The 58,807-nt window shown below is 43.5% G+C and overlaps 1 protein-coding gene across 1 annotated transcript; it reads left to right on the top strand.

The window, feature by feature from the left end:
* Positions 1-21,899: 21,899 nt before the first annotated feature.
* EEF1A2 (eukaryotic translation elongation factor 1 alpha 2) lies at positions 21,900-45,456 on the top strand. Its single transcript, XM_063459554.1, has 8 exons — positions 21,900-22,033; positions 30,638-30,805; positions 36,547-36,726; positions 37,950-38,246; positions 40,919-41,069; positions 43,420-43,676; positions 44,003-44,237; positions 45,100-45,456. The coding sequence occupies exons 2-8, from the start codon at positions 30,662-30,664 to the stop codon at positions 45,225-45,227; spliced, it is 1,392 nt and encodes a 463-aa protein (XP_063315624.1). The 5' UTR covers positions 21,900-22,033; positions 30,638-30,661; the 3' UTR covers positions 45,228-45,456.
* The last annotated feature ends 13,351 nt before the right edge of the window (positions 45,457-58,807 follow it).

A 58,807-nucleotide genomic window follows, 5' to 3' on the forward strand; every position in this document is an offset into this window, starting at 1 on the left:
GCTGTGTGTGTCTGGGAGTGCTGTGTGTGTCTGGGAGTGCTGTGTGTGTGTCTAGGAGTGCTGTGTGTGTGTCTAGGAGTGCTGTGTGTGTCTGGGGGTGCGGTGTGTGTGTGTCTGGGAGTGCTGTGTGTATCTGGGGGTGCTGTGTGTGTGTCTGGGAGTGCTGTGTGTGTCTGGGGGTGCTGTGTGTGTATGGGGGGGGGGGGCTGTGTGTGTCTGGGGGGGCTGTGTGTGTGCCTGGGGGGGGGCTGTTAGTGTGAGTGTATTTTGTATTTAAATTTAAATATATATTTTTTATTAATAATAAAAAAATAAAAAGTTATATCCCCCCCTTCTTACCTTTAGGGGGTGGGAAGCCGGGTTTCCATGGGGGGGTGCCTGATCCCTGGTGGTCCTAGTGGAGGTGGGGCAGATTGCTAAATATCCCCCCTCCCTTCTTACATCATGCCTGGGAGGGGGGATCTTTTCTGCAGCTTCCTTCCCTGGTGGTCCTAGTGGTGAGAGTGAACTCTAGCTGGCTAGAGCTCCGCCGGTGTTCTCTCCTGCCTCCCTCCCTCCCTCTCCTGCCGGCAGCCGCATCTCAGTGTCTCTGGGCCGGTAGGGAGATCATGGAGACACACAGCAGGGCTGGCGCTCGGGTAGCGCTGGCCCTGCAGGGGCAGGTGTTCTCCCACGGCCATCGCGGCCCACCGGGCATTTGCCCGGTATGCCCAATGGCCAGTCCGGGCCTGATCCGGGGACATTGTCAATATACATAAAAGGATATGACTGCCGCCACATGGATAGGAACTCGTATTTCCCGTATTTGGACAGATTCTCTGATTTTTCAAGGTGTCAGTGGGCCAAGCTCGGTGAATTCTCTGTAAATGGTTTATGCCTAAAGGATCAATAGCCTGCAGGGGAGAAGCCACTTGATTACATCATGTTTTTGCTGTCTAGTTTGGCAGAAAATCTCAGAGGATTCCAGGCAGATCTGGTGAATCCACAAACTGCTTTAGTTAAGTTTCTCTATGGGGTTGGATCTGGGATTCTGCTACAAGAATTTTGTAGTTTGGATTGGTTTGGTAAGAGACAAATTCACACCGCCACATGATAAAACGCCAATCAGTTTCATAGAAAACTACAGCGCCTATCAACTCACAGCACCATAACCACTGCAATAGCTCATATAAACTCACAGCACCATAACCACTGCAATAGCTCCTATAAACTCACAGCACCATAACCACTGCAATAGCTCCTATAAACTCACAGCACCATAACCACTGCAATAGCTCCTATAAACTCACAGCACCATAACCACTGCAATACCTCCTATAAACTCACAGCACCATAACCACTGCAATAGCTCCTATAAACTCACAACACCATAACCACTGCAATAGCTAATACAAACTCACAGCACCATAACCACTGCAATAGCTCCTATAAACTCACAGCACCATAACCACTGCAATAGCTCCTATAAACTCACAGCGCCATAGCCACTGCAATAGCTCCTATAGACTCACAGCACCATAACCACTGCAATAGCTCCTATAAACTCACAGCACCATAACCACTGCAATAGCTCCTATAAACTCACAGCACCATAACCCCTGCAATAGCTCCTAAAAACTCACAGCACCATAACCACTGCAATAGCTCCTAAAAACTCACAGCACCATAACCACTGCAATAGCTCCTATAAACTCACAGCACCATAACCACTGCAATAGCTCCTATAAACTCACAGCACCATAACCACTGCAATAGCTCATATAAACTCACAGCACCATAAACACTGCAATAGCTCCTATAAACTCACAGCGCCATAACCACTGCAATAGCTCATATAAACTCACAGCACCATAACCACTGCAATAGCTCCTATAAACTCACAGCGCCATAACCACTGCAATAGCTCATATAAACTCACAGCACCATTACCACTGCAATAGCTCCTATAAACTCACAGCGCCATAACCACTGCAATAGCTCCTATAAACTCACAGCACCATAACCACTGCAATAGCTCATATAAACTCACAGCACCATAACCACTGCAATAGCTCCTATAAACTCACAGCGCCATAACCACTGCAATAGCTCCTATAAACTCACAACACCATAACCACTGCAATAGCTCCTACAAACTCACAGCGCCATAACCACTGCAATAGCTCCTATAAACTCACAGCACCATAACCACTGCAATAGCTCCTATAAACTCACAACACCATAACCACTGCAATAGCTCCTATAAACTCACAGCGCCATAACCACTGCAATAGCTCCTATAAACTCACAGCGCCATAACCACTGCAATAGCTCCTATAAACTCACAGCACCATAACCACTGCAATAGCTCCTATAAACTCACAGCACCATAACCACTGCAATAGCTCCTACAAACTCACAGCACCATAACCACTGCAATAGCTCCTATAAACTCACAGCACCATGACCACTGCAATAGCTCCTACAAACTCACAGCACCATAACCACTGCAATAGCTCCTATAAACTCACAGCACCATAACCACTGCAATAGCTCCTATAAACTCACAGCGCCATAGCCACTGCAATAGCTCCTATAGACTCACAGCACCATAACCACTGCAATAGATCCTACAAACTCACAGCACCATAACCACTGCAATAGCTCCTATAAACTCACAGCACCATAACCACTGCAATAGCTCCTATAAACTCACAGCACCATAACCACTGCAATAGATCCTACAAACTCACAGCACCATAACCACTGCAATAGCTCCTATAAACTCAGCACCATAACCACTGCAATAGCTCCTATAAACTCACAGCACCATAACCACTGCAATAGCTCATATAAACTCACAGCACCATAACCACTGCAATAGCTCCTACAAACTCACAGCACCATAACCACTGCAATAGCTCCTATAAACTCACAACACCATAACCACTGCAATAGCTCATATAAACTCACAGCACCATAACCACTGCAATAGCTCCTACAAACTCACAGCACCATAACCACTGCAATAGCTCCTATAAACTCACAGCACCATAACCACTGCAATAGCTCCTATAAACTCACAACACCATAACCACTGCAATAGCTCCTATAAACTCACAGCACCATAACCACTGCAATAGCTCCTATAAACTCACAGCACCATAACCACTGCAATAGCTCATATAAACTCACAGCGCCATAACCACTGCAATAGCTCCTATAAACTCACAGCGCCATAACCACTGCAATAGCTCCTATAAACTCACAGCACCATAACCACTACAATAGCTCCTACAAACTCACAGCACCATAACCACTGCAATAGCTCCTATAAACTCACAACACCATAACCACTGCAATAGCTCCTATAAACTCACAGCACCATAACCACTGCAATAGCTCCTATAAACTCACAGCACCATAACCACTGCAATAGCTCCTATAAACTCACAGCACCATAACCACTACAATAGCTCCTACAAACTCACAGCACCATAACCACTGCAATAGCTCCTATAAACTCACAGCACCATAACCACTACAATAGCTCCTACAAACTCACAGCACCATAACCACTGCAATAGCTCCTATAAACTCACAGCGCCATAACCACTGCAATAGCTCATATAAACTCACAGCACCATAACCACTGCAATAGCTCCTATAAACTCACAGCACCATAACCACTGCAATACCTCCTATAAACTCACAGCACCATAACCACTGCAATAGCTCCTATACACTCACAGCACCATAACCACTACAATAGCTCCTACAAACTCACAGCACCATAACCACTGCAATAGCTCCTATAAACTCACAGCGCCATAACCACTGCAATAGCTCCTATAAACTCACAGCGCCATAACCACTGCAATAGCTCCTATAAACTCACAGCACCATAACCACTGCAATAGGTCCGATAAACTCACAGCACCATAACCACTGCAATAGCTCCTATAAACTCACAGCACCATAACCACTACAATAGCTCCTACAAACTCACAGCACCATAACCACTGCAATAGCTCCTATAAACTCACAACACCATAACCACTGCAATAGCTCCTATAAACTCACAGCACCATAACCACTACAATAGCTCCTACAAACTCACAGCACCATAACCACTGCAATAGCTCCTATAAACTCACAGCGCCATAACCACTGCAATAGCTCCTATAAACTCACATCTATAGGGGATCCAGAATCCATAGCAGTGCGGTTTGCAAGCTATAAATCTATAGGGGATCCAGAATCGCTAACAGTGAGGTTTGCCATCTATAAATCTATAGGGGATCCAGAATCCATAGCAGTGCGGTTTGCAATCTATAAATCTATAGAGGATCCAGAATCCATAGCAATAAGCTGTAATGATACAATAAGCTGTAATAATACAATAAACTGTAATAATACAATATGCTGTAATATTACAATAAGCTGCAATGATACAATAAGCTGTAATGATAATAATACAATAAGCTGTAATGATACAATAACATGTAATAATACAATATGCTGTAATATTACAATAAACTGCAATGATACAATAAGCTGTAATGATAATATTACAATAAGCTGTAATGATCCAATAAGCTGTAATGATAATAATACAATAAGCTGTAATAATACAATATGCTGTAATATTACAATAAGCTGCAATGATACAATAAGCTGTAATGATAATATTACAATAAGCTGTAATGATACAATAAGCTGTAATGATAATAATAAAATAAGCTGTAATAATACAATACGCTGTAATATTACAATAAGCTGCAATGATAAAATAAGCTGTAATAATACAATAAGCTGTAATAATACTATAAGCTGTAATGATACAATAACCTGTAATAATACAATATGCTGTAATATTACAATAAACTGCAATGATACAATAAGCTGTAATGATAATATTACAATAAGCTGTAATGATACAATAAGCTGTAATGATAATAATAAAATAAGCTGTAATAATACAATACGCTGTAATATTACAATAAGCTGCAATGATAAAATAAGCTGTAATAATACAATAAGCTGTAATAATACTATAAGCTGTAATTATAATAATACAATAAGCTGTAATGATACAATAAACTGTAATGATACTATATACTGTAATGATAATACAATAAGCTGTAATACTATAATATGCTGTAATGATTTAATAAGCTGTAATAATACAAAAAGCTGTAATAAATGATAAAATAAGCTGTAATCATGCAATGCAGTGGTTGTGGTGTTTTGATTGCTGCTCTAATACTTTGTATTCCCGTGTGCGCTACAGTAATTAGCAGTAAACACCCCAGGCCATAAATACATTGTTTACTCGAAGAATGATAATTCTCACCTGGAGGCTTCTGGATCTACTGTGATATTAGTTTCAGGAGTTACTTGGTTTAAGTAAGCACTGTTTTTGGTCAGACTATACTGAAAGGACACAAACATTGGAATTAATTCCCGGAGGTCTATACAGCACCCCATTTTAGTAAATACTTATCTATCCTTTTATTGGCAAAATCTAGGCCAAACTAGCTGATCTGAAGAAATTCTCCAACTCAGCCTTTCTCCCAGTATGGGTTTCAATTCTCTAAAGCTCAGTGTTTATTGTATAAGCTATAGTCATCAAGTGGTGTCATTGTAATTACCATAAAGTAAAGAAAGTTACAAATAAATCCCATTATCAGCCGTTAATTAGGTGACTATGACGATACGGGGTCCATATGATCCCACACTATAAGGGGCAGAGGGTTAGGGTGTGTTTAGGCTCAGGGGGACTTGGCATCTTTTCCTTGATGATAATTGTGGGAATCAAATCTCCCCCTAGTTTATCAGAATAATTTTAAAAGCAGGGGTGATTTGCAGTGTTTGGATGTGAGAGGTTTACAATAACAATCTATAGGTGACCTATACATTAGATATGTGTGGGGTGTTTACTTAATATCTATAGGAGATCTATACATAATTGATGTGTGGGTTATAGCCTATAATCTATAGGGGATCCAGAATCCATAGCAGTGAGGTTTGCAATCTATAAATCTATAGGGGATCCAGAATCCATAGCAGTGAGGTTTGCAATCTATTAATCTATAGGGGATCCAGAATCCATAGCAGTGCGGTTTGCAATCTATAAATCTATAGGGGATTCAGAATCCATAGCAGTGCGGTTTGCAATCTATAAATCTATAGGGGATTCAGAATCCATAGCAGTGCGGTTTGCAATCTATAAATCTATAGGGGATCCAGAATCCATAGCAGTGCGGTTTGCCATCTATAAATCTATAGGGGATCCAGAATCCATAGCAGTGCGGTTTGCAATCTATAAATCTGTAGGGGATCCAGCATCCATAGCAGTGAGGTTTGCAATCTATAAATCTATAGGGGATCCAGAATCCATAGCAGTGAGGTTTGCAATCTATAAATCTATAGAAGATCCAGAATCCATAGCAGTGCGGTTTGCCATCTATAAATCCATAGGGGATCCAGAATCCACAGCAGTGCGGTTTGCAATCTATAAATCTATAGGGAATCCAGAATCCATAGCAGTGCTGTTTGCAATCTATAAATCTATAGGGGATCCAGAATCCATAGCAGTGTGGTTTGCAATCTATAAATCTATAGGGGATCCAGAATCCATAGCAGTGCGGTTTGCAATCTATAGGGGATCCAGAATCCATAGCAGTGCGGCTTGCAATCTATAAATCTATAGGGGAACCAGAATCCATAGCAGTGCGGTTTGCCATCTATAAATCTATAGGGGATCCAGAATCCATAGCAGTGAGGTTTGCAATCTATACATCTATAGGGGATCCAGAATCGATAGTAGTGAGGTTTGCAATCTATAAATCTATAGGGGATCCAGAATCTATAGCAGTGCGGTTTGCCATCTATAAATCTATAGGGGATCCAGAATCCATAGCAGTGAGGTTTGCAATCTATAAATCTATAGGGGAGCCAGAATCCATAGCAGTGAGGTTTGCAATATATAAATCTATATGGGATCCAGAATCCATAGCAGTGAGGTTTGCAATCTATAAATCTAGAGGGGATCCAGAATCCATAGCAGTGAGGTTTGCAATCTATAAATCTATAGGGGATCCAGAATCCATAGCAGTGCAGTTTGCAATCTATAAATCTATAGGGGATCCAGAATCCATAGCAGTGCAGTTTGCAATCTATAAATCTATAGGGGGTCCAGAATCCATAGCAGTGCAGTTTGCAATCTATAAATCTATAGGGGATCCAGAATCCATAGCAGTGCGGTTTGCAATCTATAAATCTATAGGGGATCCAGAATCCATAGCAGTGCGGTTTGCAATCTATAAATCTATAGGGGATCCAGAATCCATAGTAGTGAGGTTTGCAATCTATAAATCTATAGGGGATCCAGAATCGATAGCAGTGAGGTTTGCAATCTGTCAATATATAGGGGATCCAGAATCCATAGCAGTGAGGTTTGCAATCTATAAATCTATAGGGGATCCAGAATCCATAACAGTGAGGTTTGCAATCTATAAATCTATATGGGATCCAGAATCCATAGCAGTGAGGTTTGCAATCTATAAATCTATAGGGGATCCAGAATCCATAGCAGTGAGGTTTGCAATCTATAAATCTATAGGGGATCCAGAATCCATAGCAGTGAGGTTTGCAATCTATAAATCTATAGGGGATCCAGAATCCATAGCATTGAGGCTTGCAATATATAAATCTATAGGGGATCCAGAATCCATAGCAGTGCGGTTTGCAATCTATAAGTCTATAGGGGATCCAGAATCCATAGCAGTGCGGTTTGCAATCTATAAATCTATAGGGGATCCAGAATTCATAGCAGTGCGGTGGGCCATCTATAAATCTATAGGGGATCCAGAATCCATAGCAGTGAGGTTTGCAATCTATAAATCTATAGAGGATCCAGAATCCATAGCAGTGAGGTTTGCAATCTATAAATCTATAGGGGATACAGAATCCATAGCAGTGCGGTTTGCCATCTATAAATCCACAGGGGATCCAGAATCCATAGCAGTGAGGTTTGGAATCTATAAATCTATAGGGGATCCAGAATCCATAGCAGTGCGGTTTGCAATCTATAAATCTATAGGGGATCCAGAATCCATAGCAGTGGGGTTTGCAATCTATAAATCTATAGGGGATCCAGAAACCATAGCAGTGCAGTTTGCAATCTATACATCTATAGGGGATCCAAAATCCATAGCAGTGTGGTTTGCCATCTATAAATCCATAGGGGATCCAGAATCCATAGCAGTGAGGTTTGCAATCTATAAATCTATAGGGGATCCAGAATCGCTAACAGTGAGGTTTGCCATCTATAAATCTATAGAGGATCCAGAATCCATAGCAGTGAAGTTTGCCATCTATAAATCCATAGGGGATCCAGAATCCATAGCAGTGCGGTTTGCAATCTATAAATCTATAGAGGATCCAGCATCCATAGCAGTGAGGTTTGCAATCTATACATCTATAGGGGATCTAGAATCCATAGCAGTGAGGTTTGCCTTCTATAAATCTATAGGGGATCTAGAATCCATAGCAGTGAGGTTTGCAATCTATAAATCTATAGAGGATCCAGCATCCATAGCAGCGAGGTTTGCTATCTATAAATCTATAGGGGATCTAGAATCCATAGCAGTGAGGTTTGCAATCTATAAATCTATAGGGGATCCAGAATCCATAGCAGTGAGGTTTGCAATCTATAAATCTATAGGGGATCCAGAATCCATAGCAGTGAGGTTTGCAATCTATAAATCTGTAGGGGATCCTACACTGTATCTTTAGGAGACCCAACGAGTTGAGCTGTGATGATTACTCACTGTATCGATAGGGGCCTCATATTGTATAGTGGATCCATAATGCTTTTGAGGTTTACACACAGTCTATAGGGGACCGCACCATATACCTCATAATGGTATATCTCTTGTTGTAAAGATTGTTTATATATGATTTATACTTTACTTTGTTAACCCATGTTTGACCAGAATCATATTGCAGACTGAGCAACACACACAAAGCTGGCTAAGAGAGAGCAAGTCATTCTCTCCCTCTGGGCTTCATGTTACCCCTGGGGAGCTGTATGAGGACACAGATGTATATTGAATTCTTGGCAGGAGATATAGGAGATTACATGATAAGGCCATATCGGTTCCAGCTCCTCTCCCAGTGCTGGGAGCCTGACACATGGTTTATATATCTATCTATATATCTCATTAAACACCCACCCACACAGGTGTCATTTCACCATATGGGACAAGGTGACCCCCCTATAAGTAAGGAAAGGTGTTAGAATACATCTGATACTTTGTAACAGCTGCTCTTGTCCCTCTTTGGACACCTATCACCCCCCTAAACTAATCCCCCCACCCCCCACCCCCCACACACAGACTTATACCTCACCCCTGCTCCTTTCCCACAACAGACAGTAAAATATGTATTGCCAAAGTAATACATTGGGGTGTAAGCACTAAAGTGGGTTTTGGGATAATTTACATATTAGGCCTAAATGTCAGTTTGGAGAATAATCTGAGCTGGAATGTTTGTATTAAGGACCAAAATTCACAAGTATCGGGTCAATATTCCACAATTCGGAGTTTAGAGAATAAGCCCCTTTATTAAATATAATTAAATGAGGTTTTCTATCCTCTATACTGCATGTAAGATTACATTTGGTATATTTGGCTCTTTAGTCTATCTCTCTTCTCCTCCTTACAACTTTTGACCAAATAATTTTCATTTACTTGTGTTTTCAACCATTCACTTCTTTCCCTCCATTTATCACTTTATTGGTAACTCTTTCCCTCCCCCCACTTTTAATAGAGGGGGCTCTTTTATCCTCATCCTTTTAACCTCTCTACTTTCACTTTTCCCCCTCTCCCCAGTGTAACCTCTCTACTTCCACTTCTCCCCCTCTCCCCAGTGTAACCTCTCTACTTCCACTTTTCCCCCTCTCCCCAGTGTAACTCCTCTACTTTCACTTCCCCCCTCTCCCCACTCTAACCCCTCTACTTCCACTTCTCCCCCTCTCCCCAGTGTAACCTCTCTACTTCCACTTCTCCCCCTCTCCCCAGTGTAACCCCTCTACTTCCACTTTTCCCCCTCTCCCCAGTGTAACCCCTCTACTTTCACTTCTCCCCCTCTCCCCAGTGTAACCCTTCTACTTCCACTTCTCCCCCTCTCCCCAGTGTAACCCTTCTACTTCCACTTCTCCCCCTCTCCCCAGTGTAACCTCTCTACTTCCACTTCTCCCCCTCTCCCCAGTGTAACCTCTCTACTTCCACTTCTCCCCCTCTCCCCAGTGTAACCCCTCTACTTCCACTTTTCCCCCTCTCCCCAGTGTAACCCCTCTACTTTCACTTCTCCCCCTCTCCCCAGTGTAACCCTTCTACTTTCACTTCTCCCCCTCTCCCCAGTGTAACCCTTCTACTTCCACTTCTCCCCCTCTCCCCAGTGTAACCTCTCTACTTCCATTTTCCCCCTCTCCCCAGTGTAACTCCTCTACTTTCACTTCTCCCCCTCTCCCCACTCTAACCCCTCTACTTCCACTTCTCCCCCTCTCCCCAGTGTAACCTCTCTACTTCCACTTCTCCCCCTCTCCCCAGTGTAACCCCTCTACTTCTGATACCGGAGAAACTGACGGAAGCCAAGCACAGAGAGATGGACACAGGTTTCTTCAGGAAGGAAGAGATTCTTTATTGGATCACCGATCGGGACTCAGAGGGACTAGCGTCACCAAAATACAGCAAAGTCTGAGTACTGAATACATAGAGTACATTCCTTATATAGCACTGTAGCTCCTCCCACAATTAACTACACCCACACATACCCTTAACCTATTTAATAAATAGAGTCTAAACTCATCCATCCGGTCTAACCACGTGGCTCATCTGATACAAAGGAGAGGGACGCGTAATTCCAGTTCTTACATTCCTGCACCTGGTCAGTACAGTGATAACAGTATCTTAGCTACGTGTAATTAACTAACTGATACTACAAACACATATACATACATATGCCTTGTGGCAATCTTAGCCTGCTAAACTTGTATTTTACTGGAATTACATCACATTCCCCCCTTTGATGCCTCTGATATTTCACAATTACTTGAGGCATCACTTAACCTTGGTTTGCATATACCTCAGGTTACCATGAACCAGACCAGACTTATCTTATGATGTGAATCTTTTAACACTCATCTTCCTGCATTGGTTCTCCTTGATCTAGAGCCTTATACTTATATATCGCCATTATCTGTGCAGCAGCCTTCCTCTCTGCTATACTTCCTATCAGGCTTTGCACAGACCTAACTACTAAGGGTATAAGACACGGTAGGAGTAGACACAACAGTAAAATCAGTAGGACTCCACCTACCACTGCCTTAAGCCCTCCAAACCACTCATACCAGCTACCAAACCAACTACTTGGATTGTACCCTTTCCATACCTGAGTAGGCACATGCACTAGTTTAACCATATGGCTAGTAAGCTCAGCTATTGCTTGCCCTTCGTCATCTATTTGAAGACAGCAATTGCTCAGGTTAAACTTCCCACATACACCTCCCTCTACTGCCAAAAGGTAATCCAAGGCTAATCTATTTTGGTACACTGCTGTCCTCATCCTGGTATTATGCTTCGCTAGAAGATTGAGTGCTTGTGAGGTCTCATTAGTAATAATCTCAACCACCGCCTGTAATCTTATAATACGGTTGAGCATATAAATTGGGGTTCTATAACCAAAGGTACCATCTTCTGCCCACGTGGCTGGCCCATAATAATCTATGATACGCTGGGGAGGCCATTCATTATCTTCCCAGGTGCCTATCTCTAAGGGTCCCCTTTTCTTCCTATGATTCACATCATACACTTTAACACCTAAAGTCTCACCTGTTTCAATCGGTAACAAGAAGAAGGATGGTTTGAGCATACCCAACACACATGCCCCTTCCCAGTCCTGTGGCAACTCCGAATAGGCTTTCTTACCACAGATCCAGTACAAATTTGCTGGGGCTCTCCAGGTAGATGTGATGGATAAATCAAACCACACATCCTTTAAACTGGCATATCTAGCAAACGGGTTAGATGGTTCTGAGACATTTGAAGCCGACCACCAAGTTGTATTTTTAGTATCATCATCATAAGCTTTTTGCCCTAGACAAGTTAATTCTCCTACAGAAGTATTATACATTATTCCTTTCCTTGCTATGCAAACATAACCTATGATGGAGGTCTTTAATCTCCACTCAGATTTACCTCTAACACTCAAATGATAATCGGCTTGTGTAGATATTAGTTGGTCAACTGCCTCAGAACCGGACATTACCTCCTTTGCTTCCCAAGGCCATTGGTCTCCCATGTTAGTACCTCCACACACATAGCAGTTGGTAACATTAAGACTACCGGCAATACTTTCAGCTAGGTCAATGAACAGGTTTTTAGCGTTATGGGGGATCTTATTATCTATACTCATCTCTTCATAAAAGGAATGGTATACTTGATGAGTCTGGGAGGATACCGTATCAGTCTCTATTCCTATAAACAATAATGTCCCAGGATCTAAACCCGTCCCGTATATCTGAAACCCAAATAAATTTCCATACTTATCTAGGAACTTGTCGGGGTTATTAATAAGTATATGGACTGGGTTGCATTCCATAGACTTACAATAAGGGCTAGTCGGCAACTTAGTCACTATCATGTCTTTATCTACTGTCTGTCCCCAAGTCGCCCACCCCACACAAGACCAATATGGACAAAAGTTATAGTCTTTATTTGGGCATCTAGGACTCACATATTTATTTTTACTACTGGGACAAATATATTTATCATTAGACCCATACGTCCTCTCCCATCTAAGATCCCCACATACATTCCACGGTTTTCTACCACTTGATATCGCCTTACATGCATCAAATAGCAGAACACCCGAAGAATGTACGGATTCTAACACCGTCTTATTAATTAGGGTCCCCTGAGGATCTCCATTCCTGAGAGTCAACCAAATTGTACGAGGTTGATACTCTGGACTGAAGCACTTAGGTTCTCCTACTCCTAAATGGCACACACTATAGTCTATATTTAGGTATCTACATCTTGATACCTCTCCTTTACATTCGTATTGTGAATGCCAAATTAGGGTTTGGGAAATATGGTTACCTGTTCTCGTAGTCTTAATGCATACCTCACAGCTAGGAGTGTCGGTACCTCTACCTTCCTGAATATAAAAACACATATAAATAAACACAATCAAAAGCACATCTTTCGCCGTCATCCTCAGTCTTCGTCCGTGCGATGGAACCTCAGCTTCCAGGATGTGAGGGCTGCAGGGAATGGAGTTCTGCTCGTCTTCACAGGTGTCCCTTCGAGACTTTCCTGGCTTATACACTATGTGTTGGTAAGCGGACAGGCTTTATTATGGCCTTCTCACTCACACCTGTAACAATAAAATTTGTAATCCACAATAATTCCTCGTTACTCCGACTGAGTAGTGCGTTTCAACCGGATCTTGCAGGGATTCTCTGGATCTGCTGTAATTTGCCAAGAATCGACTGCTGCTGGTTTAACCCTGGAGTGATGTATCCACGGAGTTACTTCGGCTACTTTTATCGCTGTAGGGGTAGACAAAAGAACAACATAAGGACCTCTCCACCTGGGCCCTAACGGTACATTATTCCACTCTTTAATCCACACTTGGTCTCCTGGATGATAACTATGAACAGGGGGATAAATATTCACAGGTAATCTATCTTGTACCCATTTCTGTACCTCCTCCATAGTCTTACCCAACTCTACAACCTGCTGCCGGGTAATTCCTTCTCCCAACTGACTCAAGTCCCCCCTTAAGTTACCAAGTACGGGAGGTGGTCGCCCATACATGATTTCAAAAGGAGAGAGGCCCATCCTTCTGGTAGGGGTACTGCGGATTCGCAATAAAGCTATGGGTAAGAGAACAGGTGTCAGGAAACCCACTTAAGTTGGGTTTCCTGACACATTTTAGCCAACTGGTTCTTTATAGTTCTATTCATTCTCTCTACCTTACCAGAACTCTGGGGTCTATATGCAGTATGAAGCCTCCACTTTATACCAAGCATATGAGTCAGTTGTTGTAGGCACTGATGAACAAAAGCTGGACCATTGTCCGATCCTATAGAACAGGGTAGTCCATATCGGGGTATTATTTCTCGTAGCAGGAATCTTACAACTTCTCCTGCTTTCTCTGTACGAGTAGGACATGCTTCTACCCAGCCTGAATAGGTGCACACAATTACCAACAGGTAACGATGTCCACCCGATTTAGGCATTACTGTAAAGTCTATTTGTAGATCGGACATGGGGAGTCCCCCCATAAACTGGACTCCTGGTGGCTTTACTGGTCCTTGTCTTGCATTATTCTTAGCACACGTTACACATCTGCGTACAATGGCCTGAGTCAAGTTGGACAATCTTGGTATGTAGAAATGTTTCCTGAGAGATTCTTCAGTACTGTCTCTCCCAGAATGTGTCCCGTTGTGATAATTTTGGACAATTTCTACCGCTAGTGATGCTGGTATGACTATTCTTCCATCTTCTAGCTGATACCACTTGTTCTCCAAATACTTTCCCGGTTCAGTCTTTAACCACTCCTCTTCTTGAGCTGTATAAACTGGAGTCCATTGGGACAGTGGAGTTGGTATAAGAGCAGCTATATGCCCCACATACTCCTGTCTTCCTGATTCAGCAGCACGCTTAGCTGCACTATCTGCCATCCGATTTCCCTTGGTTACATCACCATCTCCTCTCAGATGCGCTCGACAATGTATGATACCGACTTCTTTCGGCTCCCACACTGCTTCCAATAGTTGTAGGATTTCAGCTGCGTACTTGATTTCTTTGCCTTCTGAATTCAGTAGTCCTCTTTCTTTATACAAAGCTCCGTGGGCATGAGTGGTTAAAAACGCATACTTAGAGTCCGTATAGATATTTACTCTTAAACCTTCAGCCAATTGTAACGCTCGTGTTAGTGCTATTAATTCTGCCTTTTGTGCTGATGTTCCTTTCGCCAGTGGCCGAGCTTCTATCACCTTGTCTATTGTTGTCACTGCATATCCTGCATAGCGGATCCCTTCTTTCACATAACTACTGCCGTCGGTGTAATATTGAACATCGGGGTTCTGGATGGGAAAATCACGAAGATCTGGTCTACTTGAAAATACTTCATCCATTACTTCCAAACAATCATGTTGACTTTCAGTAGGTTGCGGCAAAAGGGTAGCTGGATTTAAGGTGTTTACAGTCTCTAAATGCACTCTTGGGTTTTCACACAACATTGCTTGATACTTGGTCATGCGGCTGTTACTAAACCAATGATTTCCTTTGTAATCCAACAACGTCTGTACTGCATGTGGGACTCGTACATAAAGTTCTTGACCCAGAGTGAGTTTATCGGCTTCAGCTACTAGCAGGGCGGCTGCAGCTACGGCTCTTAGACAAGGTGGAAGTCCGCTGGCCACTGCATCCAGTTGCTTAGACATGTAGGCAACAGGTCTTTGCCATGATCCCAAGTACTGTGTCAATACTCCCACAGCCATTCTTCTTTGCTCGTGTACATATAAGTAGAATGGTCGTGTGTGATCAGGTAGACCTAATGCTGGGGCACTCATCAAAGCCTTCTTCACATCTTCAAATGCCGTTTGCTGTTCTTGGGTCCATAAGAAGGGGTCGTGCTCTGTACCTTTGATGGCTGCGTACAGAGGTTTTGCCAGTATCGCATAGCTGGGAATCCATATCCTACAGAAGCCTGCTGCCCCCAAGAATTCTCGCACTTGTCTTCTATTCTTGGGTATTGGTATTTGGCAGACAGCTTCTTTTCTCTCTGGCCCCATAATCCTTTGACCTTCAGAGATATGGAATCCCAGATACTTGACAGTTGGCAAACACAACTGAGCCTTCTTCCTGGACACCTTGTATCCTGCCTTCCAGAGAATATGTAGTAGATCGTGCGTTGCTTGCTGACATTTTTCTTTTGTAACTGCTGCTATCAACAAGTCATCTACATATTGTAACAATACACATTCTCCTGGGATAGACTCGAAATCCAGTAGATCTTGACTTAGAGCTGAACCAAATAGGGTAGGTGAATTTTTAAACCCTTGGGGCAGTCTTGTCCAAGTCATTTGGCGTTTTGAGCCCGTTACAGCGTTCTCCCATTGGAAAGCGAAAATACATTGGCTTTCTGCGGCAATTCGGAGGCAAAAGAAGGCATCTTTGAGATCTAAGACTGAAGTAAGTAGCCCCGCCCGGAATTAAAGCAAGCAGGTTATATGGATTGGGTACAACTGGATGTATGCTAACAACCGCATCATTGACTGCTCTTAAGTCCTGTACAGGTCGATACTCATCTGTACCGGGCTTTTGAACAGGCAGCAATGGGGTGTTCCAGGGGGAAGTACAGAATTTTAGGATACCATACCGTATGAACTTATCCAGATAGGATTGGATGTTCTTCTTAGCCTTCTGCGGAATGTGATATTGTCTTAGGCTCACTGGATAAACCCCATGTTTCAGTTCAATTTTTATTGGTGGAATATTGCGGGCCAGTCCTGGTGGGTTGTTCTCTGCCCAAACTCCTGGTATGTTAAATAATGTCTCATCACTCCTAGGGTTTTGGCTAGTCAACACTGTATAAAGTCGCCACTCTTCTTCCTTTGGTACGGATAAAGTCATAATACCTGAAGGTCCATTAAACTTTAAGGATGTTGTTCCATTTGGTAGGAACGTAATCTGCGCTTGTAATTTTGATAGCATATCACGTCCCAGCAATTGGACTGGACATTCAGGCATATAAAGGAATTGGTGTTTTACTACGTGGCCTCCCAATGTACAGAGTCGACTTTTAAGAACCGGTTTTTCAGCACTTCTTCCAGTTGCTCCTATCACAGTAATAGTCCTTCCAGATGGAGGAGCAACTAGATTAGTCACCACTGAATGTTCAGCACCAGTGTCGATCATGAACGCACTCCTTTTCCCCCCTATTGATACATCGACCATAGGCTCCGCTCGACCAAGGGGGAAGGAGCCCGGTCGGTATCAATAGTCCTCCATGACAGTGTCAGCCAATCCTACAAAGTCCCTACCTTCTCTATCGCGGGACCTTTGCGCTGCTGGAATATACCTGTCTTCCCTAACACTTCCTCTGTTCCCATTACTCCCTCTATAACCATTACTCCCTCCGGGGCCTCCTCTACCTCTCGCTCTACCTCTAAAGTTTCCGTAGCCTGCCCTGGGTTGGTCTCTCTCGTACTGCTCTCTTTGCGGACATTCGTTCCTCCAATGCCCTTCTTCCTTGCAATACGCGCATTGATCCCTACTCAAAGGCTCCCTACTCCATCTATTATTGCCTCTATCTGGGCCCCGTTTATCTACGCCTGCGATCGCTACCGCTAGCATATCAGCCTTTTTACGCATCTTGCGCTCTTCCTCTTTCTTACTTTCTGTATCCCTGTTCATATAGACCTTATTTGCTACCTCCATTAGTTGGGTGATGGACATACCTGCAAACCCTTCTAACTTTTGTAGCTTGCGCTTAATATCTCCGTATGCTTGGCTGACAAAGGCGGAGTTAACCATTCGGGAATTGTCTGCGTCTTCCGGATTAAAGGGGGTATACAAGCGGTATGCCTCCAATAATCGGTCATAAAAGACACTGGGCGCTTCATCGCTTTTCTGGATCACCTCAACTGTCTTCGACATGTTAATGGCTTTCTTTCCTCCGGCTTTCATGCCAGCAATTATAGCGTCTCTATAGGCTCTGAGTTGAACCATATCAGCACCATTTACGTTCCAATCGGGATCGGTGTTGGGATAGTGTGTCGCGGCCCATGCTGCTGGATTGGCTTGGTTCAAAGCACGGGCTCTATCCTCTAATGCTTTAATGGCTGCTTGATTTATTCTTGTCCTTTCCTCATTGTTAAATAAAGTCATTAGTAACTGCTGGCAATCAGCCCATGTCGGATTATGCGTCTGTACTATTGAGGTGAACAGATCAGTCATAGCTTGTGGTTTCTCAGTATACGAGGAATTATGGGTCTTCCAGTTTAAAAGATCGGTTGTGGTAAATGGGACATATACGAAGACTGGGTCAGCGTGTGCCATTTGACCTGCGGCATCGATATAAGCTGACCCGGGATTCAGACGAAGAGGCATCTGATAGTGCTTTAATTGTTGGGCACCAGTCAACTGTCGGGTTTGGATGGGGCTACGTAGAGAGGCGTCAGTCATGGGTTCCGGTCGGGGAGAGATAGGGTATGGGGATGTGGGAGGTCGGTTTTGGGAAAAGGTCGTAAATAAAACACTTCGAGCCGAGCTAGATGAAGCTTGACCGGAAGTCTGAAGTGGCGCCAAATCAGGATATTCGTTTCTAATGGGGGTGGATTCTGGTTCCGGAAGGGGAGATTTAGTACGAGGGGGGGTGGATCCTGTACTGGAGGAGGAAGCGGAAGTGGATGAGGGTAATGAGGGGAGGGGTGCAGGACTTCCTGCGTTTGCGTCACTTCTTCTTAACGGAAAGTAAGGGGGCGGCAAAGGGATCTCGGACTCAGGGGGCGTGTCCAAAATGGGCCTAACACCAGTCCTAGTGGACGAGCAAGTCCTAGCTACCATGAGGCGACACTGCTCCTCGTGGCATGTCTGGAGCCATTTTGGCGAGTCATTTACGGCCTGTCTCCAACAGTCAATATAAGGAAAGTGGCCGTAAAGTTCAGGCCTACCCGATACAGCCACGTGTAAGCGCTGTACCAGAGTTGGATCCAAACTGCCACGTGGCGGCCATGCCGCAACCAAAGTAGGCCACTCCCTAGTACACAAAGTGACCAAACGTACAGGAGACATCTTTACCCCAAAATCACAAACTTTGAATCCCTTTTTAAAATTCTTAACCATACATCCTAAGGGATCCGGAATCGTTGACTGCGACGCACCCATACTTAACAATGGAACGTCGTCGACAACGAATACTATACACGCGTACTATTCAACAGTCACACCCGTTTCCTCTGGCAACAGCACCACGTGGTACGGTTACCAAGTGAAACGTACACAATAACAATAAACACTCAGGGAATTCCCGTACACACACAGCTGTTACACCAGTCACTATATAATCAATATTATGCCCTTTGGCGTAACTATACAGTCACCCACGCTATAATTCTCTATATACGAATTACCCGTCTATAACACACCCCAGTAACATCGTCTTTTACAAATAGCGGTTACAGTACGGTTAGCATAGGTCAAAGCACAAGTTAAGGTCACAATACAATTATTAGTGGTTATGGTGTTAAACATGCAATGGACGACAATGATTAGTACTTATTATATAATGTCAGTAAATATACAGGGTTATGGTACCGTGCACTATAATACAGCAACACACTATTAACACTCTCGCTAGACGGCTGAGCTCGCGCTATCTAACAAGATATACACTTTACTAAAACAATCGTTAACACATTTACAATTCCCAACTAAACTATTGGCCAGTACCTTGAATGGACTACCTAAAACTATATACACCCGTTTTGGTTAGCCACACTGCCCAATCACCACATATATAGCGAGCTAGAGAACCGAATTTACACAGGCGCCTCTTAGTCGCACTATCAAAAGTCTAGTGGGTTCCAAATTTACACGCCTTCCCACTTAGCCCAGATAGGATGAGAACTAGCGAACCGAATTTACACAGGCGCCGCTTAGTCTCCCGGTCCCTCCGACCTAGCGAACGTAATATACACCCTAGAACGCTAGTCTAGACAAGACACCGGTGTCCGGCTAGGGCTATTTACACCAGGACCCCGCCTGACTAACCAAATCAAACGGTCTGACTAAAGAGCGTTCGATCGAGCGGTGCGCCTTCGCTCCTTCCCTCCGACAGAGGGGGCAGATACACAGATTCAAAACCCCTTTGGGCCTACCGCACAATCGGTATACCCCTAGTGGGTCCTGCCGTCTAAAACAGCAGTTGTCTTACCTCCTCGTTCCTGAACCTGAGTTCACACTCATCGACGGGGACACCCCAGCACTTCTCACGTAGAGGCCGATGATCTCCTGGACAACAGACCAGTGGCGCCGAGACGAAGGGAGGTCCACGCAGAAGTTCAGGGGTGCAGCCGTAGAGAACGTGGGCAAAGATAGACCGTCTCACGCCTCTGCCTCTCAGCTACCGTTGAACGATGAGCTTCCCGGCCAATGCACCAAATGATACCGGAGAAACTGACGGAAGCCAAGCACAGAGAGATGGACACAGGTTTCTTCAGGAAGGAAGAGATTCTTTATTGGATCACCGATCGGGACTCAGAGGGACTAGCGTCACCAAAATACAGCAAAGTCTGAGTACTGAATACATAGAGTACATTCCTTATATAGCACTGTAGCTCCTCCCACAATTAACTACACCCACACATACCCTTAACCTATTTAATAAATAGAGTCTAAACTCATCCATCCGGTCTAACCACGTGGCTCATCTGATACAAAGGAGAGGGACGCGTAATTCCAGTTCTTACATTCCTGCACCTGGTCAGTACAGTGATAACAGTATCTTAGCTACGTGTAATTAACTAACTGATACTACAAACACATATACATACATATGCCTTGTGGCAATCTTAGCCTGCTAAACTTGTATTTTACTGGAATTACATCACACTTCCACTTCTCCCCCTCTCCCCAGTGTAACCCCTCTACTTCCACTTCCCCCTCTCCCCAGTGTAACCTCTCTACTTCCACTTTTCCCCCTCTCCCCAGTGTAACCCCTCTACTTCCACTTCTCCCCTCTCCCCAGTGTAACCTCTCTACTTCCACTTCTCCCCCTCTCCCCAGTGTAACCTCTCTACTTCCACTTCTCCCCCTCTCCCCAGTGTAACGTCTCTACTTCCACTTCTCCCCCTCTCCCCAGTGTAACCCCTCTACTTCCACTTCTCCCCCTCTCCCCAGTGTAACCCCTCTACTTCCACTTCTCCCCCTCTCCCCAGTGTAACCCCTCTACTTCCACTTCCCCCCTCTCCCCAGTGTAACCCCTCTACTTCCACTTCCCCCCTCTCCCCAGTGTAACCTCTCTACTTCCACTTTTCCCTCTCCCCAGTGTAACCCCTCTACTTCCACTTCTCCCCCTTTCCCCAGTGTAACCTCTCTACTTCCATTTCTCCCCCTCTCCCCAGTGTAACCTCTCTACTTCCACTTCTCCCCCTCTCCCCATTGTAACCTCTCTACTTCCACTTCTCCCCCTCTCCCCAGTGTAACCTCTCTACTTTCACTTCTCCCCCCTTCTCCCCAGTGTAACCCCTCTACTTCCACTTCTCCCCCTCTCCCCAGTGTAACCCCTCTATTTCCACTTCTCCCCCTCTCCCCAGTGTAACCCTTCTACTTCCACTTCTCACCCTCTCCCCAGTGTAACCCCTTTACTTTCACGTCTTCCCCCTCTCCTCTTTATACCCTCTATTTCCGCCTCTTCTCCCCCTCTCCCCAGTGTAATTCCTTCACTTCCATGTCTTCCCCCCTCTCTCCAGTGTAACCCCTCTACTTCCACTTCTCCCCCTCTCCCCATTGTACCCCTCTACTTCCATCTCTCCCCATTGTACCCTCTCCTCCTTCACTTCTCCCCCTCCCCTTCTATTCTCTCCCCTAGTGTCTTCCCTCCTTCTCTCTCTTCTTCAGGTTTACCCTCTGTGTCAATCACAATCTCCCCTCTTCCCCCCCCCCTTTTTCCTGAACCCCCTCAATTCGTGCCCTCTCCTCCCTCTGTATTCCTCTCATTCTGAGTATTAGTCTCTCAACCGTTTAATGTTCATCCTCCCCTCCTCCCTCTGGTTTTCTCATTCTGTCCATCCCTCCCTCTGCCTCCTCCCCGCCCCCCCCCCCCCCCCCCCCGATCCCGGTACCGCATTGCTGTGTTGCAGGGGTGACTGCATTGCGCTGGGGCCGTCAATAGGTGGACCCCTCCCGGAGAAATAAAACAGCCTGTGTGGGTACCGGCAGCCCCTGCTGTCTGAGAACCCAGCTACCAGGTAAGAGCTCCCTGCCTTCTCCCCCATGCCCACACCGCCCTAATGGGGGCAATTCACCTGGTGCCCCTGTCCTTCCCATATACCCTCTGCTGTTACCATGTACCCCCTGTCCTTCCCACGTACCCCCTGCTGTCACCATGTACCCCTGCTGTCACCATGTACCCCCGAACCTTCCCATGTACCCCCTGCTGTAACCATGTACCCCTGCCCTTCCCCTGCTGTTAACATGTACCCCCTGCTGTTAGCATGTACCCCCTTGCTGTCACCATGTACCCCCTGCCCTTCCCATGTACCCCCTGCTGTAACCATGTACCCCTGCCCTTCCCCTGCTGTTAACATGTACCCCCTGCTTTTAGCATGTACCCCCTGCTGTAACCATGTACCCCTGCCCTTCCCATGTACACCCTGCTGTTAACATGTACCCCCTGCTGTTACCATGTACTCCCTGATGTAACCATGTCCACCCTGCTGTAACCATGTAACCCCTGCCCTTACATGTACCCCTGCTGTCACCATGTACCCCCTATCTTACTATGTACCCCCTAATGTTACCATATAATACACCCAGCCCTTACATATACCCCCTGCTGTTACCGTATACCACCTGCCCTTCTTATGTACCCCATGCCCTAATCATGTATGCCCTGCCAAGCCTGTATCACCCTTAGCTAACTCAGCTCCCTCCTGCCAAGCCTGCAGCTATCACCCCCAGTCGGCCCTGCAGCTACTCCCCCCAGTCAGCCCTGCTCCCTGCAGCTATCACCTTCAGCCCTATTCCACCTGTAGCTATCCCCCCCAGTCAGCCCTGCTCCCTCTGCAGCTACCCCCCCCCCAGTCAGCCTTGCTCCACCTGTAGCTATCCCCCCAGTCAGCCCTGCTCCCTCTGCAGCTATCCCCCCCCCCAGTCAGCCTTGCTCCACCTGCAGCTATCCCCCTAGTCAGCCACGCTCCCCCCTGCAGCTATCACCCTCAGCCATGCTCCCCCCTGCACCTATCACCCTCAGCCCTGCTCCCTCTGCAGCTATCACCCTCAGCCATGCTCCCCCCTGCAGCTATCACCCTCAGCCCTGCTCCCTCTGCAGCTATCACCCTCAGCCATGCTCCCCCCTGCAGCTATCACCCTCAGCCCTGCTCCCTCAGCAGCTATCACCCTCAGCCCTGCAGCTATCACCCCCAGTCAGTCCTGCAGCATCACTTAGTGACAGCAATAGTTTCCTGCGCAACAGCTACACAGTGATGTTTATACAATGCATTTGCAACAACACCCCCCTCCCACCCAAAAAATTGAGCAGGGAGATTTAAGCTGGAGGGGCGAGTGGTTGTGGGGCGAGGGGTAGAGGATTGTTTTTACCTGCAGTGTGAATTTTAGTCTTTGCTCTCTCTGTTTGTATGTGATTATCTGTTGTGTTATCTCAGCTTCAAGGCTGGAAGGAAGGGGGTGGGGGGGTAAGGGGGGGCGAAGGGATTGTATCCCCAAAAATACTTCACAAAGCCACAGAAAGACAGGCAACAAACAGACAGACAGACAAATACAGCACAAGCACAGACAGACAGGCAGGCAGACATATACGACAATAAGCAAAACACAGACAAGCGGACCGACGGATAAACAGAACACCAGCAGACAAACAGATAAATATAGAATCAGGGAATGAAGAGAGAGGAGATACTGAGACAGATAGCTACAGGATAAGACGACAGACAAACAGCTCTGTATACAGCACAAGGGACACACAAACAGACTGGTAAAGACAGCTAAACGTAGGAGGGAATGGACAGACAGACAAAGACAGAACCAGGGGACAGACAGACATTACGACGTGAAGATAGCTGGGTATACATTTAAATACATACGATATAGATAGACATACAAAGGTAGGCTATATACAGGACCGGGGTATATAGAGACACACAGCTATATACAGGAACTGGGTATATAGAGACACACAGCTATATACAGGACCAGGGTATACAGAGACACACAGCTATATACAGGACCAGGGTAAATAGAGACACAAAGCTATATACAGGACCAGGGTATATAGAGACACAGCTATATACAGGACCGGGGTATATAGAGACACACAGCTATATACAGGACCAGGGTATATAGAGACACACAGCTATATACAGGACCAGGGTATATAGAGACACAGCTATATACAGGACCAGGCTATATAGAGACACACAGCTATATACAGGAACAGGGTATATAGAGACACAGCTATATACAGGACCGGGGTATATAGAGAAACACAGCTATATACAGGACCGAGGTATATAGAGACACACAGCTATATACAGGACCGGGGTATATAGAGACACAGCTATATACAGGACCGGGGTATATAGGGACATACAGCTATATACAGGGCCAGGGTATATAGAGGCACACAGCTATATACAGGACCAGGGTATATTGAGACACACAGCTATATACATGACCAGGGTATATAAAGACACAAAGCTATATACAGGACCAGGGTATATAGAGACACAGCTATATACAGGACCGGGGTATATAGAGAAACACAGCTATATACAGAACCCAGGTATATAGAGACACACAGCTATATACAGGACCAGGGTATATAGAGACACACAGCTATATACAGGACCGGGGTATATAGAGACACACAGCTATATACAGGACCAGGGTATATAGAGACACACAGCTATATACAGGACCAGGGTACATAGAGACACACAGCTATATACAGGACCGGGGTATATCGAGACACACAGCTATATACAGGACCGGGGTATATCGAGACACACAGCTATATACAGGACCAGGGTATATAGAGACACACAGCTATATACAGGACCAGGGTACATAGAGACACACAGCTATATACAGGACCTGGGTATATACAGACATACAGCTATATACAGGACCTGGTTATATGGAGACACACAGCTATATACAGGAACGGGGTATATAGAGACACACATCTATATACAGGACCAGGATATACACACAGCTATATACAGGACCAGGGTATATAGAGACACAGCTATATACAGGACCGGGGTATATAGAGAAACACAGCTATATACAGGACCGGGGCATATTGAGACACAGCTATATACAGGACCGAGGTATATAGAGACACACAGCTATATACAGGACCGGGGCATATAGAGACACAGCTATATACAGGACCGGGCTATATAGAGACACACAGCTATATACAGGACCGGGGTATATAGAGACACAGCTATATACAGGACCGGGGTATATAGAGAAACACAGCTACATACAGAACCAGGGTATATAGAGACACACAGCTATATACAGGAGCAGTGTATATAGAGACACACCGCTATATACAGGACCAGGATATATAGAGACACACAGCTATATACAGGACCAGGCTAGATAGAGACACAGCTATATACAGGACCGGGGTATATAGAGAAACGCAGCTATATACAGGACCGAGGTATATAGAGACACACAGCTATATACAGGACCAGGGTATATAGAGAAACACAGCTATATACAGGACCAAGGTATATAGAGACACACAGCTATATACAGGACCAGGATATATAGAGACACACAGCTATATACAGGACCAGGATATATAGAGACACACAGCTATATACAGGACCAGGGTATATAGAGACACAGCTATATACAGGACTGGGGTATATAGAGACACACAGCTATATACAGGACCGAGATATATAGAGACACAGCTATATACGGGACCAGGGTATATAGAGACACACAGCTATACACAGGACCAGGGTATATAGAGACACACAGCTATATACAGGACCAGGGTATATAGAGACACAGCTATATACAGGACCAGGGTATATAGAGACACACAGCTATATACAGGACCAGGGTATATAGAGACACACAGCTATATACAGGACCAGGGTATATAGAGGCTCACAGCTATATACAGGACCAGGGTATATCGAGACACACAGCTATATACAGGACCAGGGTATACCGAGACACACAGCTAAATACAGGACCGGGGTATATAGAGACACACAGCTATATACAGGACCAGGGTATATAGAGACACACAGCTATATACAGGACCAGGGTATATAGAGACACACAGCTATATACAGGACCAGGGTAAATGGAGACACACAGCTATATACAGGACCAGGCTATATAGATACACACAGCTATATACAGGACCAGGGTATATAGTGACACACAGCTATATACAGGACCGGGGTATATAGAGACACACAGCTATATACAGGACCGGGGTATATAGAGACACACAGCTATATACAGGACCAGGGTATATAGAGACACACAGCTATATACAGGACCAGGGTACATAGAGACACAGCTATATACAGGACCGGGGTATATAGAGAAACACAGCTACATACAGAACCAGGGTATATAGAGACACACAGCTATATACAGGAGCAGTGTATATAGAGACACACCGCTATATACAGGACCAGGATATATAGAGACACACAGCTATATACAGGACCAGGCTAGATAGAGACACAGCTATATACAGGTCCGGGGTATATAGAGAAACGCAGCTATATACAGGACCGAGGTATATAGAGACACACAGCTATATACAGGACCAGGGTATATAGAGAAACACAGCTATATACAGGACCAAGGTATATAGAGACACACAGCTATATACAGGACCAGGATATATAGAGACACACAGCTATATACAGGACCGGGGCATATTGAGACACAGCTATATACAGGACCGAGGTATATAGAGACACACAGCTATATACAGGACCGGGGCATATAGAGACACAGCTATATACAGGACCGGGCTATATAGAGACACACAGCTATATACAGGACCGGGGTATATAGAGACACACAGCTATATACAGGACCAGGGTATATAGAGACACAGCTATATACAGGACCGGGGTATATAGAGAAACACAGCTATATACAGGACTGAGGTATATAGTGACACACAGCTATATACAGGACCGGGGTATATAGAGAAACACCGCTTTATACTGGACCAGGATATATAGAGATATACAGGACCAGGGTATATAGAGACACAGCTATATACAGGACCGGGGTATATAGAGAAACACAGCTATATACAGGACCGGGGTATATAGAGACACACAGCTATATACTGTCAGACTCAGTCAGAGTGAGACCAAGGTTTAAACTAAGAGCTGCACCAACGTAGCGATATAAATGGGCATGGTCTACTTATTGCCACATGGAGGACAGACTGACTCGTATAGAGAGGCTGGCACAGACAGACAGATTGGCACAGACAGACAGATTGGCACAGACCGGCTGGCACTGTCCGCTAATAGCAGACAGAGCAAGTAACAGTGGAATCTGTCAGTTTCTGACCTACAGATGGGTTAAAGTGGATATTAAATGACCCAGGGCATATCATATCCCCCTGGATTAGACAGACAGACAGACAGATATGTACTATTTGGGTTTGTGTCCAGGAGACACTTGTTTATACAATGTGCCCCTGATGTGCCATTCGCTTTTCCTCCCATGTACGTTCTCTTCTCTTCGACCATCTGCTGCCATCCTGCCTTTTATAGATGGCATTAGATGTGAACAAGGGCAATAAACACGTATCGAGGCCAGCGGAGCTCGCCATATGGGCTGCACCCATCGCGTATTCACCTGAGCTCAGGGCAGCCCTGGGATTTGAGAACAGTTATTCTTTGACAGTGAAAAAGACTTAACACAGAGTAACGCAGCGTTCGACCACACTGGCAATGATATGGTTAAACATAATAAATTAACCCTACATATGAGGGCCTCCATTTAATATTTTTTTTTAATAAGCTCGCCTAATGAGTTCACATTTTTTGCTAAACTTCTTAAATGATATAGTATTTAGCAAAATATTTGACAGTTTGAATTTTTTGTTGTATTGATTTTATTTATATATGATTTTTTTTTTATATTTTAATATTTTGAAAAATGAAAAGAAATCATAAAAAAAGAATAATAATCCAGAAACAGTCAAGCGGAGGCCCCTGCGTCCCCAAAATATCTGTGTAACTACAGAATAGCACAGTTATTAACTAAAGTGAGAATTTAAAACTTAAGGACCGAGTAGTCGAACTGGAAGCAGTTCTTTTCCAATTTTGGCTATTTTGACCTTAAATTAAAAAAAATTTGCTTTGAATTCACATTCAGTTCTAACTTTAGGGAATACATCCTTAAGTGAAATTGGGGTGTGCAGATTCTTTGAGACCCACAGAGTTCTTCTGATCGTTAGATCAGAACCGACGATTCCCTCCCTGCAGACAAGCGCCGTTTCATTGGTATCAGATTATCTGAAAGAAAGAAGTGATGTCATTTCTAAATATAACGCAGCACAGCTCTGACAGGAGAGCAGTGGCACTATACCAGGCATAGGCAACCTTCGGCTCTGCAGATGTTTTGGACTACACCTCCCATGATGCTTTGCCAGCATTATGTGTGTAAGAGCATTATGGGGGATGTAGTCCACAACATCTGGAGAAGTGAAGGCTGCCTATCCCTGCACTATACCAACATGGATATTGATCATGAGAACGCTCCTAACATGTTCCTATCTGCTCAGCCCCTGGTAAAATCATTTTCAAAAGCTTGGTTTTCTACTGTTTTCACTCCATAGACCTTCCAGCAGTACAAGGATGAACGCAGTCACATGACTTGCGTTATCACGCCATAAATTAGTAATTTTTCCCGGGGAGGATTTTGACAGATTACACTCCCCACGATGCCTCGTCTTGCCAACATAGAAGTAACCTGCGCACTACCCCAAACCAGCATGCAGGTTGAATTAACAGGAGGTTATAAGTATAACTCCAGTTCAGAGGGGGAACTAATGTGGGCCCTGGTGCGAGAAATTATTTTGGGCCCCCTCTAGCGCAAGAGTGGCCAAAAGATAGATTCCCATCGTCGTACAACTCCGACAATGCTTTGCCGCCAGAGGTCTACCATTCTCCCATCCTTGCAGGGTTGTATTTATGAGCAGTGTTTGTGCGTTTGAATGTAGGCATGTTTTTGTATAGAGTATGTGTGTGCGCATGTGGGAGTGTATTTGTATGTGGTAAGGTATACTTGTGTGTTGTGTTTATGTTTGTATGCAGGGGTGTGCTTGTATGTAGTGTTGGTTTCTTAAATACATGTTAGCTTTTGTGTGTAGAATTGGTGTTTTAATGAACAGGTGTTTGTATCTAATTTTAGCATTTTAACACAGGAATGTGTTTATATGTAAGGTTTGTGTTTGATAGCAGAGGTGTGTTTGTATGTAAGGTTTGTGTTTGATAGCAGAGGTGTGTTTGTATGTAGTGTTGGCTTTTAAATGTGGGTGTACAATTGTGTGTAGTATTGGTGTTTGAATGAAGGGGTTTGTTTGTATATAATTTTAGCGTTTGAATGCAGGGTGTGTTTGTATGTAATATTTGTGTTTGACTGCAGGGGTGTGTGTGCATGCTATGTTGGTGTTTGATTGCTGGGATGTATGCACATACACACATACACTGCCACATACATACTTACATAGATTGACATACATATTAACACACTGACACACACACACACATTTAGATTCACACTGACACTTACACACACACACACACACACTGACACACAGATTGACACATAAAATCAAACTCAGATAATAAGACTGACACTTTCACACTAAAACACACATACACACACTGACACACAGATACACAAATACTGACACATAGATACACACAGACTGCCATATACACACACACACACACACACACACAATGACACACAGATACACACATTGACACATACAATCTAACTCAGATAATAAGACTGACACTGACACACTGACACACAGATACACACACTGACACACAGATACACACAGACTGCCAATACACACACACAGACACTGACACACATACAAGTGGAAAGTTGTATATTTGCAGTCACGCGATGGGCCCGCCTGCACTGTTGGTAGTTCCACCCCTGCTCCAAAGGCCATTAAAGTGTTAGCTCAGATGCCATGTTAAAACAAAACCTCTTAGCTGAGCCCTACACTAACAATTCACATTACATCTTTGATCTAGGTGAGACAGAGAGGGGTATTTTTGTTTGGGAGGTGGGGGGGGGGGAGTGGGGTCTATGTATTTGGCAGAACTGTGTCTATTCATTGGGCATGCAATTCATCCCTATTCTGCAGGCTTATTATAATACATGGTGGGAGCTCTCCTGAATACGGAGGTTTTAGGGTTCATTCATTGCAAAGTGTGAAATGATTCATTACAAATTCTAAGCTAGAACAGCCTCATTGTAAAAATCCTCCAAAACGCTCATTTTACTCTACAATTCCTTATTGAGTAATAATAAAACCCTTAATTATATGGCACATATTGATTAATGCTTTTTATGTGGGTGGTATGGCGATATTTCCCACGCCTTCTTGAAATAAATGAATATTATATATTGCCTGTTCAGCATGATTGGGTAACCCAGGGTTCTACCACTCTGTTAGAGCAGAGTCAGAGATGAGTTGGATCTTGGCTGCCCTGTCTCATGTTACAGCCCCGGTATGTTGGGCAGTTGGTTGAGAAGTTGAAAGTGACTTTTTTTTGCCTTTCCCACAGATCTCTACCCCCAAAGACTGCAGAATGGGGAAGGAGAAGATACACATCAATATTGTCGTCATCGGACATGTCGACTCTGGAAAGTCCACCACCACCGGGCACCTCATCTACAAATGTGGTGGTATCGACAAGAGGACAATAGAGAAATTTGAGAAGGAGGCAGCCGAGGTAAAATTGCGTGAAACGTGTAATTACTCGGAAATGAATAATCGCTGGGAATTCCATATCAAATGGACTGTAACGGGTTCTGTCTTGCCACATCTCCCCATGTAGACTGTTCTCTGGCCAATCCATTCTAAGACTTCTAAAATAGTCCATTTCAGTAGATAAAAAGAACATGGTTATTGTTTATCAGACTTATGGAGAAATTCAGACCCCACACCAGTATACTATAACCACTACAAACCTTCTATCCAGTATACTATAACCACTACAGACCCCATGTCAGTATACTATAACCACTACAAACCTTCTATCAGTATACTATAACCACTACAGACCCCATGTCAGTATACTATAACCACTACAAACCTTCTATCCAGTATACTATAACCACTACAGACCCCATGTCAGTATACTATAACCACTACAAACCTTCTATCAGTATACTATAACCACTACAGACCCCATGTCAGTATACTATAACCACTACAAACCTTCTATCAGTATACTATAACCACTACAGACCCCATGTCAGTATATTATAACCACTACAAACCTTCTGTCAGTATACTATAACTACTACAGACCCCATGTCAGTATACTATAACCACTACAAACCTTCTACCAGTATACTATAACCACTACAAACCCTCTATCAGTATACTATAACCACTACAAACCTTCTATCCAGTATACTATAACCACTACAGACCCCATGTCAGTATACTATAACCACTACAAACCTTCTATCCAGTATACTATAACCACTACAGACCCCATGTCAGTATACTATAACCACTACAAACCTTCTATCAGTATACTATAACCACTACAGACCCCATGTCAGTATATTATAACCACTACAAACCTTCTGTCAGTATACTATAACTACTACAGACCCCATGTCAGTATACTATAACCACTACAAACCTTCTACCAGTATACTATAACCACTACAAACCCTCTATCAGTATACTATAACCACCACAGACCCTATACCTGTATACTATAACCACTACAAACCTTCTATCAGTATACTATAACCACAATAGACCTTTTAGCAGTATAGTATAACCACTAGAGACCCCATACCAGCATACTGTAACCACTACAGACCCTGTACCTGTATACTATAACCACTACAGACCCCATATCAGTATACTATAACCACTACAGACCCCATACCAGCATACTATAACCACTACAAACCCTGTACCTGTATACTATAACCACTACAGACCTCATACCAGTATACTATAACCACTACACACCCTGTACCTGTATACTATAACCACTACAGACCCTGTACCTGTATACTATAACTTCTACAAACCTTCTACCAGTATACTATAACCACTACAAACCCTCTATCAGTATACTATAACCACCACAGACCCTATACCTGTATACTATAACCACTACAAACCTTCTATCAGTATACTATAACCACAATAGACCTTTTAGCAGTATAGTATAACCACTAGAGACCCCATACCAGCATACTGTAACCACTACAGACCCTGTACCTGTATACTATAACCACTACAGACCCCATATCAGTATACTATAACCACTACAGACCCCATACCAGCATACTATAACCACTACACACCCTGTACCTGAATACTATAACCACTACAGACCCTGTACCTGTATACTATAACTTCTACAAACCTTCTATCAGTATACTATAACCACAATAGACCTTTTATCAGTATAGTATAATCACTACTAACCCCATACCAGTATACTATAACCACTACAGACCCCATACCAGAATACTGTAACCACTACAGACCCTGTACCTGTATACTATAACCACTACAGACCCCATACCAGTATACTATAACCACTACAGACCCCATACCAGCATACTATAACCACTACAAACCCTGTACCTGTATACTATAACCACTACAGACCTCATACCAGTATACTATAACCACTACACACCCTATACCAGCATACTATAACCACTACACACCCTATTCCTGTATACTATAACCACTACAAACCTTCTACCAGTATACTATAACCACTACAAACCCTCTATCAGTATACTATAACCACTACAGACCCTATACCTGTATACTATAACCACTACAAACCTTCTATCAGTATACTATAACCACTACAGACCCCATACCAGCATACTATAACCACTACAAACCCTGTACCTGTATACTATAACCACTACAGACCCCATACCATACCTGTATACTATAACCACTACAGACCCCATACCAGTATACTATAACCACTACAGACCCCATACCAGCATACTATAACCACTACAAAGCCTGTACCTGTATACTATAACCACTACAGACCTCATACCAGTATACTATAACCACTACACACCCTATACCAGCATACTATAACCACTACAGACCCTGTACCTGTATACTATAACTACTACAAACCTTCTACCAGTATACTATAACCACTACAAACCCTCTATCAGTATACTATAACCACTACAGACCCTATACCTGTATACTATAACGACTACAAACCTTCTATCAGTATACTATAACCACAAAAGACCTTTTATCAGTATAGTATAACCACTACAGACCCCATACCAGCATACTGTAACCACTAGAGACCCCATACCAGTATACTATAACCACTACAGACCCCATACCAGAATACTGTAACCACTACAGACCCTGTACCTGTATACTATAACCACTACAGACCCCATACCAGTATACTATAACCACTACAGCATACCAGCATACTATAATCACTACAAACCTTCTACCAGTATACTATAACCACTACAAACCCTCTATCAGTATACTATAACCACTACAGACCCTATACCTGTATACTATAACCACTACAAACCTTCTATCAGTATACTATAACCACTACAGACCCCATACCAGCATACTGTAACTACTAGAGACCCCATACCAGTATACTATAACCACTGCAGACCCCATACCAGCATACTGTAACCACTACAGACCCTGTACCTGTATACTATAACCACTAGAGACCCCATACCAGTATACTATAACCACTACAGACCCCATACCAGCATACTATAACCACTACAGACCCTGTACCTGTATACTATAACCACTACAGACCCCATACCAGCATAATGTAACCACTACAGACCCTGTACCTGTATACTATAACCACTACAGACCCCATACCAGCATACTATAACCACTACAGACCCTATACCAGCATACTATAACCACTACAGACCCCATACTTGCATACTATAACCACTACAGACCCTGTACCTGTATACTGTAACCACTACAGACCCCATACTTGCATGCTATAACCACTACAGACCCTGTACCTGCATGCTATAACCACTACAGACCCTGTACCTGTATACTATAACCACTACAGACCCCATACCGGTATACTATAACCACTACAGACCCCATACCAGTATACTATAACCACTACAGACCCCATACTTGCATACTATAACCACTACAAACCCTGTACCTGTATGCTGTAACCACTACAGACCCCATACCAGTATACTATAACTACTACAGACCCCATACTTGCATACTATAACCACTACAGACCCTGTACCTGTATACTGTAACCACTACAGACCCCATACTTGCATGCTATAACCACTACAGACCCCATACTTGCATGCTATAACCACTACAGACCCTGTACCTGTATAATGTAACCACTACAGACCCTGTACCTGTATACTATAACCACTACAGACCCTGTACCTGTATACTATAACCACTACAGACCCCATACCAGTATACTATAACCACTACAGATCCCATACTTGCATGCTATAACCACTACAGACCCCATACCAGCATACTATAACCACTACAGACCCTGTACCTGTATACTGTAACCACTACAGACCCCATACTTGCATGCTATAACCACTACAGACCCCATACTTGCATGCTATAACCACTACAGACCCCATACTTGCATGCTATAACCACTACAGACCCTGTACCTGTATAATGTAACCACTACAGACCCTGTACCTGTATACTATAACCACTACAGACCCTGTACCTGTATACTATAACCACTACAGACCCCATACCAGTATACTATAACCACTACAGATCCCATACTTGCATGCTATAACCACTACAGACCCCATACCAGTATACTATAACCACTACAGACCCTGTACCTGTATACTATAACCACTACAGACCCTGTACCTGTATACTATAACCACTACAGACCCCATACCAGTATACTATAACCACTACAGATCCCATACTTGCATGCTATAACCACTACAGACCCCATACCAGCATACTATAACCACTACAGACCCTGTACCTGTATACTGTAACCACTACAGACCCCATACTTGCATGCTATAACCACTACAGACCCCATACTTGCATGCTATAACCACTACAGACCCCATACTTGCATGCTATAACCAATACAGACCCCATACTAATATATTAACACCAATATGTGCCTCATACCACTATCACCATTTGTTGTCTTGTTTATGTCCATCATATAGATGCGTTAAAAAATGTTCAAGAAAACACGGTACCCGTAGGGGGGCGATATAGTGTGTGGAGCCAGAGATTGCAAGGTCATTATTTCACCATGTTTTTCACACACACTCTCTCTTCCTCGTATTGTTGGACGGTGTATGAAAAGGTCTGCCTTTGAATATGTAGAATTATCAGTGAAGGTTCTACTTAATGAATAAAAGGATTTGAGTCCTTGAGAACATGCGTGCTACACGTGTGGTCAGTGCTTTTCATGCACAACCCTTCAGCAAAATGTGGTGGGTCTGGCTACCCAAGCGGTGAGGCGGGGGTGTGGGGTGATAGTGCCAGATGTACTGAACTGGTACCTGGGACACCATCAGAATTTTTTCACCCTAAAGTGTGACCCAGGCCAAACTAGCTGAGATGGAAACACGTGACCTGGAGAATTTTTCTGAATTGACCATTTTGGACTAAAACATAAAATTGACTTTGAATCCTTGGCAGTGCACAGTTTACTGGGTAACCCTGTCAGTGTGTGATAATCCTACAGGACAGACTTGCAGTGATGGTGTCTAGCAGCTGAGAGCCGAGGCCTCAAAGACTGCTCCCTCTGCCAGGATGTAATGAGAGCCTCCATTTTCTTTGAGCACTCAGAGGGCACGCTGTCCGCTCGGCACCACAAGACTTCGAAATGGAGCTCGGCACGAGGGCGGGGGGAGCCCAGCACAGGGCATTATTTAACCCATTGTTGATCACACTGATGGGAAAACATGTCCTATAATTAACAGCAAAACGAATGTGAAATTCAAGGGAACTGGTTTAACTGATTTCACTGCCGGATTAGTCCCAAAATGATTTATTTAAAAAATCAGATTTAATTATGCAGTAAATATTCTCATTAAACCACTTGGTTGCTGGCATAAAATAAATATAAACTAGATGCTGTCCTGCTTTGGCACCCAAACTGTTAAATAGCTGTATTTAGCTTACAATGCCTTGTACAAAATTTAATAATTTGTTGTGATTAAATATGAACCAATAGGGATTATTCACTAAATCATGAATTATGAAGACTTTATGAGTGAATTGCCAATTGTAGACCGAAATAGTTTAATTTGAAAAACTCTCCAATTTGACGTCATTTTCCAGCCTGGGTTTATTGTGTTTAAATTTGAAATCGAAATTCCCTCAGTGTTTATTGCAGAGACAGAGCACTCGAGCGGCACTGACTCATGTACCTGTTTTTTTTTTTGACAGATGGGGAAGGGATCCTTTAAGTACGCGTGGGTTCTGGATAAGTTAAAGGCAGAGCGGGAGAGAGGAATCACAATCGATATCTCTTTGTGGAAGTTTGAGACGACCAAATATTACATCACAATCATCGACGCCCCAGGACATCGCGACTTCATTAAGAACATGATCACGGGGACCTCACAGGTGCCAAACACAGGATTTATGGCTGTGCATGTTACCTAGATAATCCGAAACGTTGCTCATATGGCACTCTTCATTGCAAAATATTCTGTGTTTACTCCGTGATGAATGTCTAAGTGAGTGAGAGGCAGTACTCGATACAGGCTACAGGATTCCTGTCTGTAAATTTTCACTAGTTAGGCCGTTTAGGGCGAGGGTTGAAGCATGTTTTATCTTCTCGGGAAAGATTTTAAAATTCTTAGCAGAATGGTCGTTTTTTGGGGTCCCTTGTCATAGATCCAGTGTCTGTTACCTAGTGTGAGCTTAGCACAATATCTGATCATTTTGTAGAATAGTTTTTTAAGGTTATTTATTATAATTACTGGTATTTATATAGCGCCAGCATAGTCCGTAGCGCTTTACAATATTATCAAAGGAGGAGATTTAACAATAAATGAGACAATTACAAAAACTTACAGGAACAATAGCTTAAACAGGGCCCTGCTCAAACGAGGTGGGCCGTAAAACACAAAAGGACAGGAGGTAGCAATCAAACAAGGTGGGAGTGAAGCAGAGCTGGAGGAGAGAATAGAGTGCTGCCCTTTAGGAGAGAGCAAGAGACAGGTATGTGAGGTAGAGGTTACTCTGGGAGGTCATACGCTTTCCTAAAGAGATGTGTTTGGAGGCACTTTTTAAATGATTGAAGACTAGGAGAGAGCTTGCTGGTTGTAGGCAGGCTATTCCAAAGGAAAGGTGCCACCCGTGAGAAGTCCTGCAAGTGCGAGTTGGCCGTACCGGTGCGAGCAGCGGACAGGAGAAGGTCACAGGCAGAGCGGAGAGACCGAGAAGGGGCATACCTATGGATAAGGGAAGAGATATAAGAGGGGCTAGAATTGGTCAGTGCTTTATAGGTGCGATTTAGTACTTTGAATTGACTCCTATAGAATGCAGGAAGCCAATGTAAGGACTGACAGAGGGGAGAGGTGTGAGAGGAGCAACAGGAGAGGAAAATCAGTCTGGCGGCAGCATTTATTGTTTATAATTAATATGTGTAAAACTAAATAATGTATATTTGGGGGTCTTCAGAACTCTTCCTTAGGCCCAAATTAGAAATAAAAAGTCCTCCTTGCCTTGATTCTGTGTTTGTATTTGTCCTTATGTAATTTGTCGAGATCCGTCTTCCTGTTGTATGAAAGACATGTCTATAAGATAAACTCTCATACACATTGTCTCCACTCCCCCTCCAGGCAGACTGTGCGGTGTTGATTGTGGCTGCCGGGGTGGGTGAATTTGAAGCCGGTATCTCGAAGAATGGGCAGACTCGTGAGCACGCCCTACTGGCCTACACCTTGGGAGTAAAACAGCTGATAGTGGGCATCAATAAAATGGACTCCACCGAGCCGCCGTACAGCGAGAAACGCTACGATGAAATTGTGAAAGAAGTTAGCGCCTACATCAAGAAGATCGGCTACAACCCTTCCACTGTTCCATTTGTGCCAATCTCTGGCTGGCATGGAGACAACATGCTCGAACCATCTCCCAATGTAAGTGGGAAATCAGGTCGGTAACAATAGATGTGGACTTGAAATTATCTGCCATTGACAAGACATAGTTTTAGCAAGAAAAAACTAAGCATGTAAAATCATCGATTTCATTGTTAATTCTCCACACGTCCCCCTTAACCAAATTAACTCCTAGGTTAGCTTCTTGGTGAGTGATGCACTTACATGTTGTGGAGCCAAGTTAATGCATTAAAGCAAAATTAAAGATCTATATATATATATTTCATTGTTAGCTGCTTCAATAACGGCTTGACATATTCAGTAACTGTGATGTGACTATAAGACCTAGCATGCATTAGGCCTCATCCCGAGCATGCATTTGGCCGCTCGACTCTCTTCCTGATTGGCTGGTATTTTTCATCTGCACAACAGCCATCTCACTCACACTAAAGGAACAATGAGGGGCAATCTGCTAACTCTACCTAAATAGCACTTCAAGGGGCACTAACTACCAGAACCTATAAAAAGGCAGTGTTCACGTAAACAGATAATTCTGAGAACCGGCAAAAGACCCAAAAAACCTCAATCGTTCAGGTGTCACCTCCATCAATTACATATCAGACTGATCCTAAAGGTCAGTCCAGATCCTATAAATACAAGAGCTATAGCTCATATGCTTATTACATCAAGCTTGCTGTGACAAACTTAATAAAATACAAATAACCAAAATATGTCAGAAAACATACAGGGAATTATACCATCATAATATATTTATAAAGGGTGGGGAAGACAAAATATCTCTCCTGCCTGCAGAATTAACAATATGCAAATCGACATTATTATGCAAATTAACAAGCCTTGCTATTCAGGTAGTTCATACAGCTGTTGCTACAATAGGTGGTGCTGTACAGGCTTCACAGCCAAATCCATCTAGGTGGTAGCAAGCACCAGCAGGACAGGAGAGCACACAAAACATTTAACAAAACAATAAAACAACAATTCACACCCTGCACCTATAATGGGCACAGGGTGACTTAGACATAGGATAGTCTAGGGTCCTACATAAAGTGTCCTTATGAAACTCCAGGTGATGGTGACTACCGTCACAGCTGCTATTCACCGATCTGGTGAGGAGTTCTAGGCTTCCAGCGGTTTAGTCCCAGTCTCACAAAAGGGTTCCCAGATCTCCGGTGACGGAAGCACTCTCAAGTCCCAGGTATCCTCCGATACCTCCTTGCCTCTTCAAGCTTCCATTCAAATAGCTCTCTATTTGGAAGTCTGGTGAGTGAGCAATACCTGCTTAAAGATTCACCAGACCTTGGCGGAGTCCCAGTTAGAGTAACAGTTCCAGAGTGTTTCAGGGTATCTCCTGGTCCAGCATTCAATGTGTGAAACAGGCCAAGGTGATCTCCAGAGGTACTCAAGTCCAGCTGGGAAGCACAGTAAGCTTCAGGGGCCCTCATACCCCTGCCCACAGTAACCCATGCCCAAAGTCTGTGTGTAGGAGGCTGGCCTTCAAGCCTCTACAAAGGTCCATGGCACGGGAGCTTCAATCTATCTCTATGAGGACATGCAATGCATCTCTATAAGCAGATACTGATTGGCGCAGAGCAAGAACTGCTGCTCATGTACACTAACCACCCCAGTACTTCTGTAAGAATGTTCTTAGCCAGGGTAGGAGCAGCGACAGTGGCAATACTACAGGGAACTAAAGCTAATTAAACCTTATTTATTTAATTATGTGGGGGGGGGGGGGGAGTGTTAACCTGAATATTGGAGAAAACACTACAGCTTTAGAAATACATGTATACAGAGTGTTCCGTTAAATTTATGATATTTTAAGGTTAGGGAATAAGTAGGGCTTGCTTCTTCATACACTCCTGCAAGTGTGCACTCTTGTGCGTATAAATGAAAGAACCCGACAGAAGGATTTTGTCCTAGAAAGCACTTTACCGGAGTTAAACGTTCCACAACCCCCTTCTTTAATCTTCATTTAGATGTGTGTGCCCCTGACTCATCAGAAAGACTCTGGCAGGTCCAGGACATTCCTTGCTCATCAGATCCCATAAAGTCAGTTATAAAAAGACAGAGGCTCGGTGCCAGCAGGACCTTTCTGGAATTCAGGCCCCCCCAGACAACCAAACATGGGCTTTATTTCTGCCTCCTCTCAATGGGTTTTAATAGATTCTTACTTCATAAGAGGCCGCAATGTCGGTATATTCCTGGAAACCGGTGGGGTATGAGTTGTTTGATTCATACTTTTTGTGATGCATGATCAGAGTTTTAACTCAAAATAAACCATTAACGTCTATATAGTGCATTGCAGTACAGGGTCCACCTCTCGATATATAATCTGTATATAATGATACTTTATAATACAGCTATGTATATGGTGATTATAATATATGTCCATAACGAAGATCAGGTTATAATGAGTGATACTATCTGTACACCTGTATGTAGGATGTTTATAATATGTGTCTGTATAGTAACGAAGATCGGGTTAGACTGAGTAATACTATCTGTACTCCTGTATATAGGAGAATATTTACCAAACCCTGAAAACCCCTCTCCAGCTCTGCTATAGTGAGCTGTATCCTAGCTTGCACTTGGCCCTTCATATTTCAATTTGCTCCAACTCACAGTTCAGTGAGTAAGGCCCAGCTCGGGGAGACTCTCAATTTTACGTAGTAAATCATTCTCTCGTCCCGTAGATGCCGTGGTTTAAAGGATGGAAGGTGGAGAGGAAAGAAGGAAATGCTAACGGCGTTTCACTGCTAGAGGCGCTCGATACCATCCTTCCACCAACTCGCCCAACAGACAAACCTCTGCGACTCCCCCTGCAGGATGTCTACAAAATTGGCGGTAAGGTCCACGTGCTGGTTATTTGCAGTTTCTGTAGAACATCTACTTATAGTTCTTATTTATATTGTAGTCATAGTTCATGTTTTCATTTTTGGAGATCAGTTTATCTGTGCCACAATGCCAATGACACAATTTGCACTTCATAAGCGCTTCATGACGGAGTCTTAGATAAATGCTGTGGAATAAATACGTAGATATGGTGATTATGATATTGTAGCTTTTCACAAGTCTGGGTCCGATGGCTGAATTTAGGATTGCTCAATCAAGAATGGAATTTTGTAAACGCAAGCTCTTTTCAGAGTAGAGGGCTGCCGGGGTCTTTTTTGTTTGTTTGTTTCTCACTAAAATGGTGCAAAACTGCTTAAAATAATGTCAAATTGGTTCAAAGAAAAAAAAGAGAGAATTTTCATTTGTTGTATGAAAAAAACCTACAAAAACCATAAACATCATGGGAATACTAGCAGACGCCATAAGACCTGACATATTGATATAACCAAGACAACGTGCACCGGGTAAGCCGTAACTAGACAGACCAGCGGGCCTGGCAATATCTCTAGCCGTGACTTTTAAGGGGGCTGAAGATGCCAGAAATGGCTGGCATGGGGCTGCATGCTGTAGTACCTCCCAATGTCAGATCACTCAGACAAGGTTGGAAACACGTATGAACTAGACTTCAGAAGAGTATGCTTGTGAAATTGAATGAGTCATCTAATATTCTTCATATTCACTTTCTATTTGAGGAATATGATTGCCAACTATAAATTTAGTGTAGAAGATCGCCAGAGTGGTTTTAGCTACTAGGCTAGGAGTTGGAGAGGAAGGGCAATGGATTAGAGGTGAGCTCTCATGAGACACGTAGTTTAGTGATGTTTGAGGTGAGCTATCTTCATGGGACATGTAGTTTAGTGATGTTTGAGGTGAGCTATCTTCATGGGACATGTAGTTTAGTGATGTTTGAGGTGAGCTATCCTTATGGGACATGTAGTTTAGTGATGTTTGAGGTGAGCTATCTTCATGGGACATGTAGTTTAGTGATGTTTGAGGTGAGCTATCTTCATGGGACATGTAGTTTAGTGATGTTTGAGGTGAGCTATCCTTATGGGACATGTAGTTTAGTGATGTTTGAGGTGAGCTATCTTCATGGGACATGTAGTTTAGTGATGTCTGAGATGAGCTATCATGGGACATGTAGTTTAGTGATGTTTGAGGTGAGCTAACATAGCACATGTAGTTTAATGATGTCCGAGATGAGCTAACATGGCGCATGTAGTTTAGTGATGTTTGAGGTGGGCTATCATAGGACATGTAGTTTTGTGATGTTTGAGGTAAGCTATTATAGGACATATAGTGAAGTGATGTTTGAGGTGGGCTATCATAGGACATGTAGGTTAGTGATGTTCAAGGTGACCTATCGTAGGACACGTAGTTTAATAATGTCCGAGGTGAGCTATCATGGGATATGTAGTTTAGGTATGTTCGAGGTGACCTATCGTAGAACACGTAGTTTAATGATGTTTGAGGTGGGCTATCATGGGACATGTAGGTTAGTAATGTTTGAGGTGAGCTATCATGGGGCATGTAGTTTAGGGATGTTCGAGGTGACCTATCGTAGGACACGTAGTTTAATAATGTCCGAGGTGAGCTATCATGGGATATGTAGTTTAGGTATGTTCGAGGTGACCTATCGTAGAACACGTAGTTTAATGATGTTTGAGGTGGGCTATCATGGGACATGTAGTTTAGTGATGTTCAAGGTTGGCTATCATGGGACATGTAGTTTAACAATGTCCGAGGTGGGCCATCATGGGATATGTAGTTTAGGTATGTTCGAGGTGACCTATCGTAGGACACGTAGTTTAATGATGTTTGAGGTGGGCTATCATGGGACATGTAGTTTAGTAATGTTTGAGGTTGGCTATTATGGGATATGTAGTTTAATAATGTCCGAGGTGGGCTTTCATGCAATATGTAGTTTAGGGATGTTCGAGGTGACCTATGGTAGGACATGTAGTTTAATGATGTTTGAGGTGATTCATTATGTGACATGTAGTTTAGTGATATTTGAGGTGGGCTCCCTGGGACATGTAGTTTAGTGATTTTCGAGGTGAGCCGTCGTTGGGCATGTAGTTTAATGATGTTCAAGGTGAACTATTTTGGGACACAGAGTTTAGTGATTTTTCAATGTGAGCCATCTTGGGATATGCATTGAAATTGGACAGTATGTATTGTTGTATTGAAAAAATTACCACATGGTTTGAAAAATATATTTAAAAGACAGTTCCTCAACTATCTAACCTATATTTCATGTTGTTCTCCTTTCTTTTTTTACTTTGCCCTCTTTGTCCTTTAGGAATTGGTACAGTCCCTGTGGGCCGAGTTGAGACTGGCATCCTGAGACCAGGCATGGTGGTAACGTTTGCTCCAGTGAATATCACAACAGAGGTGAAGTCTGTGGAGATGCACCATGAGGCTCTCAGCGAAGCCCTTCCCGGAGACAATGTGGGATTCAATGTCAAGAATGTTTCTGTCAAAGACATCCGCCGAGGCAACGTGTGTGGTGACAGCAAGGCCGACCCACCTCAAGAAGCTGCCCAATTCACCTCACAGGTTAGAAGAAATACTTAAGTAGACTTTATGTGCTAAAACTGACCCTCTTATATATGTTTTATAAACATTTGTTACTGGTTTGTCTCTACTTTGCACTGGTATAAATAGCTTTTTAAATTTTAAACATAAATACCTTTTTTCATCATGAGAGACTAGAGGATCCTCGGCTGCTAGGCTGTGATGTCCTCTTCAGATCTCAACCAGTTCCCATTTTTCAGGCAGTCAGTGAATTATCTCAATTGATATATAATCCTGTACACAAACAGATTCTGATAAACCCAATAACTAAATAACCAATGGCCACTTCTCTTATCCGTTCCCTTTAGGTTATCATCTTAAACCATCCTGGCCAGATCAGTGCAGGTTACTCTCCAGTGATCGATTGCCACACTGCACACATTGCCTGCAAATTTGCAGAGCTAAAGGAAAAGATCGACCGTCGATCCGGGAAGAAACTGGAAGACAATCCAAAGGCCCTAAAATCCGGAGATGCTGCCATCGTAGAGATGATTCCTGGAAAGCCAATGTGTGTAGAAAGCTTCTCACAATACCCACCTCTTGGTAAGCACTTACCTCTTTAGTAGAGGACTTACTGGTTCATCATCTCCCATTAACTATGGCCCACCTTTTAACCATGTATGAACAATAATATTTAAGGCTGTGGTACTATCTTATTCCTCTTACATTAAACTCATCAAAAGACAAGAAGGCTTCCTTTAACAAACCAAAACACATCTAAAGTCAGTAAGTATTATTTCAACGTGTAAATCTCTCTTATTGTCTGTCTAAGATAAGTCGCACCGCAGCCAGTGCTTACTGAGGAGAAGAGCTAGTTAGGTGCAGCATAACAATTATTTTGCATAGTGATACATTTTGGGTTTTTTCTTACTTAACACCTCATAGTAAAAGCTGATTTAGAAAAATGTTCCCACTTCACCGTGGCTATTTTTATCTCAAAGTTCAAGATGTTATTTAATTTGCTGCAGTTGGCTCTTGAGTGAATAAACCACATTGACGACTGGGGTTTCACACCTAAACTTATAGGGATACAACATTTATTAATTTCTAGAGTTGATTGAATCGAAATCTGTAGGGTCAAAACATATTCAGAGGGCCTATTGTAAACTGTAATTTGGACCAAACCATTTACTATGTAAGAAGCTGCATCGTATTGGACCATACCACTTACTTGAAGACAAAATGTAAACATTTGGGGTTGTTTTCTGATGGGGAACATATTTGGTAAAGCATTCACATTTTTAAAACCGTCATCTTAGACTTATAGGTATTTTAGACTTATAGGTGATCTTATTAAAGTCCTAAATTGTGCCCCGTGGAGGAGATGACTTGTCAGCTAGTGGAGTAACAGAGAGAGTGTGGCAGTCTGTAGGGAGCTGATATTTCTTCGATTTATCTCTCACAGGGCGCTTTGCCGTACGGGACATGAGGCAGACGGTGGCCGTGGGCGTCATCAAAAGTGTGGAGAAGAAAAGTGGTGGTGCCGGCAAAGTCACGAAATCTGCACAGAAAGCCCAGAAAGCTAGCAAATGAATCGCAGGCTCCCTGCGTCTGGTGCACAAGCCCTGCCCCACCGAAAGGGTCCGCCGCCTTCCCTTTGAAGTGCACGTCAACCCATCTGCTTGTAAAAGCCTTTACGTTAACGACTGGATGCTCACCATTAAAGTCCAGTGGAAATTCTTTAAGAGGAAAAGCATGCCCCCACTGTGTGACCCATAGTGTCCATTTTACCAATTAAACCGGTACCGCATCTGTCATGTGAGACTGTCGTGGTTTATTTCAAACAGGTCGGGGAGAGTTGTAATCTAATTGTGCCTGTACAGCAATGTTCCACCAAAGTACTTTTTACCAATCAACTTGTTATAAGAAACAGCTTTAGAAAGAAATCTTTATAACATCCACACTCTGTAATTTGCACAGAAACAAAAAGGTATTAAATGTAAAGTTCCAGTATGGTTCTCTGAACAAACCTTTCTAAACTGTATCAATCCTGGAACTCTGACAGCTTTGAGCTTTGAGGGAACGCTAGATTCAAAACTTCAATTCGTCCATCCAGGTTCTGCTAATTTTCAAGATGCAGAAAAATATATTAAAGAGACACTATAGGCACCCACACTGCTTCATCTCATTGAAGTGGTCTTGGTGCAGTAGCCTTTTCATACCATTTCTAAAAGCTCTTGAAAATGTAAGGTTAGGCTAGTAGCATTGGATTTATAAATTCTAAGCCCCGTGTGTATACATATATATTTATATATCATACAAGGTCCAAAGCACTCACTCAGCTACAGTATATGATCATACATTGCGTAAGCCTGCCACAACGTCAATGTACCCCAGGTCCTACTCTAACAACCTAATGCCTGCTCTTATGAGATTAATCCACTTACTTGGAAAACGCTTCCTCCTGGGACTCTCTGCAGGTCAAGGTTAAATCGGACCCTGGAATAAGGCACCTGTGACAAAAATGGGGTACACTGACATTGTGGCAGGCTTATGCAATGTATGATCATATACTGGAACTAAACCCCCATTATTTTTGCAGAGGCAAGGTGTTTTAAAAAAACAACAAAAAACTATTACGTTCTGTGAGGTTTGAAGTTGCTATTTAGTGAAAGAGTGAGTACGCTGGATCTTATAATGTGAGTGCACCCTTATAATGTATGCATGTTCAGGTGAGTGCAGCCCCCTTGGTTTCATATATACATATATATATACACAGAGCTAGAGTCCTGCAGGGGTGCGTTGAGGAAAAAAGCCCTTACTGGACCCTTAACTCAACCCCATACACATGCAGAGTATACCACACACACACACACACACACAGTGAACACAACACACACACAGAGTACACCCCACAAACAGTGCACTCCCACACACACCCAAACAGTACACACCGCACACATAGTGCACCCCCACACACACGGTATGTTCTCACACACAGGACACCCCAACATGCAGTGCACCCTACCACACACAGTACATTCCCCCACACATAGCGCAGCACATCCCCACACAGTACACCCCATATACATACATTATACCACCCCTTTACACACATTATACAGCCTATACACAAACACTACAATCCCTATACATACACACAGACCACCCCCTATACACATGTAAACACACATCTCCTAGACGCACACACACACACAACACAAACCCAATACACAAAGCAGCCGCTAGTTGTGTATCTAGGAGATATAGTTACACAAACTATATCTCTTAGATACACACTCACACAATGCAACTTTAATACATAGACACTTACACAACACACGCACATGACAGCTAATGCCAAAACACACACACACAATCTCTATAGCCCTATACATGCACAAACACTAGCACCAAGCTACACCTAGCACACCTTTACACACCTTTACACACTCCTCACTACACTCCAAACCAGTCCTTTTTAAAAGCCTGGAGGATCCATGACACACTGCCAGGGCTGGATTTCCACTTGCCAATGGCTAGTAGAATTTGAGCCTTGCTACAAGATATCAGGAGTAACATTTTTATCCATGTTGCCCTTTAGAGTGGCTCTGTCCCTTTTAGATCTTTGCATGGTTTGTTTAGTATTTGGTGGATAGGAGATATACTGTACCTGAAGCTTCCCCTCGCACGCACCTGCATCTTTCTTGTGGGATCCATCTTCATCTCCCAGAATCCTCACCTGACGAAAGTCCAGTCATTGCTATACTCTCTTGCATGTAAAAGATCCCACAGGCCCATCCATAGAACTACTTGTTGAATGCCCAAATTGATGAATTTCACACCAACATCACTAGTGAAGGCGGTGGGATTGACAAAACGAGTTGGCAAAATCGTGGCTTTTTGTCGAGTAATGCCAACCACAAAATAGTGCCTACGGTGTCTTCTGATATTTCATACAGATTATATCTGACATGCAGAATGAATGCAGAGAGAACTGGCGTAGGATAGATACATTCCAATGCCCTGACCAGACGTTATTTTTTAAGAAAGCAGTTCTGATGTCAGTTCTATAAATCACAATATATGTATGAAAACGATGAGCCACATACTGAAACATTAAAAAGAATAAGCAAGGACTGCTTTTATTAACTACTTTGTAAATCCTCATATCTGGAAATAGAACCATTAATTGTAAGGTAGGTGGTAATGACAGTTATTGAAGAGAAGCCCCCATGGCGAGAAGCTGAGTAACTCTAGGGGTCTCGGCGTGACTGCTGTCTGTGTGAGAGACAAATCACCAGGCGCCCAAAGCACATTTATTTTGTATCACTTGGTGTTGCTGGTGCGTTCCGCTGCTGGGAGCTTCGACTCTGCGTCTTGACAGACTATCTGCAGTATTTGGCTCCTAGCGGCCATCTCTGTGGGAAGGAGACTCGGCTTTCCTGGGATCATCCATGTATCATTATCTGGAATTTGCGTAAACATTCTATAGTCAGAATCCTCAGATAATCCTGTTATATAGAGTAAGTACAGCAAACGTCATACTACGTAATAATTGAGGCTGTAAAACGAGGACTTTCTGAGGGATAGTACAACATATGGACCAATTGACACAGCAACCACTGCAACGACATCCCATGCCTCACCAGCATGACGGGGGGTGACTGATAATGGGGGTGTCTGTGCAAATCATAAACAAAATGGAGATTGGTACTTTTATTCACCGAACACCAATATATGCTGAATTGAAAACTGAACTGTAAAATTCGGACTCATTTAGTCAAGCTTTGACTATAACGGATTCAGAAAATGTGTCCAATTTAGCACTTTCTGAATTCACCATGATTTGGGGCCCAAAATAGTGACTGTCCCTCCTAAATCGGGATCCTCAGCAGGTACGTGGCAGCAGCATTTACAGGAATGCTACAGTTTTCAAATTTAGCTCATTTATGGCAAGAGCATTACTGAAGATGAGATCAGAAAGGGAGCTAGCAAGTTAGAGAAAGTTAGAACAAAGACTTTGTATTGTGTGGGCATCTCTTTATTGAATCATACCTCCCAAGTGTCCCTATTTAGGAGGGACAGTCCCTATTTCAGCCCCAAATCCATCTGTCCCTCTTTTCTATCCAAAGCTCTATCCAAACAAATGTGAGGAAGGCTGAACTTGATGGACGCAAGTCTCTTTTCAGCTATGTAACTATGTAACCTCTCTCTTTTCTAATATTATTGGTGTATCCCAGTAACGGGTCTTTAAACTATTATAAATGTGTTTAGAAATCAGTCTGTGTAAATAAGATACATTGTTCTTGTTCTAAATTACACTTTAATTTTATAAATTAATATTAGTAGGTCACCTAAATTGTCTCAGAACAGCCCCGCTTACTCCCCCACTCACACCTCTAAAATTAAAGTGTCTCCCTACCTCCATTAGAAATGTTGGGGAGTACGATCTATTAAACTGTTAATAGGTACGGCGGTATTTTGTTTGTTTAGTGATGAAGAAGGCGAGTTTATATCTCGATTAAGGTATGTATCACTATGATATTTCAGTCTGGTGATCTCCTATCACTGTGATACCAGTTTACCCTAAATGTTTGTGAATTTAATTTCTCATTAAAAGTTGCTGAGCATCGTAGAAAATTATAGTTTGCAAAATGAATTGCTAGCATGCTCTGAAAACACACACTGCAATGCAGATACTAAGAACAGTGTTTAGGCAAAACTCCTCGATTACATGTCAAAAATAAACCCCCCAAAACCACAATTTCCTCTACAGCTGTGAAACGTGCTAATCCGCTCATTAAACCAGACGCTAGCGCTAAGAGCAGGAGGACGGGGGATTGTGCTGCGCTTGCAATGCAGCATTGGGATAGGAAATCGAAGAGGAATGCAGCGGTAATTAGGACATGGGGGGGAGTGGGGAAGACGTGTCCTGTGGTACGCTGAGCTGTGAGAGGGCGCGTAACATGAGCACAGAACACTCATTAATAATGCACCCTAACACAGCGCAGTCACCTCTTTGCAGCTCCAACTACCTCTCGTTTAAACAATACGCTGTTTTAGCAGCGCTGCGATGTGATGTAATTAGCATGAAATGTGTTAAGTCCTCGTTAATCTTTGTTAAGGAATTCTGCAGAGACGCCATCTAACGAGATCTATTCTAATGCGCAGGAGGGAAACGAGTAAACCGTGCAGGAGGAAGGCAAAAAATTGCAATTTTAATTTGTGCTGATGTTCCGATAGATAATATCCCTTTAACCCTTTAAGGACACATGACATGTGCGACACGTCATGATTCCCTTTTAGTCCAGAAGTTTGGTCCTTAAGGGGTTAATGAGGGATAAAATAGAAACGCATTAATTTCAAGGCATTTGAATTCAGTAATAGTTGAGCAATGGAGTTTCCTTTCCATTTTTGAGTGTTTCAATGTACCAGGTGACCTCAGTGAATTGACCTGTAAAAATTATGAACAAGTTAATATGGAACAGGTCCCTTTAATTAGCGAGCGTCAGGGAGTCATGGGATTGTTGTGAGGTCATTGTGGGTGGAGCCTCGTAATGATACTGATTAATATTCTAAGCTTGATGAAGGACTCTGCGTACCATCAAACAGGGTGTACTAGCATTTCAAACGCGCAGTAATGGTGTCATTTCAAAGGTTTTCTTGTTTTTTTTGTTCAAAAGTGTTTGCTTGCTGGTATAAAAAATTAATAAATATTAAGTGATGCATGTCCCTTTAAGACTAAACTCCATCCTGTCAATCAGACATCTTGTACTCCCAGATCAATAGGTCTTGAATCAGGCATATCACATTGTTCAGAGTATGGCTGCAAAGGGCTTTATTGATCCTAAACTCATTTATCCTAAGAGTCACAATCTGTTCGACCTTCAGTAGGATCACACAGTCCTGGATCTCCCAGAGCGAGACAAATGGACAGACATGACTATCAACCTCAGCCACAGTTCACTTGGCTGCTGCGAGCGGTGCTTTGCCATCGCACTGTCCCATCTTTCAGCCCACAAACGGTTTGACAAGGTTTTCCAGAAGCAGACTCAGCTCCTTTCCCAGTGACCTATCATTGCTGGTGACACAGGAGTCGCTGGACATGAACAAACAATGCTCTCTCACTACTGTCACTGCTTCACAAGGTTAATGTTCTACCCCGGCCCCACCTGTGTCTCACTCCAAATCCTTTATCATTATTGATCAGATCCATGCAGCCGGCAGCCATTAATCAATAGCATGAAGTTCTCCGTATGGCAGATAACTGAGGCCACACACAGTACAGTCTCCCCTCTGCCCCACTAGCGGTATTGGTGGTGTAGTGACAGGTCTGTGTACTTGTAGTGTGTACTCGCAGTTTGTACTCTCAGTGTATACTTGCTGTGTGTACTCGCACTGTATTCTCGCTATGTGTACTCGCACTGTATACTCGCTGTGTGTACTCGCACTGTATACTCGCTGTGTGTACTCGCACTGTATACTCGCTGTGTGTACTCGCACTGTATACTCGCTGTGTGTACTCGCAGTTTGTACTCTTAGTGTATACTCGCACTGTATACTCACTGTGTGTACTCTCAGTGTATACTTGCTGTGTGTACTCGCACTGTATACTCGCTATGTGTACTCGCACTGTATACTCGCTGTGTGTACTCGCACTGTATACTCGCTGTGTGTACTCGCAGTTTGTACTCTTAGTGTATACTAGCACTGTATACTCAGTGTGTGTACTCGCACTGTATACTCGCTGTGTGTACTCACAGTTTGTACTCTTAGTGTATACTTGCTGTGTGTACTCGCAGTTTGTACTCTTAGTGTATACTAGCACTGTATACTCAGTGTGTGTACTCGCACTGTATACTTGCTGTGTGTACTCACAGTTTGTACTCTTAGTGTATACTCGCACTGTATACTCGCTGTGTGTACTCACAGTTTGTACTCTTAGTGTATACTCGCACTGTATACTCGCTGTGTGTACTCACAGTTTGTACTCTTAGTGTATACTCGCACTGTATACTCGCTGTGTGTACTCACAGTTTGTACTCTTAGTGTATACTCGCACTGTATACTCGCTGTGTGTACTCGCACTGTATACTCGCAGTGTGTACTCCTCCTTCAGATTGTATCTGTGCCCATGTGAAGGAAACCATCCATAAGAGCTAAGTACGCGGGCGCAGTCACTCATCCTCCAGCTCTGAGTGAGACAGACTGTTAGCAGACAGTGAGGTAGTCCCTCCGTTCCCATTTACGTACAGTCATTATTTCTGTGTAGTGATTTCTCTGATCGACAGAAGCTATTAGCGGGCGCTGAGGGTGTGACATTAATATCCGGGGTTTCCAATGCTCAATGGGTTCTCTAACTATTTGTGTGATATCTACGTATTTATTTCTTAACATCTATCTCGCTCTTCCGATGTATTGAAACCAAGTCACTGAGTGCAATCAGTAAAGAAACAAAGCATTTCTTTACCCCTTCGGGCATTTCATTCCAACAACTCTTACCAAAACTGATGAGAGCAGATAAGGTGACGACAAATATAGTCTACGGTGCCAAGAACCTTTATCCAGACAGTGAGTGAATGTGTATAAGTGCCATTTATTTCCAACACCCTAAATAGGTCAAAGTAATCAATATGGCATCTCCCAAACCATCCCTGGGAATGACCTTCACAGATCCAGAGGTCAAACAAGGTAACAGGTCACAATTACCCGCTGAGCAAAATATTCCATTAGTTAAAGAGTGCTAACTAAATCTGAAAAACAAATTACCGTAATATTATAAGCAATATCGCTGCGGTCCAGAATGACACTTTGAAAGTAAAATAGAAATGAATATTAGGTAGAGTTGTAGCCCACAAGTGTATAAAGAAAGTGAAAACAAACAAAGCGGTAAATCCACAGCCACACGGCAATAATAATTTCCAGAAAAACAAACAAAACAATTACGAAAAGAATCTGCACAGATATAATAAATATCAAAGCGAATCTCTAGGTGACGAGATTGAAACACATATTCTGTTCCAGAAGTAACACGATAATAATCGATCCAAAATATCCCATTTCAACATTCAGACCACTGGGAGTCCTGGTCCACAAACAGAACATCTGGAAGACATTTATGAAAGATAGTCACACCACCCCATCCTTGATTTCCTGGTGACAGTGGTTTCTTGCCTCTCAAACCCAGGGTAGGGGCAGTTTTCACCTCAATTAGTAGAGCTCGTTTGTCATCACCCCACACAGTGCTAAACTGCTCTTAATACATCTATTATTAAACTGGTGGCTACGTGGAGCGCGACTGTAGCGGAATGAACCTTGGACTGTTACCCTTATTCCTTCTATGGGCTGTCCGTATCTTGTCCCCCTCTGTTATTTTCTATATTTCATGCTCGTAGACCCTGGATTATCTTGTTCTTTGCCCTGTTCGTCTTGCCGTTCAGTAAAAGAACAGGCACCTCACATATTAACAACGTTTTGTTCGACAACCGAACAAAATTACCGAACACCAGACCACCCATATGTGGAGTGTGCCGCTCGTTAACCCCTGTAACCTCTGTTCACACCTCCACCAACCGCAGTAACCCGAACATTCCAAGCGGTCGGCTGGGTGGCCATCTTTAGTCACGAACAGAGACAGCGGTGTTTGGTTGCCGAGTGTATGGAACTAAAATCGGACACTCGACGGCGTGAATACCGCTGGGACTTCCACCTTCCGTTACGTTCGTGGGGATTCAGACGAACAGAGTGGCGTTTGGGGGGAGCAAACTCCCGAACAAGAGACACGGAAAGAATGTCTGCACGAACAGCTCATGCCTTGTGTTTCACATATCTGATACTCCCGAAAGAGACCAACTGCACAGCCTGATTTCATGGAACGTGTGCGGTCGGTCTAAACTATACCGCAGTGTCGTTTCGGCTGCGCTCGTGGGATTTGAGCACTACTCAGACCCAGGCTATCCGGGGATATAGGACTTAAGGGGGTGTCTTGTAGGGAACTGTATGTTTTGGGGTGATTATTATAATACATGGTCTGGACCTGAGAGGTAATGTAATATGTTGTGTATTTTGTCTCAGTCTACTCTCGGGTCTAGTGAGGAATGCCCCTGGAATGTGTATTAGGAAACCCCTTGCATGGGGACTCACATAAAAGGCTGTGTGTGGCTCCATTAAAATGAGTTATACTCTCAGAGCTGAGTGTTGTCCATTTGCTGGGGAGGAGGTGGGAGATTCTTGGAGTAATTTTCTGTGTTTGGGTGTTCCCTTGGAGTATTCTACTTGTTCCTGAGTGTATGTTGGAGAAACCAGCGGAGGAGAGGCCCTGCTAGGACTAGGGATCTGCTACAGTGACTTTTCGAGAACCATCTCGACCAAACTGTTTATTAGCAGGATCACAGCTCTCAGCCATCCTGATTATTAGCCCAGACTACCCTCCGCTCTTAAAGCACGAGTCTCAAATTAATGTGAAAGGGGTGATTACTGTGAGCATGTAATGAATGTTGATATCTGTCAATTTGTTAAATACACCAGCATAGAAAACTTCCTCAATGTTCAGAGATTCTGTAACATCCAAAAACGAATCCTTTCAAGATCGTATTCTAACGAGAGCTGTAAATTGATATCACTAGCATTGACCACCTTAAAAAAATAACATCTGAATAACCGTGATCAGGTCATCGATGTAAGATTTAGGCTTCAAATCTCCCACCAACCTATATACGGGTTGGCACAGCAAAGGGCAAAACCAGCCACAAGCGAAAACATGAATTGTAAAAATGAAAGCTGTGTAAAACAAAATTACAATAAGCAGCATTTGCACACTAATCAATTAAAATGATTATTTAGAAAGGCTGAACTTAATGGACGCAACTCTGTGCCGGTCTTGTTTGGCGCGGTTTGGGGATATGGAGAGGAGCTTGTATTTTATCTCAGGAACGCTAGTCACGTGCGACCTATAAACTTAGTTCTGCTTATAATCCAATGCAAGACACGCAGCCTCCCAACTGTGGCAGGACTACAACTCCCATCATGCACGATGCAGGTCCTCATAAAAATACACAGGCATATTAGTTATTCATTGTTTCTTAGTACTACAGGGTGAAATCTCAACCAACTCCGTTAGCGTGCCCTGTCTCAGTTTAAGTCCCACAACATTCTCTCCTTGGCTACCATTCTATTTTAACTTAATAAACGTATTGGTTTATTTAAATTCCAGTACCAGCCACACTCTCAGCATTATTTACTAAATTGAATTCAAAGTGAATTTCAAATTTAAAGTCCAAGTAGCTAAACTGGAAAAAAAAAATCTCTAAGAACAGCTAAGTTTGAATTCTCGCTTTTGTTTTTAACCCTGTTTAAGGCAAAAGCTATGTGAACACTCCTGGTAATCGAAGTTTGCCTCGAGTCAGTTTGTAATATTTCTTCCCTAGATCTGCTGTGGTCAGTGGTAAGTGCTATTATTGTGAAGTAACATGCAAGTCGACGAAGGGGTGCAGAGGGCTAAATTGAATAGCACGTCAATCACCTTCTATCTCTTCAATTACTCACGACAGAGATTCAAACTGCCTCTGGAAGCCACATCAGCACAAGAACTGCATCGGGAGTTTCACAAACTGGCATTCCTTGGACGAACAGCTCTACGTAAACCTCGAATAAACATGCGCAATGCCAAACGTCAGTGATGTAAACGAACGCCACCTGCAAACAAGACCTTGTCATCCAACACTAGGGCCACATCTCACAAATGCTCTTTTGGTTGAATGGGCAAAAACTCCCCAAACGCCAAAATCTTGTGGAAATTATTCCAAACGAAAGACAGCTGTTAAAGCTATAAAGGAGGAGGGTCAGGAGTCAACTCCATAGTAATGTCCAACAAGGGCTGTCCAATAGGATATCCGACAAGTTCACATAGGTCTGATGTTTAGGTGTCCACATACCTCGGACCATATAATGTATTAGCTGGTGAAACCCAGATATTCCTCCCCTCCCCGGTACCCTCTCCCAGCCTTCTAGAAAGTTCCACCAGAGGCCCCTACCATCTCCAACTGGATGTCCTCCTGCTTTGAAAAACCACCATTTTAAAACAGAGCTCATCATACATACCCTCCTCTGTTACTCTCCCTTTGAGGTGATGGTACTCCCGCCCAAAACATTGGAAACCCCCTTCCTTGGTGTTATCATTACCCCCATCTTCAACTTTACCCCATTTTAGTTTTTCACCAAATCCAGTCTGTGGCGAAACCGACCTCGCCACGTGTCCTTGGAGGGGGCTGATTGCCCGCCTCTTGCCTTTGGACTATGGACCAGACTTTATGGGAATGTGATACCCCAGATAGCCATACCATGGAGCCTATTCATATAATGAAAGACTATGGGAAAGACTTTAGCTCCGTGGCAATTGTACTGTGTGAGTAGGATCTGCGCGCTATTCGGTAGTTTTGTGCGTGCAGATCCCAGCTATCTGGGGATAGGTGAAATGTCTGTGTGTTATGTGTAAATGTGACTTTATGTATTTTAAAGTGTTTTATGTCGTTTTGCAACCATGTGGTTAATGGAGTCTGCCTCTAGTCCTGGATAATTGGATTACTTCTCCAATTAACTCCAGGGCAGAAGGGAGGAAACCAGGGTGCATTGTGGGGATGTTTTTCTGCCAGCCAGAAAGGAACAAAAGATACTTTTAGTAACTTTTGAACCCCTGGTCGGATTCATGCCATTTTTTAATATGTTGTTCCCCTGAATGGATTGATTGTGGATATGTATTTTTATGTGAATGTGATGTATGGTTTTAAAGTTATGAAAGTTGTGTAAAAGTATATTTTACACTGTATGCATAATGGGATTATGTGTCACACTAAGGGGAGGGGATGTGTGGGAGGTAACATCTATGTCATTGGTTCTTTTATGCCTCCCCCTGGGTGTGGCCTGTATGTGTGAGTTGGAAATAAAAGCCAGGCTGGATGAGCCAGTCCAGAGTTCCTGTTTAACCCTCAAAATGAAGTGTCGTCTCGTTCTTGGGGGGAATTGGATTGTAAGCTGACTGCCAGGAGTGTAAGCGGATTGTATGCTTTTCTTGTTCAGCTGTTCCAGTTCGGAGTGTTCGTGTGGTTCCAGTCGGGAGAACGGTGTTTGCAGTAGCTGCCTGTGCATCTGGAAAGGGGGATATCGCCTAAACTGGGTTTTATCCTCTTGTAAGTGAAACGGTCCGTTACACAGTCATTTCACCTTAAAAACAGCTTCTGCACTCGCTCCTTTCTTACACAACATGCTGCCAAGGAACTCATTCACGCTCTTCTTGCCTCCTGAATAAATTGCTGTACTTCTCTCCTAAAATGTCTCTTTAGAAGTAATACTGTCTGTCTACAGTCCAAAAGGAGAGCTGCGGCCAGGCTTATCTTCCTTTTTCGTTGCTCCTTTCGCACCTCACCCATTTGCCTATCACTACATTGGCATCCTGTATCTTTAAAAAAATCAATTTACGGTACAAACCCTCGTGTAGAAAACTTCACTAATTTATAAATATAAATAAATATTTACAAATGGTTTTCTGTTATATTTCCCCAATAAAGTTGTAAAGTGCAGAAGAAGGTGCTGGTGCGAATTAAATATCAATAATAATAATTCATTATTTTAATAATAGCACTTAGATAAATCTCCCTCAACAACTCCATTCCTTCAGAGTAAATATTTTAATTAAGGATGGGAGATTGCGAAGTTACTGGAAGATTATATTATACATGGTGTGTATGTAAATATGAAAGGCTGGAAATAACTGATTGCCCCAGCAAAGTGGGCACATTCCCATCCTGGGGCAATTACAGTGATATCCTCGGCTGGGGCAGGTACAGAGATATATCCAGCTGTGGCAGTTACAGAGATATCCTCGACTGGGGCAGTTACAGAGATGTCCTCGATTGTGGCAGTTACAGAAATATCCCCAGCTGGGGCAGTTACAAAGATATCCCCGACTGGGGCAGTTACAGAGGTATCCCCGGTTGGGGCAGTTACAAAGATATCCCCGACTGGGGCGGTTACAGAAATATCCTCGACTGGGGCAGTTACAGAGATATCCTCGACTGGGGCAGTTACAGAAATATCCCCAGCTGGGGCAGTTACAAAGATATCCCCGACTGGGGTAGTTACAGAGGTATCCCCGGTTGGGGCAGTTACAGAGATATCCTCGACTGGGGCAGTTACAGAAATATCCCCAGCTGGGGCAGTTACAAAGATATCCCCAACTGGGGCAGTTACAGAGGTATCCCCAGTTGGGGCAGTTACAGAGATATCCTCGACTGGGGCAGTTACAGAAATATCCCCAGCTGGGGCAGTTACAAAGATATCCCCGACTGGGGCAGTAACAGAAATATCCCCAGCTGGGGCAGTTACAGAGATAGCTCAGGCTGGGGCAATTACAGAAATATCTCCAGCTGGAGCAGTTACAGAGATAGCTCAGGCTGGGGCAGTTACAGAAATATCCCCAGCTGGGGCAATTACAGAAATATCCCCAGCTGGGGCAATTACAGAGAAAGCTCAGGCTGGGGCAATTACAGAAATATCTCCAGCTGGGACATTTACAGAGATATCCTCGCTGGGGCAGTTACAGAGATATCCCCGACTGGGGCAGTTACAGAGATATCCAAGGCTGGGGCAGTTACAGAAATATCCCCAGCTGGGGCAGTTACAGAAATATCCCCAGCTGGGGCAATTACAGTATTATCCCCAGCTGGGGCAATTACAGTATTATCCCCAGCTGGAGCAATTACAGAAATATCCCCGGCTGGGGCAGTTACAGAGATATCCCCGACTGGGGCAGTTACAGAAATATCCCCAGCTGGGGCAGTTACAGAGATAGCTCAGGCTGGGGCAGTTACAGAGATATCCCCAACTGGGGCAGTTACAGAGATATCCCTGGCTGGGGCAGTTACAGAGATATCATTGCTGGGGCAGCTACAGAGGTATCCACGGCTGGGGCAGTTACAGAGGTAACCCCGGTTGGGGCAGTTACAGAGATATCTCCAGCTGGGGCAGTTACAGAGGTATCCCTGGTTGGGGCAGTTACAGGGATATCCACGACTGGGGCAGTTACAGAGATATCCTCGGCTGGGGCAGTTACAGAGTTATCCAAGGCTGGGGCAGTTACAGCGATATCCTCGGCTGGGGTAGTTACAGAGATATCC

Source organism: Pelobates fuscus, chromosome 6, assembly GCF_036172605.1.
Source record: "Pelobates fuscus isolate aPelFus1 chromosome 6, aPelFus1.pri, whole genome shotgun sequence".
In the NCBI taxonomy this organism is placed as follows: Eukaryota; Metazoa; Chordata; class Amphibia; order Anura; family Pelobatidae; genus Pelobates; species Pelobates fuscus.

Coding starts and splice junctions, on each gene's coding strand:
- EEF1A2 (XM_063459554.1), top strand. CDS start 30,662: ATGGGGAAGGAGAAGATACACATCAATATTGTCGTCATCGGACATGTC. Junction 41,070..43,419: donor GGATGTCTACAAAATTGGCG/GTAAGGTCCACG, acceptor TTTGTCCTTTAG/GAATTGGTACAGTCCCTGTG. Junction 44,238..45,099: donor CTCACAATACCCACCTCTTG/GTAAGCACTTAC, acceptor TATCTCTCACAG/GGCGCTTTGCCGTACGGGAC.